Here is a 72,089-nt window from a genome sequence, read left to right as displayed (position 1 = left end):
CCGCACATCACGATCTCTTCTGTATTAAGCTGGTGTTGCACATTGTATCCTGCTGATCTGTGATGTGTGTAAATATCACTGACACATCAAGCAGAGCAGATCGACAGCTGATAACGTTAGCTGCAGGTTGTTACAGTCTGTCTTCAAGCAACAAGTAGGTTAACTGAGGATAATGATTAGAATATTTTCACAACAATCACACCTGAAGAAGAAAAACACCTTGTCAGCATGCAGAGTCCCACACACAACAATTCAAACTTTACCTCAAATATACCCACAGGGACAAACTTCAACTGATCTCAACACTCAATCCCACATCATAAAACCCCTTTAATTTAACACGCATCTTGAAGCATTTACCGTGTCATTGAATGCAGAACACACTGCATCCATAATGTTTTAATAAATCCAATGAAAATGACGACATTAAAATAATAAAAGCACAAAACGTTAAAATTAGCCAACGTTTAAAAGTGTATTTTGTACACGTTCTTCGCCTGAATTAACGGAATTCGTTGTTTTCTGTTGTCTTAATACTGTTTTTAAAGGTTAAAATAAAATGTGACATTGTGTTGTTTTTTTGTGATAGGCCGTCGTATTCAGGTTATAGCTTGCCTCTTTTTTACGTGTCTGGGTGTGACTCCTAAATCTGAAAGAGGAATGTGAACAACTTATGTTTGTCTTTTTGTTTGCAGTTTGCTGACTGAAAGCCTGACTCAAAAACAAAAAAGAGACATCGCAGCATGTACTCAGTGCCAACTGACTTCCATGGGAACTGACAACAGAACAATACATCCAGCTACTGTAGCGTGGGACCTAATGTTGACCTTTTGTTCAGCCACTTGTGAAACTAACGAACAAAGCGAGCCTTAAAGGAAAATGTCGTAAGTTTAAAAGAGTAGTTCTCCATTTGGTCCTGTTTGAATAGTACTAACTTGGCACAAAATTAATTTTAGTTACAAAATAAATGAATCATATGTGTTAGTTTTTTTTATGGATGAATCATTTATATCTTTCAATTTGTTGAATATAGATTTTTATCGCAAAAAAACGAAATTCGTTCGAACATTATTATATATTAAAGACATGTGATCAATTGTAAAAACATTTTTTTACTTTAATCTTGTGTTGCTTTTTTGTTATTTGATGGCCTATCTCTATATTGACTTTATACATAATTCTGATCCCACCGGAAGCGTCTGCGCCGCGCTGCGACCTCCTCCTGCGTCATAACCCACCAGGCGCGTTTCAAAACGTTGCGGAAGCGGAGCGTCGTGTGTGCAGCCTCGCAGTTGTTGGATGAACGTTCCACTTCCTGCCTGCGCTGCGCTGCGCCGCGTCAAAAATAGGATTCATATATTTTAGAAATTCCTTGCGGCGAGGAGCTTCTGGGACGCTTCGAGCCGCGACGCAGCGGGTCCGGTGGAATAGCACCCATTGACTAGAGTGGCCGCGATCGCTAAAAACGCTGCAGCCGCAGCGCAACGCAGCGCAACGCAGCGCAACGCAGCGCAACGCAGCGCAGACGCTCCTGGTGGGATTAGGGGGTAAAGACTATTACGTTTTAGTTACCCAAGGATTTGCACGTGTTGTAAATGTCATACATACAAAGAAAACTTGACATAGTTAATATACAGTAATTAAAATAAGAATGTTACAGTCTTATGAAAAACGTAATTTTGGACTAATATACTAGCAAACATAGTGCTTTTGTCTTAGATTTTATCACATCTTTGTCCAGATGAGGACAGTGCCTCTTGATGGTTCCTCCATGTGTTGGGGGTGAAGACGTCAGGCCTGCAGGTGCAGCTTTATTTGCCACTTCGTCTTAATTTATTGTGGAGGTTACGAGCGGCCACCCCGGGCTGCAGCTTCCACATCAGGAATGCTTTGATGCTGAGAGCCGGCTGACTCTGGGACAGGAGGATCCACGGAGTGTGGACGACACGAATGTGTTGTCTGTGTCCGCTGGATCATTATGGCCGTGTGGGGCCAGGGGCCCTTGAATGGGTTTCCAGGAACTGTTTTGGATCTTCTATGGTCCCTTGAAGGTATCCCAGGGGGGCATGTCAGAGTGTATTGGGGAATTTTAGAAGAGGCCTAAGGGGATGTTAAGGTGGTTATGATTATTTAAGGTGTTTCATATTCATTATTGCCTGGAATCCTTTAGGAAGCTCCCCTTCAAAAACATATTGGAATGTATTCAAGGATTTCTTCAAACTCCTGAGAGATCCCCATACCCCTGCAAAGGCCTGAACATGGTGCAATATAGCCAGGAACCTTGGAAGCAAAAAATACCTCTGCATCCTGGAAATCCCTGAGAATTCACTAGTTTCAGTGTGTTTTTTGGAACAAAGTGTCTGTTAAAAGGTCTGTCAGTCGTTGAGAAACGTCAAGTTATCCTTCAAGGGTTACAGGCATTATAATTACTTTTTTCATACCAGGTGTTTTAGATCTTTTGGATTTGTTCAGGGTCCCTGAAGGAGAGGCATGGATCTTCTAAGGAGTTCTGAGGTCCCTAAAGGGGTTCCAGGCCTTACTGTGTCAGGGGTCTCTGTTGGGCTCTCAATGATTTCCATGGATCCTTGAATGGATTATGCATTATTGACATTCATAAAATATTGAGGACATTTCAGGAGTCTCTGACAGGACCCATGAGGATCCTCCTGGAAAGGATTCTGTCAATAGTAACGGTGTTTGCAGGTGGCCTGGACATTTCTTCACAGGACATTTTTTACAGGCCAATAAATAATTGGATTAGGGAATTAAGGAAATATGCTTAATTATGCAGGAATAATGAATCATCATATTTATCCAAAAGGAAAAATGGATCATTACTTTTATTGATGTACAAAATAATTTTAAACAAGCTCCACTGAGACCTTATGGAATCCTGGGAGCTTAAGTATGGTTGAGAAGGTTTCTGTTGTCTGTGAGGGACTTCCAGTTCGCTTGGAAAGTCTATGGATCCTTAAAGGGATTCCAGACATTTTTAAAGAGTTCCAGGGGGCTTTGATGCTCTCCGGGGATCCTTGAGGAGTTGCAGGGAATCTTTAAGGGCTTCCAGGTTTCAACCAGAGTCTAAGGGAACTTCCAGTATAGGTTTGTGAATCATGGAAGTGTTTTATTAATCCTTGAATACTTTTCAAGGATTCCAGCTGCTACAGAAGAAATGTCAGGTTGTTGTTGTTGTTTACACAAGTGTCCGGGGTTATTCTCCAGGGATCCTTCAAGGACCTCCAGACCTTTGCAGCGCGGATCTTTGGAAACACCATCTCAAATCTGCTTATTTTAATCATTCAATACAAGTTTTAACATTTCAAGAATATCTAGTGATGTTGTTGGTTTTTTATATCCACCATATTAGCCACTATAATTTTCTTGTTATGATACTTTAAATAAACTTGAGTTGTTTGTTCAGTAGGCCTTTGTATTTCTAGAACAAGGGCATATCTATCCTAAGATGTAGATATCTTAGCGTTTATTTTGGGTGTGGTTTCCGGACATTACTCAGTACACATGCTTTAACTGACCTTTTTAATGGTTTCGACCTGGAGAAAGACACACACTCGTAATGACACTTTCTCACACGCTGTCCAGTTTACTTTTGGGGTTGAGTGAAACAACAGCATCTTGTTGGAAGCGCCCCACTGTGCAGGCTGTAAAGCGAAACAGGAGCTGTGTATAGACAGAAGAGCAGAGTGGGATCACTGGGGATCCTGTTATGTTAATTAGCCTCTGAAGAACCGACAACACATGCTGCTGAATACAAAACCAGGCGGGACCACATTTGTCTCTGTCTGACACCTCGACCTCCCCTGGGTAATGTGCAACAAACAGGGGGACCTGTCCCTCAGCTGTGGACAGCAGTGGAAGAGGAAGGGTTCAGAGCATTAACTAATATCACACTGTGAAAATACTCCGTAGCAAGTCAAAGTCCTGCACTGTATACACAAATATGTATGTACAAACTATGTAAAGGCTGCACGTGTTCTGGCGCCGGGGAGCAGTAGTTAGTAGTAGTACGTTTGGTGCCTTGCTCAAGGACAAGGCTCCGATCGGGACTTGAACCGATGACCCTTCGGTTTCCAAGCCAAGTGTGTACAGACTGAGCTACTGCCGCCCCCAAGTTATAGTAACATGTGTAATTAAAGTCCTTTAGGGACACAGGGTCTCAGGCACAGGAACGAGGCAGGGACGTCCTCCACAGCACAGGGATCCTCTGAAGACCCAGGCCCATTGTGAAGACATGTTCTCAGTGCAATCCTTTTCGGTCCAAACAGTCCATCCATCAAAGGAAACTTTGGAGTATGAAATTGGATTATAATTACTCATGCATTCATGTAAAAACAGGATTTTGCTGTATAGTTGGTTGAGGTGGAACTGAGTTTAAACTATTTTTATCAAAGAAATGCCTGTTTTCTCCAATATTGATTGATTGTTTGGTTTTAAACAGATATGAGACTGATGAGAACTGCTGTGTAAGCAAAAATATATTGGCCTTAAAGTTGTTTGAATAAATGAAAACATTAAACAGGTTTAAATAGTTACAGGAAGGAGCAGCAATTCCTCACATTGGTGAATCTGAAAGTGCACTGTTGGCAAATAAAAAAGGCAATTATCAAGATAGTTTCCTTTTGCCATTCTGTCAATCAATTAATTAACACATATGTTTTAGCTGTTCTTGTTTATAGGCTTGTTATGTACAGCAGTTGTTTATATGCAACATTATGCTTTAAAATCATTTTTATTGGATGCAAAACATGTCAACCTTAAAAGCTGTTAAATAATTTTAGTGGAAATAAAAGTACAATATTTAGCTTTAGTGGAGTAGAAGTATTAAGTGACATTAAACCAAAATACTAGAGTAAAGTTCAATTACCTCACTTAGGTGCTTTTCTCTGATACATGTAATTAAAACACATCCAGACTTTTCACATTTTTTGCACCTGTCTATCTTCACATTATTTCACAACAAAGGTTTGTTTTGATATTGTTTTGTTATTTTTCCACGTGGGTTTGTTTTAAATGTGAGAACAGGGTGAAGCATGTATCCTCCTTAAACAATCATATTTAAATTAAATATTTTCGATATAACTATGGCTTTCTATAATGATATACGTTTCATGGGTTAGATACATGTAGTAATAAAACATTGATGAAAAATGAATGAAAGCATGTCACCTCTAACCCCAGTTGCACACTATATGCCCAGAATAGCAATATCTATTTTGCCCACTGTGTGGCAGACGGGAGCAGTTTTCAATGATCAGAACAGCCTCATAAAAACGTTTTTAAACAGTGGTAAAATAAAACTTGCTGAAGAACTGTTGAGGTGTTAAATGAGCAATGTAAAGCACGACAATTCTAGCAACATTGAACAAAAATTGTGAAACCTCTTCACTCTTCATTTATAAAAATGTGGGGAAAACAAGTTTAAAGAGATTTCTGAAAGGGTATATTTCTTGTTTTGATTTCACCATTGCACTGCTTTGAAGTACTTATTATATATTTATAATATATTTCCAAACTCCAGTATTTAAGTTCAGTACTGCAATTGTGCCTTTGACATAAACATGATTTTGATGTATTTCACCACTAGAGGGCAGTAAATGAAAGGTTTTAAACAAAGATGATGACCAAGAGGATAATTGTGTTTCATATAGAGCTCTTTTAAAGTCTGTGCATGTTCCTTGATGTTTTGAAGTTGGTTTGCTGTTTTATCAATTGTCAAATACTCTCTCAAACAGAAAATATAAATTTTAAAATAACAAAGTTTCATCTTAATCTACAATATAATATCATAATTTATTTGTTGATAATATTGTGTATATTAATTTGAATCTGCAATGTAAGAAGTGAAAAGAGGCTGTATGAGAAACATAAAGACATTTGAAGAAACATGTCACAGCAGAGGCACAAAATACAAATATGAACCTCAAATTCACATATCATGTCCACTTGTAAATGTTTGATTTGCTTTGTGAATGTCGCATTCCCGATATATTTAAAAGGAAATTAATAACCTGTTGTGCCACCAATACACTCACAAAAACGGTTGTTTAGCTAACATATTAACATTTAAGCATGTAAACATGTCAGAACATGTACACATGTCACAATGTAAATAAGTCACAGTTGAGGCACAATATACTATAAGAACCTGAAAATGAACAGCATATGTCCTGTTTAAAGGACTCTTGAACACAATACTCTTGGAAACTGCACACCAAATGGAGCTCTAGTGCAGCATTAGAAAGTGAGGTAGTAAACAACGTTAATATGTTACAGTTTGTACCTCAAGAGTGTGTTGCTTAGCCCGTGTACTCGAACAGAGGCTTGGTCTGGCTGGAACTTCATCAACAGTCTCTGGAGAAACTCAAAAGAATATTTCATGTCTTGTGGATACTGGACGGAAATGTGGCAGACCAAACAAAGCAGCATTCCGCTTCCTGTTTATTTTAATATCTTTGCTTTTAAATGACCGTTTTTAAATGCCATTTTATAATGTGTTTCCGCTCCACTATTTAATAATGATCTTAATATCATTCATTTTTGTAAAGCATTTTGAATTGGCTTGTGTTGAAGGAGCCAGTATTTTTGTTTATAAAAAGGGCCACCTAATCGTGACGTCTGTAGTCAAGTACGCAAAGGACTACAATTCCCACGGCGCCAGCCTCTGAGACGTATATGGGACACCTGTCGGAAAGACGACGTCGAGGCACAGTTTGTAACTGTTAAGTTACCGTTTGAGTTATCGAAGCCTAGAAAGAAAGACCACCTAAGTTGTTTATGATTTTATTTGAGTTGCTTCTTTTGTTTTGACTATTGTAAAGGCCTGTTTTTCTTTGTTGAATGTGTGAAAAGTTTGTTCTTTTATTTTTGAGTAAACGCAAAACACAATATCAACAAATCACTGGAGGCCAAGCAAGTCATCCAAACGTGAGTAACGGCCCGTCCACTCCGTTCACTTTGAACGTCACCACTGCATTGTGGCTCGCTGCAAAATTTGAGCAATGTTCAACTTTTGAAGCCTCGGCAGAAGCTTCAGCCAATCGAATCATATGCCAGTACAAGCTCTAGCCAATCAAATCGCTGCTTGTGTGTCAGGGGCGGGAGATTCATGTGATTGGTTGTTGGTCTAGTTTCAGACACGCAAGCTTCAACGCACGCCACTGTGTGGACGGGCCGTAAAACAAATCTTATGGAAGGAAAACGCAAAATGTCTGTTTAACGGTACGTCCACACGGCTCCGTCGCGTGCTTCAACGGAGACGCTTCCCATTCACTTTGAATGGGGTGACGTCAAGCTTTGCCGAACTGCATTGTGGTTCCGTCTCGTTGCTTTGCCTCCGTTGCTCGCTTCGAAAGTTGAGAAAAGTTAAACTTTTCAAGCGTCGACGGAAGAGCTATCCAATCAAATCATATGCCAGTACAAGCGCTAGCCAATCAAACCGTGTGCTTGTGTGTCCGGGGCGGGAGATTAATGTGATTGGTTGTTGGTCGCGCACCAGACACGCCTACCGGCAAGCTTCAACGCAACGGAGCCGTGTGGACATATCGTTTCGCGTGCTTCAACGGAGACGCTTCCCATTCACTTTGAATGGGGTGACGTCAAGCTTTGCCGAACTGCATTGTGGTTCCATCGCGTCACTTTGCCTCCATTGCTCGCTTCGAAAGTTGAGAAAAGTTCAACTTTTCTAGCGTCAACGGAAGCACAAGCCAATCAAATCATATGCCAGTACAAGCGCTAGCCAATCAAACCGCGTGCTTGTGTGTCCGGGGTGGGAGATTATTGTGATTGGTTGTTAGTCGTGCACCAGACACGCCCACCGGCAAGCTTCAACGCGACGGAACCGTGTGGGTGTGGACGTTCCGTCAGTGGCTTGGATAGAAAGCAAGGAAGGAAGCCGCGACAGGTGCTATATTAATAAACTGGCCTTGCCCTGCCTCTCATTTGTGTCCTGCAAGACAAAGATATATGCAGTGAGATAAAAATTCCATAGCAAACAAATGGTTAATAATGTAGGTCAATAGCCATAATCTTTATGTGTATAATGCTCATAAAAAGCACCAACGACATGAAAGCCACCAGTAAATAGTCTGTGCCATCAACTCTGATAGACCAACTTGGTCACCGCTGGTTTTAGCACTACTTGACAATCAAACAACACATGTTCTAAAACAGCAGAAATACACATTGCCCTGACAAAAGTAAGTAAGCGAGAAATACAAAAAATGGCGCCCACCACCATGCTACTTTCTCTGTAGCATTTAGCAGTTAGCTAGCTGCTATTATTCTTTTGCCTCAGTTACCGTCACAGCACTCAGCATTTTCTTTTTTTCATTTATAATGATAGAAGTTATTTGTGGTGATGTGTGTCTGTCTCAGTTCTGCTCTGCAAAGAACAGGCCTAGACCAAGAGTATGAGTGGACGAATATATCCAACTTGAGATGCTGCTGAATATAGGCTAATATATGTATTTGGAAATTGAGAATCCAAACGAAATCATCCTAATAATCACACACACTTTTGCACGACTGCAAACAAGTTGAAATTCAATAATATTCAGAATATTTTATATGAATACAAATGTATTCATTACTGATACTGTGTTTTTGTTTACCTAATTTAGCATGTACTGTTTATAATGTATAAACATACCATAATAAAGAATATATAATATAAGGTGAAATGATTGAACCTAATATAATATATAATAGTACACTCATCGCATACTTTACTGCGTCAACAGAGTCTGCTCAGCTTAGCATCATGTGCATACAATGATCGGACAGCACACAAATGATAGAAGACGTCGTCACGTTCACACATGGGCAGTTTTTGAGCTATTTAGTTATAAATAACAACATTTCTCTTTTAATGTATATTTCCTGTTTCCTGCAGTGGTTCCCCCTGAGCAGCAGGAGTCGAACTCTAGTTTGGAACAGAAGGACTCAGAGACACCCCACCCATTAAGAAAGAGGAGGTAGCCTGGAGCAGTCAGGACGGAGAGCAACTTCAAGGGCTGGGGAGGCTGATATCACCAATTTCACATTCATGCCTGTGTCTGTGAAGTGTGAAGATGACGAAGAGAATCCTCACAGCGTCATCACAGACAAACTGAACACATGGAGACAGAATCTGATGGAGAGGCCTGTGGAGGATCAGAACCAGGAGCTCAGATCCAGATAGACGTCTACAGCCAGATACTGGGGACAACAGTGAGCTCTTCTGAATCTGAGACAGATGAAAGTGCTGAGTGGAAGGAGGCGAGAGAATCCCAGTCAGGTTTAAACTCTCAAAAAAGACTTTGCATTAAGACAAGTATAGGAATGTTTCAGCTGCTAAGTTTGTACAAAATATGTTTGCACAAAATAGTAATTTACAGAAACACGCGAGAGTCCATGCTGGAAAGAAACCTTTTGTACGCAAACTTTTGCACTAAATATTAATTTAGAGACTCACATAAGAGTCCACACTGGAAAGAAACCATTCAGCTGCTCACATTGTGAGCTTTGATGAGATTTGCCTGGCATACTTCGCTCCAAAAACATAGATGTGTTCAGATGTGTACATCAATTGGTTCATTTTAATGAGCTATAAGATTTGGCCACAAGGGATATCAGACATTCAAATTAGAGCATAACCATTTCCCATATGTTATCTTTATAACGTTTTATGATGCATAACAACACTTTTTATTACCATAGTCAACATCAACAGGTCAGATTTCTTTTAATTGATTTTCAAAAACCAAAATGATTTATTATGATCTTGTTGATTGTTATTATTGCATGTATTTGCTGTTAGCAGATTGCAGTTTAATTTTGAAAAGGTTTATTGAAATAAGCCTGTTCAAACCTTTTCAAATTGGATTCATTATAAATCTTATCTTTCGAATTTTGAGTTAAACAATAAAAGATGTGTCCATGTACACTCGTTTTTGAATAATTTGATAATATCTATTTTGAATTGTTGCTAGTTGGCACTTTGGAATGGTACAGTCAGCGTTAATGAGCTTTCAATTTTTAGAAAGCCATACTCCAAGCATATAGCAGGAAAATCCTACCTGTAAAAGGCCATAGATGGACAATTGTATCAACTTTTACACTAGCCATCACATTGAGAACAGTGACGGGTTAAATTGAGTCTTTATTTGGTGTTTGACTGAATTGATTTTGAAAATAAATGTTTGACTGACTGTCATGTATCACTAAAGCTGTGGGTGCTCTTTGCTTCAAAAGTCAACTAATCTACTAAATGTCAAACACTTCCTAAACAGCAGCCACACTGAAGAACCGTGACAATAAAGAAAATAGATTTATTTTAGGGTTCTGCCTTAGAGATACTCCATATGGCTGAGGACATGTGTCAGTGAGCTAAGCCATGCTGTCAGACAACAGTAAATTCACTTTCCATAAAGCATAGCTTCAGATCGGCAAACCTTAAAGCTGAAATCAGGCCAACACAGCAGTGGTCAGGTTATATCGTTTTGGCTGGTAGATATATATGATTGTATTATTAGTTGTATCGACAACTGTTCAAAAAGTTTTAAACAAAATCAGTTTGTAAAATTGTAGCTTTGTGGTGAGAGTTGTATAATGTTTGATTAGCTGCTCGGAATGCTCACTGTATTTGCTTTATTATGTTTTGTTTCCTATATTATAGATACATCTTCTCCACTTTGAGCGATAGAATTACTAACAAAATAATTTCTAAACAAAGCACTTATATACTAATAAAGGACTGGCTTATCTAAAGCCAGTTGAGTAGCACTTGAAATGTTTTAGCTCTATGAAACCTGATGTATATGATTCTGTTTTCTTCAAGTTTGTATCTTGTTGGTCGAACGCACTTATTGTAAGTCGCTTTGGATAAAAGCGTCAGCTAAATGCAATGTAATATAATGTTATACATTATTTCAATGGACCTCTGTCTGTGCATTCAATTCATGCAGAGCCCTGGGCGTGCAGCTGTCTGTTGATATCAAATGAGGTCATTCCAGATAAAAGGTCAAAATATTATGCTTGGGTTTCAGGTTAAAAACCAGTTCTGACCTTTGACCTTTTCCATTGGACTAAAAGTTGCTGTACAAATATGCATTGTGCGCTGCCAAGTATGGTTTGACTCCTGATGAAGTATAAGGCAGGTCGTCTCCTCTGTCTCCCCCTTTGAAACACTGTATGTTAAATAAAGGCCCACAACATGTCATTATAAAAAGTTGCTCTCAGAACACTTTTTATTTCTAAATGTTGTGCCTCCTCGATCTTCCATCCATGCATCTGGTCTGGTGACCCGGAAATGGATCTCGTCTTCATCTTGAAGGACATCCCAATTCCTAAACCCAGAGGAGTGAATTTGAATGTTCTTATGTAAAATACTACAGTGCAAAAATACAAAAGAAATCAGATTTGTAATCTCTTTTTACTTAGTATTGGCATCAAATAATGTACACAAAGTTATAAAGTAGTTATTATGCAAATAGGATAATTTCAGAATCATATTTAGATTATAAATAATAAATATTGGAGCTGATAAATGTGGAGCTATACGTTCAGGTAAACAATGATGACCAATGTAACACATACAACATGTGTCTATATAAATTAGGCCAATTTAAAATGAAAACCTTAGTAATAGTGACTAAAAGACAACAATCTGGTCCATTTGGAAAACTCAGATTTATTTGGCATACTCTTCACATGCATTGATGATCGTTTACATCAAAAGTGTTCACAGTACTAAACATGCTTGCAGGAAATAGATGAGAAACTTTCAAATCAGCGCGAGTCTGTTCCATTCATCCGTTTTTGGTCGTGGCACGTGACAACTTGAGGGCATGAGTGGATGACGTTAAAAGGATTAACATCACCTCATCAAAGGGTGATTGCTTCACACAGTTCAATTCAAAACAAGACAGAAAAAGACCCTATAGCACACCGGATGTCCTTTCAAAATAATACATGTTTGGCTCCCCCCCCCCCTGCTGTGTTAGTCCATCCGCAGCTTCTTCAGGTGGAGGAGTTGAGGATGCGCGAGTCTGCGGAGTCGGAGCGCTCCTCGTACTCCTCCTCCGGGGAGTAGAGGCCGGGTTTGGGCCCCAGCGTGCAGCTCTCCTCCTGGATGCTGATGCGCTGCTCCTCGGAGGGTCTGGAGGGCAGGATGGCGGAGCTGCGGAACACTGATCCCCCGGGCCCCAAGGCGGCTGCGGGGGAGAACGGGGACACGTACTGGGCCGCCGAGCGGAGCTGGTACTGCTGCTGGAGGGCCATGGTATTCCACAGAGTTACGTCATTGTGTACGAAGGGGCTGCCCTGGCTGCGCGTCAGAGAGTTGCGCAACATGAGCGGGTAGCGCGTGGGCTGCGGAAAGGACGGGTGTTGCATGGGGACACCCAGCGGTCCCGTGGACACCACGCCCGATGCCGGGTCCGTTGTGAACCGGAGCGACTCGGGGACCCGGAAAGCAGAGCCCACCGACCACTTGGCGCTGGAGGACACCGGGTGGTATGAGCCCATGTGCTCGAACAGGTGTCCGTTTGAAGGCAGCAACAGGGTTTCAGGGTGCGGGTCGTTCTGCGGGTGCGCGCTCCCGTCAGGGCCCCGGCTGGACAGCAGCACCTCGATGGCCCCCACCAGATCCCCCCCGCAGCCTCTGAGGATGAGCTCCAGGACAGGAGGCTTGTGAGCGGGGAAGATCTTCTTGAGGACGTCCAGCGGCGGCCGGTTGGCCCGCAGGCTGAAGGGCAGGTTGATGGAGCCCGCGAGGCCTTCAATGAGCACACTCTGCTCTCCGGAGCTGATCGGAAGCTTGTGAAGACTCTCGGTCTTCACTTCCTTCCCAGCGCTGCCGGCTTTAGAGAGGCTGCAGCTGCTCTCCTCCGGTTTGGAGGGCGTCTCTGGGGGCTCCGGGGTGTAGCAGGAGTTCGGTTTGGAGCCTTCAGGGGAGCTGACAGCCTCCTGCTCCTTCTCACTGGAGCTCCCCCCGTTCTCTCCTCCGGACCCTTCATCAGTACCCTCATTCGTCGGCTCTGCAACACATCAGAACAAAGAGTCAGGAGACAAGTTTGGGCAGGGGGGTCATAACAGTTCAGCTGCATTTATCTGACTTCAGAAACATTTATTTTCTGCACTCTAAGTCCAAAAGCTCTCCTCAGGAGGAAACTTGACACACAATGAATGGCTTGTCTCCAACACAGAGACTGATGAGGATGTTTTCCACCCCCCCCCCTCCCTAAAGCTGTTAACACAAAGTGCTGACTGTGTGTCAGTGAGGAATCTACCGTCGATGCCTTTTGACCACATTTTGTAAACAGATCGCGTATTGCTCGGTAACATTTCATCTGAACTTGACCTCGTTCGAGAGAAATGGCGATTACATCGGATTGGTGCTGTCTGCGCTGATTACTGTCATCTTGTAAAGCACTCAGCTCCGCCTGTCCGGGTGATGGATCTGGAGTCAGTTGATCGCTGCTTGTGTCCAGATGTTTGTGTCCCAGAAAACCACCAAAGTCAAGTAGAAAAATAACCATAGGCCTATGACTGGAATATTTGGCTGAAATATTGAGCATTTTTACTTTTCATTAAAATCCAAATAAACGCTAGTTTGCTTTTACCAACAAAGAGAAGGCAAACGATACCGAAATTAAATATACAAAGCTAAACCTACGAGTTGATACAGTGAAAATAAATAAATTGAAATTGGCTGTCACATAGATTTTATAAAATAATAAACACATAATTATTGTTGTATATATTGCAAGTATAAAGGAAATAATTCCTTGTCAAATAAAATAGAAACAACATGCATGTTTCCATTAATAAATAGGCTATATAGAAACAATCAAAAGCAAGATAATAGAAGAAATTAACGCAATAACAATCAGGTCAAATGAATCCACCTTAATATCAAAAATCTAAATGAGGTTTGTTTATTTATTTTTTAATCTAACTTTGTCAACATTTGAATAAAACATTATTTTATTGTATTATTATTTGTATTTAAGTTATCTGTTTTATTACCAATACATGTGCGCTGCTGTATTATCATTTCGGCCTCGGGGAATAAGTAAAGTGGTATCTTTCTTATCATGACTTGAAATCTTTTAAAGAATGTTTTCATTTAGCGAAGGTGCCATAAAGCAACATTTATAGGAGCTGTTTTAAGTGAATTCTTTGTAACTGAAATATTACTTTTAAATGTATCCCAATGATCAAACCGTAAAATGTTTTTGAACACTCAACACACTATAATTTTAGAATCATTGTAAAGGAAAAGCAGTTTTTACAAGAAATAATCTCAGCCCCATTCATATCTGCACATTTATTTATTTAGAAATATAATGATCTTGGGACATTGTAATAAACATATCTTAGATTTACATATTTAATCTGCCGTATTTTGTGAAAACTTTAAACAATTATCATAATAAAAACAATCTAGCCTATATTGGTCACTTATTCCAATCACATGTGCACTTTGTGAAGTATTAGTATTATTAGGTTATTTATTTTTGTAATAGCCATCCTTCTGATCATAGCAGTTTAAAATTACTAATAATTTGTTTCTTAATTTGACATTTTCTTCCATCAAATAAAAAGTAATAGCTCATCAGAAATGTGAAACACATTTAGCCAAACTATGTTCCTGCAGCTCTGGTTGTTATGCTCCCACCTGCTGTGCGTGTCGGCGCTCCGGAATGAACCGGCTCCATACTGCTCCACCTCAGCTCCAGCTCTTCTGTCCTTGGCGGGGCTCCATGGTTCCCCTCGCCGGCTCCGGGCATGCCGAGGCCGGGCAGCACTCTGAGGGACTCCGGGATGAGGCTCTCCAGACTCTCGTTGGCCTGCTGCCTGCGGAGCGCCACCTGCGCCGCCATGACGCGCTGCCGCTCGATGATGAGGATGCACTTCTCGCAGGTGCAGTCCTTGAAGCGGCAGTAGCGTTTGTGACCTTTGAGCCACGAGAGCACGCCGTGGTTCCTGCACCGCGCGCACTTGGGGGTTCTTTGCAGCGGGGCCCGGGGCTGAGACACCGGAGCCCCCATGTACAAGTAGGGGGACCCGTAGCCATTCATCGTGGGAGCGTGTTCTCCAGGACGCGCAAGTGCATCTGCGGAGAGGCGAGGAGGGGGAGTGGTGTCAGCAGCAGAGAGATGGAGCTGGATGGAGCTGCTCAGCCACACGCATGGCAGGATGAGGAGAAGAGGTGTGGGCTTGTTGTGGAGGATCCAACTTTCCCTCGGCTGACAGCACAGATATGCATCAGGGCTGACACGCACTTATTGAGACGAGTAACCAAACGCTGTCACTCGCGTCAAAGCACGCTGCAAAAAATGTCCACGTGAGGCTGGGAGGAAACAAAAGTGCATGTGGATCAGATCATGTTTCCCTTAAGAAATAGGTTAAAGACTATAACATTGTGTTCTGCAGTGGAAACTGATATTCTCTTTGTATTAAGAATCTTGTCAAGGCTTGTAATAAAGAAGTTGACATTATTTGAAGGCACATTTCAGATTGATATAATGGGAAGCTGCAACATTATCTACACAAATGCTCCCAAAAAAAGTCAAATTTACATTTTACATCTGTACAAAATAAACAACTCTTAGTGACACTCATAGTTATTTTTTAATATGGCTATCATTTCAGTTTTAACAATTTAACATACAAATAACATTTTCTTTGATATATTAATACCTTTAATGTGTTACAGTCATGTAAAGTGTCAAATGAATATCAAAAATATACCTTTTCATTTGATAGACTATAAGTACGTTACAATGCAAAGTAAAACAAAAAGTGCATGAGTTAATGCAAAAATAAAAGCACTACATGAATGAACTGCATCAATAGCACTCAACTGAATATCAACATTAATATTCCAGCCGGCAACAATAAGGATGAAAACTGTCCTTGCATAAAACAAACCCCATTAAAATACTAATTGCACAAGTAAATGCCTTTTTAAGTTGCATCATGATTTTAAATCTACATTGAAAAAATGTTGTTCTCAAAACTCAACTGCAAAACATATGACAAGCTGTCAAAACTCTATAGATATGCATTTCCCCAAATATGTTCATTATTACGACCTAACATCAGCATTCGACTCTTCCTATAAATTAATTAGGATTTTAAGAGTCAGGACTTGTTTATGCCCCTCCCTGTTGCCTGCAGGCTATACGACTTAATTCGACAAAGTGCTCGCAGCTTCTCGCACCTTTTACACAATCGTACATAACTTAGATGATTAGGTCTCTACATGTATAAAAAGCCCTTTGGGAACTATGTTGAGGATGCTGATATGTCCCTTCTGCTGGACTAATAGAGGGCATTGAAACATAACACCGGACAAAGCCGGGGCCCATTTCTGACCGTAAAAAAGGTTTATTCAAGCAAATAATGGGATCCGAGCCTGGCGCGGCTTACAGAGAATAAGAGCATGGTAAACTTCCCCACATGAAGCCCGTCTCCAGGGCTATTAAGCTTTTAATTGGAAAATAGCAGAGGAAATTTCAAGGTGACGAGAGTGGCTTTGCAGTTTGTGCCGGCCGAGTAGATTTGTGGGGAGTGGGAGGCCTGGACCACAACGCGTAATAAATTTATTCATGTTGTTCGTTGATAAAAGACCAAAACACGGACCGGAATAAAAGTTTACACGGCAGGAAGTATTGTTATTGGCATAACGTCTGATTTCTCTATTTTGTATTTTGATGCATAATGAAGATGCAGGAATGGTTATTTGAATATCTCATGTGCATTTGATAGCTGAATCAATTCTGAGGAAAATACATATTCTTTATAAACGTTACATAGTGAGGCTGAGCACAGTAGGCCTACAGTCTATTACATAACATACGGGTTAAATAAATAAATAAAATATGTTTTGAAAACACAAAAAACAAACAGATATGTGCCACCTGAAAATATAATAGAAAAAACGTTGAAAAACACATGTACATATTTGAATTTCAAACCAAATATAATAATAATGGAATATAATATCTAATAATATATATTAATAATATTTTGTTATTATTAGACAATATATTTTTAGATGGATATTTGTATAACCATCCAACCAACAACAACCTCATGGTGGCGCCACAGAGAAAGTCTGTGGATCACCAACGTCATGATGATGTATCCTCTGGGGAACATGAATAATCTGCAACACATTTGAAAACACTTCATACTTTCGTGAGTTTGGAGATGTCCTAGTTTGGACCAAAGAAAACAATGTAAAACGTTTTTAAAAATCGTATTATCTGTTCAACATTACTGGGGTCTTAGCCGGAATCACAGTCATAACTTAACGTTAATGTAGAACCCCACTAATAGAATAATAAATAATAATAAATCCTCAATGAGGAAATCTCATTGAAATTAAAAATTCCTTTCAAGGAAACATGTCACATTATAATATTTTTAAAATATTTTATAACTTCAGGAAACAGAATGCCTATAGGTGCAACTTCATAAAATGACATATTTTCAGATTTGTATACCATTGACTTGGTGATTACATTCCCAATCAAAGGTCATGGGTCACCCCACTAGACGTAAAAAAGGGTCATGATTTTAAATTGGACACACCAGTGTCCCCTGATTTACTTCCACTATTTCAGACCATACTGAAATTGGACAAAATGTCATGGTCCCTAAACGATGAATCACACTGACTTAAATCATCTCGACTTCTTTTAATGCTTTACGATGTTATATCTTAACCACTGAATGAATTGGAACAACATTTGGCAAAAACACCTTCCCCTTTAGGAGGAATCCAGCGACATCATCAGGTCAAAACATCAATTTGATTTATCACCAAACACAAATAACAATTTCCCATAGCTTCAGCTGTACTTGGCGTTTGGTGTTGATAAGCAAATGTAATAGAAACTGAGATGTTGAAATCTGAACAGACATTTCAAAAAATGTCAAAGCTCAAAGAATCTGTTTGTGCAATTCACTTAACATATCACCCTTTCACATCTTGGACCCCATGTTAATGTTAGCTCCTACAGCATGGCCCCTCTCCAGGAGCAGGGGCGGGGCTGACCTCTGCTGAGTGGGGTTATTATGAGGTGCTGATTGGGGGCGTAGCTGCCACTCAGAAGTCCTGTCACAGGAACGCTGATTTAAGTCTCCCCAGGGAGGCGGGACACCGAGCTCCTCACTGAGGAATTAGCCGGACGTCTGAATTAGTGAGAACATCCGTCAGCACGCATCAGTCCTCAGGGAAAAAAGGAAAAGTCTGTGGCTTTTTTAGGATACTACAAAATAAGTTGGAGCAACCGTATGAGCACTAAATGTATCAGCTATTCCAATAGTGTGTTTTTGATTTTGACATCCAAAGAAGTGATTGGAGAAACATGAATATTACATGTGTTGTTAAAAGATAGTAAGGAATGTAAAGACAATTGTGTAAAATTAGCAACTTTTAATATTGTTAAACAATTACAATATGTATATCTATCAAAGATTAATTTGTTTTACTGTTAAAATAAAGTAATGCAAATATCACATTAAAAGGATTGCCAAGGTTACAAACATATCCTGAAAAATGTAGGTTATCATTATACTTTTACTTTAATACCATATCATGAAATGTAATACATTTTTGATTAAATTGGAATGAATGATGGGAATCCATATGGAATATAACGCCTATACAATTATTATTATTATTATAAAAGAAAATGAATGAATAGTCCTTTATCATTTGGCAGCACCACAAAGCAATGTTTAAGAATTATTCCTAGAAATATAAATATAAAATTAAACACAGATAAATGACAGAACAAATATTAGTTAATTAATTGAAGACAAGGTGTTTTTATTTTTATTGAAACTACACTGAAAAAACTGAAACAAATGTCACACATCCACAGATGTTACTAGTCTACTAGTACAGTTATGTGACATTTGTTGACATAATACATTTAATTAAAGTCAACGTTTCAGTTTTTTCAGTATAGCCTATTTCAAGTTGGTGAGATGAGGAGTTTCATTATTGTGAAAGATAGTTTAGTTGAACAATATTATAAATAAAAAAGGTAAAATATTATCAAAATCAGTTCCCCAGCGTAGATAAATACGTAAATGGCTACTTTTAAACAACTATCTTTTGTCTTTTCAGTTCTAAAGTAAAATGACTAATTCATTTTATTGTTTTGTATTTTTCCCTTCCTGGGCCACAACTGTATCGTGAAATGACGACAAGGAGACATACTGTAAGATGAAGTTATGGTCTTCTGATTGGATAGCAGCAGCTATGGAGCAAGTCACATCATAGTAAGTTTAAACAAAACAGTTTAAAAATTATATATTACAGGCAAAAGTATTTTATTTAGAATCGTAATTAGATACTAGTTCATTTTCCTGATTACATATTGATAAGGAACATTTTCAATGCTGAGTAATGTTACTTAAATTAATAAGCATTTTAACACTCACAATTGGCAATTCTTTCGTTTCTTCTTTAAACAGGGCTCATGTATAAATACTACATACAATTTTTACTTTATCCATTTCTAACTCCTGAATGTATGCCTCTGATCCACTTGTGGAGAAGAGTGTGTCCTCCCGTGCTGTTCTCCCTGCAGGTGTAAAGACAAATGATGGGTAACGTCCTCAGATTAGTGGTGGATGCACAGCGGTTTAGTCCGTCTACTCCGGCCTGTTTATTGGTGCTTGGCTCTCAGGGCTGGACGTTTATGACCGGTGCTCTGCCTGTCCTTCAGACAGCCCCAGATCCTCCTACCAACAAACACATCCACCTTTAAAGTAAAACAAATACCAAAGGGCTAGTTCGGCTGGGAAAAAGAATGAATACTCTGTTAAGTATGATAATGTCTTTCAAGTAATGTCAGACAGCACAAACTTTTGTAAAACATTCAGGCGGTCTATTACAAAATGTTTAAAATGTCTCAAGTTTAGACATAGCACTTACTGTGAGAAGAAAGGGGACTGAAGTTGGGTGGAAGTGGCATGAAACCAAAATTGTACCAATGAAAAAGTATATTTCCAACTTATAAAATGGTTTTAACCCCAGATTAATTTATTCGTTGACTTTATATCATTGAAAATTCCATTATTTCTTTTAACAGTTTGTTTGCCTTTTTGGATTGTATCTTCATCTAAGTTATTTCATGTTTAACTTTAGGATAAGTGTACATTTTGACTCATTAGATTTGAATACACAGTAGTGGTCGGTACCCAGTTAATACACAGGTATCGCATTATAACGGTCAACACGTCTCCATTAGGAGACGCGTGCTGCAGTTAAATAACCATGCAAATAAATAAAAGTGCAACACTGAAAAGTGATGCCCACAGCTGGGCCCGGAGCACTTGTTGACGTTCTGGTCTTATTTTAACAATGTGATCGCATCATCTTTTTCCGATATTATTGAAGATCTGCTGTAAGCTAGCTGACCTAGCCATTTCAAATATACTGAAAAACACTTTGCTTCATTCCCAGCTGTGTACATAATATGTTGTGTCCCTGTCACCGTTTTGAGCTTCTTGCAGCATTTCTTATTTGCAGCTTTTCTTTCATGCAACGCTTTTAGAAAACTTACCTCACGTTGGTGAGTGTTTTTTTTAAATGCTGCCCATTTCTTGTCAAGTAGGTGAAGATGTTTCTTTATTTGCCTCTGTTTAGGCACATTTGTTTTTTTTAATTTGCATCATTTCTGAAGCTGCAGTGTTCTGGCCGTCGGCCATCGAAGGGACACAAAAGGAGAGCGCTTGGAGGAAAGAGAGCAATGCGACAGAACATATAAGTCAGACATGGTTTCTGCTTTACTAAAAATCTAAGCACTTACGTTTGAGGGAGAACTTTTGCGAGTTGCAGAGTATTCTAAATAACAAGGTCTGAACAACACAACTAATCAGATAATCAGCTGAAAGTCAAATGATATAGAACATATTTACTCTAAGTGAGCTCTACAACTGAGAGTAGCATTCTCTTTTATGTATATATAATTTAAAAAAGATCTAACTTTCCACATCAGGGCTCTCCAAACACTTCCTTTCTGTATCTAGAGGCCATCACTCCACTGTCACGGAGGGATCCGAGCACATTTTATCTATGATGGGGAGGGGGGGGATGATTCATGGAGGCATTGGCAGCTCAAGGAAAACCAATCCTGTGACACTTTCTCCCCTGCGCTGTACAGCAGGGTGGCGGCGGCAGCAGCTACAGAAGGACAAGGCAAGCAGCAGCAAGTCGCCCCTGACAAACGTGATCAAATGGCCTTCCTTAACTAAACTCGTAAAGCACGGGGCAATAAAACTCAATCTTCTGTAAAATCCAATTAAGTCATTATCTGACTGATTGTATCTTTAATTGAAAACAGAAGTGACAGTAAATTTCTGTGATATATCAGGATCAATCGATACTGCTGTACAATCTGGTCTCAAGAGGTGATTTATAATGTCAAAGCCGTATAGGTAACTCCACATTCTTCTCTCTAAAACCACTGGTGGATGAAATTAAGAGTAAGTGCGTTTCATAAAAAAACAAGATGGTCACGTTATTGATTACAACAGAATCCAATGAATGTTCCCACAGCGCAGCAGACAGAAAATACAAGTAATTTTCTCTGTCTGTTTTATATTGCTGTTTCCAGCATCACATTTACACTCCATCATTTTGGAACGTTTTTATTTCCCGAGAACTTGTAGCGACATAAACTCCAGGACTCCAAATTACTTTTGTTGCTGTCTTATTGGAACACAAACAGAAATAAACACTTTCAAAGCATGCAGTTGGAAGTAATTCTCCATAAAACATAAAACAAATCAACAATATGCAGTACAGTGGGGCGCTGGAAGTCGGCAACATCTCATCGGAGGTGTTCTTCTTAATTAAAGGAAACATGGCCCGGATCTGAACAGTCCAAAACTCAAACATATTCAATTCACTTTAATTCAAGACAAGAGAAATCTGCAAATATTAAACGTTTCAGAAGCTAAAACCAATTATTATTTGTTTAGATTAATTAATTATCAAAATGGTGGCTGTTATGTGTTGTAAGTCTACAAATGTAATTATTGCAGCCTTACATGTCACTGCTCTTCAGCCTCTGTATCTACATGCTGTACCAAGTGTGTAAACAGTAGCCTGTGCGCATAGTGAAAGCTCCAGGTCTGAAGGGGTTAAATATACAATAGACTGGATTGGTGCCATAAATAAGCAGCCGGGGCTCATCACACGCCAACGCAGGCAAACATGATTCATGTCTAACCTGCCTGTTTCCTCCCATCGCACCACATCCCTCTCTCTTTTTCTACTCTAAAACTTCAATGCAATGAAAACTATTTTTATAGCGGGGGAAAATAAATGCAATGATCTGATGCTGATCAAGGTACATACTGTTACAGTGGTGAGTGTCAAAAGATATCTCGGCATATGTCTGGGAGTCCTTATAGGGCGGGCTGGTAGATCAGCACATTGCAGCTGGTTTTGGTTTATATGGTCAAATTCAATTGTTTTCATAAAAAGGCATCAAGGCGTTTGTTCTGAAGAAAGAGCCATCAGATTATATTAGTTTTTGTAGTGTGGGATAAAAAACATCTTAAACAAAATATTTAAAAACCTATTCAAGGAATCAATCAAGGCTTGAACAATGTATTGTAGAAAACACTAACCCTTCTTTCTGATTGTCAATAGCTCGTTCATTAACAGCCAAAATGTGTGCTTTGCAGATATTTGCACGTTGTATTGTTTTTTCTAACTTTCTGTGCTGATGAACTGGCTTTCACCAAGAAAAAGAGCTAAAATCCACAAACAATGTGTGATTTCAACGACCGTATGCAATATACCTCCTGGACAGAAGCAAACAACCTGCAGCAACAGTGAACGATGAGTTCTTTTTGCTTAAATAATCTCATAATCCTTTTTTTCATGGTAGGTCATCCTTATCTTCTTTTACTTGCCGGCGTCACCATCGACGATGGAGTCCACGGTTAAGTTGGGTGTCTCGTTGCCGACCTCACACTCGTTGATGTCAGAGTTACCCAGGGTGCTGATGGACCTGCAGGGCAGGGCGGAGCTGTGCCCGGGGGGGGCGCCGCCGGGGGGGGGGGGCGCCGCCGGGGGAGAAGGCTGCAGGGACGAGTCAAACAGGAGGGCAGGGTTCATTTTGGTTATAATGATGAAAAACTGTTAACTGTGACGATATCAACAATATTGTAATAACTATAAATACAAGGGGCCCTATAATGCTTTTTGGGGTCTTTGCCTTTCCAGTAGTGTATCATATATTCTTGCGTGCATGTAAATTGTCTTCAAAGACTCTAATCCCAAAGTTCATGCCAGAGTTTCTCTCCCACACACTCCCCCCCTGCCTGAAACGCCTCTATTGTAATCCTTGTTTACTTCTGTAACATAGTGACATCTTTATATCATACTCGCGCTTCTATTGGCTAGCGCTCCAATGCATTGTACGTGATAGGGCTAAGGGCAGAACCTCTCTAAGCAGGTTCTGCCGGCGGCGGGGTTGTGTGTGTCTACAGAAGGTCCAGTTGTGATAGACACGGTTCACCACTGGTGAAAAGAGACACTGCCTGTGCTGCAGCACCTCTTTTTACCCTCTGTCTGAAACCAGAGCCCAGTCTGCTCTGATTGGTCAACCGCTTAGAGATGTCCTGCCCCTTAGCCTATATTACATACAATGTTGCAAGCCAAATAGAAGAGGATGTGTTACAATGATGTCACTATGTTACGGACGTAAACAAAGGAGGCGTTTCAGGCAGCAGGGGAGTGTGTGGGAGAGAAACGTTTGGAACCATTTACATGCACAAATACCTTTATAACACACTACAGGAAACGGAAAACCCGAAAAGCATAATAGGGCCCCTTTAAATATTTCTTCTGGTAGAATATCTACTTCTCAGAATGACTGGGTAAAGTATGTTTATGTATTTGAAAAGTAAATACAGCTCAAATCTCTCACTTCTCTTTCCGGTATTGAGCTACAAATCTTGTTTCTTGGATACTCCTCAAAGTCATTAATATGACAAATATATATTGCCTCGGGTAGACAGCACAGCAGCACACATCAAATAAAAGATATCTTTGTACTGCAAGGCGAGAAAATAAAAAGGAGAGAAGAAATACTACAGAGAGAGACAGATGGAAGCTGCAGAGTGAATGACCCTCTCTGTATTTACCTGATATAAATATGACCGCACAGTCAAATCATTCTTCAGGATTTATAGCAGATTGAATCAGCGAAAAGGGGGAGACACTGAACACAAACAGAAGATCTTTGTGTTTAACGGGAGCTCCTGGATGGCATCCCACCCATTTCAATTAGAAACCGGACTCCAGTTTTGCCGCTCAGCTATTTTTGTTCTTCTACTGTGGTATCTTAGTCATTGCCAACACAATACCTGAAATTAAATACCAAAACAAAACTTGAACAAACTCATTTTCTTATATATATTAAAAAAATATATATATTTCCATTAAGCAAAGGAGCTTGCTACAAACCAACTGTGGCAAGAGTTTAGAGATGCAAGGGATGCAAACTCATCAGGCACCTTTTTTACACAATGACAAAAAGCGATACAGTTAAGTTATAAAAAGACATTTAAAGAGAAACAGGGCATTATGAGTGGCGCTTCTCCATTATCTCTCTGGAGGGAAATGTGGGATTTGAGTCTTTGCAGACCATTTACATGCACACAAACCTATATAACACAGTACAGGAAAGGGAGAACGCCAAAAAGCACGTGAGGGCCTACTTAACCATTTTATGCGATGCAAAATCTGAAAAATGTATATTGTATATACGTTTACTCAGAATAACATTACACCATGAGCAGTGTTACCCAGAATCCTCTGGCATGTCGATTTGCCGCCCTCATGCTTCCTCAACACCCCCCCCCCCCCTCTCTCTCTCCCTGCTCCTCAGCAGTGGAGGTGGGAGGGGGCCAGCAGAGTCATTTTTCTCCTCATTAACTTCCTGATTGGTTTCGGACTCCAATTTTTGCCCGTCTGCAGTTTGTCACTAATTCCAAACTGGCAGCCCAATCGTTAATACTAATGTTTGTGTAGCTAAGTGCACCCTGCTCTCAGCGGTCCACTTGTACAGCAATAACGGCATGTGGGTGGCGGGGAGCAGCAGCTGTGAATTAGCCCCGTCTACTGTTAATTCTCTGCCTGTTCATCAGCAGGAAATCTATGAAGCATAATTAAAGGCTAAACGCAACTGGACGAGTTAGTTTAACAGGAGATGTTAAATCACGACACACTGTACACATGTTCTCTGCTGCATCAGACTGTCTTCAGCTCGCCTGTTTCATACAGATTCATGTTGCTCAAACACCGGAAACACTTCTCAATTAGTCACAGGGCAACTAACTTCAATCACACTCGTGCTGCAGCTAATTAAATAATTACCTTTTATTTTAGTTCTTTCATTTATCCATTCATTGTTTGATCTAAAAAGCAATAAGGAAACAAAGATTTCACATCTTGAAGTGACAACTTAAAATTGTTAGTTTGTCACAACATACAATGAAAAAACTATACATTAATAATAGTGTGGAATAAAAATAAAGGGGCCACACAATAGTTGGCATTTTGCACGAAACAGATCTTAATTGATGACTTTACTTTTTTTAATCTATTTTCTGTTGATAAACAAATGATTACTATCATTTGTTTGGAGTCAGGTAATCACGTAAAGTACTTTTTAGACATCTGACACAAGGAGGAGTAAACATTTGATAAATAAACTAAAGTAATTGGATCAAAATATACTACATAAAAAGTGAACTCCTCATCAAGCAGTAGTAGTTCAAAATAAAAATACATATATTTTAGAATTGTATCATAATTGTTGAATCAATATGGTTGATGCAATAATGTGTAAAGGACTTGAATGCCACAGTATACTTTTTGGTAGTTCAATCTTTAATAATACACTGGTATCATCTTCTTTTATGTGTTTTCCCATTACGGTTTTAATCTGTATTGTCATTAGTCATTTCACTAATTAAATTAAAAAAGGTACACTATTTGTATTTTATAATCTAATCATGTTTTAGATTTTTTAAATGATATCAAATGTTAAATTGAAAAAAAAAGTTGTTATTTTCAAACAAATGCAGTGAGGTGGAGTACAAAGTAGAATCATTGCCTCTGAAATGTTGTGGCGTGGCATTTGAAAGTATAACAAATACACTCATGCAGTATCTTACATTGTACTTGGGTACACGTGTTTAGTAACATATTAGATCTTTGGTTACAGCATGATTTCGGCTGATACTGTATGTTACACTTCTCTCCTTCTGAGCCCCAAACCATGAACAGTCTGTTTTCAGGTTCAGACTGGGAACACTAAATAACAAAACAAATGTCCCGGTGATGCTGAATGAACTTTTGCCCTTTCCCCAGTCACTCAGCACTCTATATAAGATTTCCAAACTATTAAACAGTCTTTGTTTGGAATAACAAAAGGAAGCTTTTTTAACCTCCCACTTGTCCTGTTAAGAGAAGGGAGGAGGGGTGAATAAAGGTGCAATCATTTCTGCTGCTGCTGCCAAATAGGGGAACAAAAGCCCAGATGTGAGAGGAGATGGTAATTCAGTCTGATGCAGCGGGGATAATCTCTCTGTGGGTTTCATACTCTACACTCAACCACCGTACACAAGGGTCATAGGGGTAGATAGCACCTAAGTAAACACACGGGCACACACACACGATTCTGCATTGAACTGTGAGCAATGTGAGGTACAGAAGTGTCTGAGAGAGCAACTGCATGTAAATGAAGGTCCTTAATTAGGTCAATTCATCTGCATAATATTCCTTCATTTAATAAGTGTACTGTTTAATTTACAATATGTCAGGAAAAGGTTAAAAATGCATAAGAATCATCCCAATTGCTTGAAAGTCAAAACTTGAAATCTCTTGATTTAAATGGGCAACAGTCTAAAACCAAAATGTGTGCAGAGGAGTATTCAGGGGATCACCAAAGTCATTATGGTTCATCCTCTGGGTACCATGAAAGGATTTGACTAAAAACTGAAATAAATATGTAAATCCATACATTTTAGAAGTTGAAACTACAAAATGGTGAAAGGTATGTTTGTTATGTTATCATCCCAAATGTATTGGTTTATTATCAAAATAGTAATGTATTTTATTTTAAATATACTACATGGTATATGGAAAGACCTGTATTTTTGCACACTTTGTTTTCACAGTTTGGGTTTGACAATGTTGCATTTGACAAAATAATCTAAACCCTTTTACTGGATCTTTTATGATGCAGACATTTTCTCAGGGTGAAAATATTCAACGCACAACCTGCAAGTTACCAACGAACAATCATCTGTGGGAATTTGTCAGTGCTGTCCAGGGACAAGAGCAGTTAGTGGAGGCTATCATCACGGGAACAAAAATTCAATCTTAAGAATGAAGAGTTGCCTGTCACATGACAAGGTTGGCCTGGAATTAAATGGCTCCCATTAAAATGATACGAGCTGTGTCCAAAAAAATAAATAATTAGAACGTCCCTGGCCAGTTTGAGAGGGTCCCACGGGTGTCCAACTGAGGACAACGCTTGTAGAGATGGACGCTCTCCTCTCTAGAGACGACATGGCGTCTGGCCCCTCTTCATCAGGCCAGCAGCAGGACTTAATGACCCAGAAAAGTGAGTCAAAGAGCAGACAGGCTTTAAACACGGAGTGCTGAACAGTAGAGGGTCCTGCTGTGTTCACATCGCAGACCTTCACCCTCAGTTTCAAATCACTGCTCTCATCTCACTGTTCTTGACTCTCACTCCTAATTCTGAAAGTCATTTATGATGTAACCGCTATCTGATGATAGGAAGTCCCAGCAATGCCGGAAACTCGAGGCATTCATTGTTTCCAACATATTTCTTTATGAGCGATAAATGAATAATAATAATAATATCTCCTGCAAAGCACATTTCTTTGGACATAAACTGTTGTCCAAAATGGTTATGCCACATTGTAGGAAACTAAATCCTTACACATTTTATTTGACTATTTTTCTTAACCATCGTTGAGGAGGTGGTCCGAGTGGATGGTTGTTCTGTCAAGCACAGAGCTTTGACACAGATAGGGGTTAAGATACAAGAACTATTTTGGATTTAGGTTAGCAAAAGTAAATATGTCCTGTGTTTAACTAAACTATCATTCTGTCTGCTTGTAATGCCAATAAAACATTAACATGCCCATACAAAATGATCACATATTGCTCATTTAAAAAAAAGAAGCAACTGTTAGATAGGTGGATAAAACAGAGCGCTTAATACATTGAAACATCAACGTCTGGACAGGACTAGATGAATAATCACAAGGAGCCAACAAAGACTTTGAATATCTTCACCAAAATGCTAGATATGTCATGTTGATCCTCACAAGGGTCACTCAAGGATTCATCAACTGCACGTCTATTAGGGCTGTGCATCTTCACTGGTCTCACGATTCGATTACGATTATCCTGTCAACGATTCGATTCAATTCGATATCCCGATGCATCCCGATGCATCACGATTCATACCAATGCGTTGCATCCTCAATTTTCTATATTACTGCACATGGCTTATTTTTCATCAATGCATACATGCAGTAAATACATATGAACTCTCTTTTTATTATTTAGAAAGTGCTTCAGAAATCAATAACATAAATGTCTTGACATTAATTTATAAACCAAAATAAATGAATTGTATAGGTCTAGCCTCCCTCTATCTGTGTGTGAAGTTGTTCCATCCTCAAAAACAAAAAAAATAATGCTTCTGCAGTCTAGCTGCAGCTCAACGGTCTTCTGTTAAGAAAGGACACTGAATGTCCTGAATGTGGCATCACACACAGGACATGAGTCTGAACACAGCAGACAACAGGAGTATTTACAATAGCATATAACAACTAAAATAGTGCATGTGGGTGCACACTTACATTCTCTGTCTTACTGTTACATAAATCCCATGAATGTATGAGATTAAATTAGCTTCATTATATCTCAGTGATTAAGTGAATAATAAAGTTTCTATCGGGTCACTATCAGCCTGTCACTCATTATTTTCAGGGAGGGGGCGGGGTTTGGAGGAACGGAGAGGAGACGGTGATCGCGGAAGCTTTTTTCCTCCTGCCTTCACAAACTTTACACATGTATATATCGTCTGAAAATTGCTAGAGGACATTCATACTTTGCAATCCAAGACTTAATTAAATCCACCAAAAACCTGACATGATTGTAACGCGATTATTTTTGAAAAACATAAATCTCTGAGCCGCAGCGACACGGAGTGATTCAGAGCGGGTCCTTCTGCTGTTGGTTCTGGACTGGTGGTGTTGTGTTGGTGGATAAAGCAGACTGCTCCGTGTTTGGTGCCGCTGTGCCGCTGTCACGTCTGTTCCCTGATCTCTGCGTCACCGACCGATTTGATATTAAAGTGACAGAAAAAAAAAAACGTTATAGTAAAGCCGCGGCCGGAAAATCAGGAAGCAACGTTACTACGCTATAACCGATTATCTTCCGTCACTGCATCGAGACCGAATCGTCCACGTCCGCATCGCAGAAACGATTATTTTCAACACCCCTACCGTCTATGTATTGTAAACCTTCATCGACAAGATCCTGGGCTAATTCACTGAATGAGTGGAATCTTGCTAGCAGTGTTAGAGGAACACTCGGGGCATAAACACAGTCATTCATCCTGGGTACCATGAATATATGTTCAGAATGACAGTTATTGAGGTTTTTAATCTGGACCGACCACAACTACCAACCCTACATCCCCCCACTAGCTTGGAAACGTGTGCATAATGTATAGATAATTCAAAGATGATATGAAAATAACTTGAAGAGAAGATTGACATATTCGGTGATTTATCACTTATCATTTATTGTCAATGAATGACAATTTGGTCTTCCAAACTTGTATTTTTACTTGCCTAAAGAAATTGTATTACCAAAATATATTTAAATGTTTCACTTAATAGTTAAGGCTTCTGAAATATTACTCCTACTGATAAAGCAAATGCCACAAGTGCCCACACTGAACTGTGCCCACTGCTCTCACAGTAAGCCTGGTAGAGAAGCACAAGCTTTACAACTAATTTCAAGCCACATCAAACACCTTAATCAGAGAATTGAATAAAGAGTCAAATATTAGCCTTTGCATTATCATGAATAGGGACTTGAGTTAAATCTTCCACGTTTTTCTCATTCTTTCTTCTCACAAATGCAGATCTGTGGAGACAATAGTTCAGAGCGATGCAGTCTGTTATGCAGCCATTACGGGGGGTCAGGAAACACTTAAAGGATCATTATTGGTCTGCTATGGAGCTGAAGAGAGCGCAGGGCTGACGCAGGCTGACAGAAGGCTTCGGTGTCGGGGTCAAAGGCTAATTAAGCAGAGAGGAACCTTTGCTCCTGCATTGTTAAACAATCTGTCCCCGATGAAGATGACTGCCGGAGAGGCGTGACACGGCCCTCGTCCCTATGCTAAATCTCCATTTCGGCTACTGTGCCCCATCAACTCACAAAATGGCCTGTCAGTCTACTGTCGGGCTTTTTGACGTGAGCCGTCGAAAAGTTATGGATATGCAATAATGAGCTGAGGCGGCACGATCAATATTTGTGGGACTTTTCTATCATTAGGTTTCATTAGAGATTAATTGAGGGTCGACAGGGTAAGAAAAATGCCAAAGTAAAGGACACAGGAAGAGTGAAATATATTGCTATGGAAAGAAGGGCGCCTCCCACGGGTGCTAAAGCTGCCATATGTGTTTATCCAAGCCGTTCAGCTGTTTCAGAGAGCTGCCAAGGCGACACCATTCGTCAATCCACGCTGAACGCCGCCGCTGATGCTCAGAACAACGCAAGCAAAGTGACTACAAGGGCATGATTAGGTAGGAAAGCACCGTCACTAACCAAATCTGCTTTGTACAAAGACGCAGGGAGAAAACAACCTACACTATATGCTCGTGTAGAGATGTGAGTGTATGAAGTATTTTACACGCAGATTAAATATAGATATGCAAGTGTTTGTATATTATTAGTAGAAATAGAAATTTGAAATTGTGCACCTGTTTTTGGTAAACATCACCCTTTTTGTCGCAGAAATATTTTGATTCAACTGCATTTTTATTAGTAGCTACATTTTTGGGGGGATTTATCTCCTGTCCTCTGCTCATCTTCCTGGTTGATCAAGAATGATTGTGGGGTTGGATGTTTTTCAGAGTCTGCACGTCACTGACTGGCTAAAAAGTTCATCCATGAACCCATACACTTGAGTCATTTATGTTCTATCAGAAAGACCTCTCTTGGAGATAAGACATGGACCTTTTTTCATTTGTATCAAGCAGGGAAAAAGCACGATGTGTTGTATGTGTATTTTTACTAACTTGACATGTGATGTTACTATGGTACTTGGATTGCATTTACTGTATGTAGCACCTTTCCAGTCTTTATGACCCCTCAAAGTGCTCTTTCATAAACAATCACACATTCACAGATGCAGAGGCTGCTATACAAGGTGCCACCTGCTCAGGAAAACTAACATTCACACACACACCGTTGGGAGCAGCCTAGGGTTAAGTTCTTGCCCAAGGATACATCGGCATGTTGATTGCAGGGGACGGAAATTGAACCACTGAACTTCCAATTGGTGTACCTACCTACTCTACCTCACACCCCCTAATGCAGGGGTACTCAAATACAAATCTTAAAGGTCCAACATTTTTTTTCCCAATAAGACAAAGGTCCGTTTATTACGGTCGTTCAAACTTTTAAACAATTGCAACAAGATTCTTAACACGAGGTTGCAAAAACAAAAATAATCTGTATGCAGCAGTTTTCATTGTTATTGTGTCTGTGCTTGACCCCTCAGAGTCGCAGTGTAAGAGCTGCACAGTTATGAATAAAGGCAGCTGCACCCTCTTTCATTCAGCATTCCCATTATTGCTTTATAAATGTCTTGCCCCCTTGTGTGTCCACTGAGGTTCGTCAGGCCCAACACATCTTCAACAAACTCCCCCTTTGCCTCATCATAACAACTCACAAACACCAGCAACTGAGCATTGTCAGTGGTGTCAGTGGACTCACCCACAGCTAAGGAAATGCACTGTGCATTTTTTATTCCATCACAAAGCTGATGAATCAAATCACCAGCCAGTATTTATGTTCTTCTGGTTGCTGTGGAATCTGAGAGGGGATTTGCTTGATTTGACCTGTTATTTCCTCTTTTTGTTTGCCTTCAACATGGTCTCCATCACTTCAGTCATGCATTCTTTTATACTGCAGTTATTATCCAGTGGAAAGTCCTTACCTACTGGCCTAGTTCAATCAAAATGGTTACTTTTTTTTGGCTGGGCAGTGTAGTTTTACACACCGTCTGATTTGACTTTCTCAGGACTTAAAACTGTTTTTTGGGGGCAGACCCCCTCAAAGAAAAACATATATTTACACACATAAGGTCATCATCTTAACAGTTGTGTATGCTCATCCGTGAGCAGAGCATTAAGTTGACATGTCTATACAGCTGAATGCGGCGATTACCATCTTGTTCAGCAAAACTCCTCACAAACTTATTAAGATCAACAGCTTTAGTGCGTTTTGATTCAATGCTGAGTACAGCCACACTGACAGTCTCTTCTCTGTCAGTGTAGACCGCAAATACCTCATTCCTTCAGTACTTGGGTCCGAAAGCTTCTCGTTTTGCGCTGTTCAAATTAAATCACCGCCAATCATATTTCCATGCTCGCGCCAGGGCCGGGGGAGGGTTTACAAGACGTGCATCTTGTGCTGCATTCACTTGCACTCGGACATTAGAGACTTTCTCTCATAAATGTCTGATGAGCCACAACTTTTCTTTCAAACCACCCACCCAGGTGGCAAGGCCTATTTTTAGGGTGGCAGTTGCCACCCCATGCCACCCCGGTAGGTGAAACTAGGCTACTAGTAGGCTACTAGCTACAGTACAGATGAAACTAGATGAGCTGTTAACTCTCGCTCTGACTTTTTTTTTTTTAAACAAACACACACATTTTTCCCACCTGCATTCCGCGAAGACCCGCCCTACTGTGCCTCTGATTCGCAGACTGTTGGTGGTGGGAAAAAACGCTGACGGGATACTGAATGTGATTGGACCAAATCGTTGACAGACACACACAGACAGTGGAACAGTCGTACATGCAGAGCGCTGTTTGCAGTGGACATAGCGGAGAATTTTGATTCGTGGCGATGTCTCGCAGATAACACAGATAATACATATGAAAAGTATAATTAGCTGAGAGTCCAGAGACAGTTGTGGTTCGGTCCGAATCCGGACCGGAGTCCGGACTTTGAGGATGCCTGCCCTAATGCATATGTGCATATTGCGATGTTTATGCTGAAACAAAATGGTGTGCAGCCCTGTTGCACATTGTCACCTTATCACAATAAAGCTGTTACATTTGTGACCCGCTCTATCGAAATCAGTCGGAAGTCGCAACGGCTTATTTAAAAATAAACGTGGATTTGCGTACGTTTTTCGGGGTTCGGGTGTTTTGGTTGATTTTAAATAAACAAAGTCTTGGCTTTCAAAATATGAAACTTTTATTTCCAAAATCACACGATAAATAAATGTTTGAAGCTTGTAAAGGGAAGAAGACAACTCGCCACCCTGCTGTTCCACAGCGCCCCCCCCCCCTCCCTCCGGCTGAAATTATGAATGTAAGGCGTATAGTAATCATAGATAACACAGCAGGGTCCGTTACAGTTTGTTTTCATCTGATTTCAATTAAACAAAGTCTTGGCTTTCAGAATATTAAACTTGTTTCGGCAAATTCAGATGATAAATACAACTTTGAAGCTTGTGACGGCATAATTACAAGCGGAGAACGGAGTAACTTAACTTAACGTCACAGCAGGCATAACAACCCCCAGACCAGTAATCCAAACGAAAATATCTTCCCCCCGTAGTATTTTGATCATTTGATCCGCTAATAATCAATCAGATCGATGGATTCCAGAGAAGAGGACACTTTGAAGTAGGGCTGGGCAATTTGGCCTAAAAATAAAATCGCGATTTTTTTCTAACTAATGGACAATTTTCGATTTAAACCTCGATTTTTTTCTGTTTTTTTCTAAACAAACCAGACCAAGGCAAAAATGTAAATACATATTTTCTTTGCAAAAAATGCGTAAAAAGGAGGGTTTCTGCCCCATTACTTCTCTTCTTACTTCTATAAGAATAAAACACGGTGAGGTGTAAAATGTGTTTTAATATCATAAATGTTACGCATACCGTCAGTTTAAATGCTGTTTTATACTGAAAAACTAGAAGTTCTTGTGCACAACCAGTTTTATTCTGAAAATCCTTCATCTCCGGACGGTTAGCATTTAGCATGTGGCTAATATACCATTTACTATAGAGGTGAATTTAGTAGCGATATGACACGGAGTGTTGCACACAGAAAAATACTGATTTCAACACTACAACTATAGACGTGGAGATATTATTATTGCTGAATATTAAATGAAGGTACAGTTTATTTGAATACGTTTGTTTACAGACGTGGGTAGTAGTATGAGACAACATCCGGAACTACCGTAAATGAAACCAGCCGTGAAGTATTTCCTGTATTTTTGGAGTATTGATTACAGCGTTTAAAATGTATTAAATGAAAAGTCATGAAAGAGATAAGGAGGAGAACAGGCGTGTTTAGTTATATATTTAATGTACAATGTCGGAGTCCTCTGTTATGCTCAACAACGAACATTGGAGACGTGGAGGGCCGGCTCCCAGCGCCAACCGGCCCACAGCGAGCCAGCGGAGGAGATATATCAGCTGGAGAGGTGGAGCTCGCTCTCTTCCCTTCGCTCACGAGAGCTTTTTTAATTAAAGCACCATTTGAACCTTCTCAGAGACTCCATTTAGTCTCCTTTTAAAGCTTCTCCCCTGGACGCGAGAATAACGAACACAGCATAACAACAGCAGATCGGGCAGAGCTGCAGATCGGGTAGTCACAGGCAATGTGGCTGAATTTTGGGCGCGTTCTGGAAAGTGAGAGAGTAAGCTACTACGGAGTCCCTTAAAGCAAAAACAAATCTGCGGAGTCTAGAAATGTTTTTAAATCGCGATTTTTCGGTTCAGCCATTTCACAAACCGTAGGAAAGTAAAAATGCAAATTAATCGTGAAAACCGAAAAAATCGCCCAGCCCTACTTTGAAGGCCTTTTTCTCAAAATGATGACTCTGTGACAGTCATTATATAATGTGACATATTTCGCTTAATATTTGGAATACAAAAACAATCCTGACATCATTAGAAAGCTATGAATCTCCTCTTTCCAACAGTGTATACAACTCAAAATGTGTCTTCAGGTCAATGCGACTGATTTCGATGGAGCAGATTACATATGTAGGAACAGGACTATACCTGTGATGATTACACATGTTACTGCACAAACACAGCATGAGATCAAACAGAAGTCGATTGAACCACCTTTTGTTTCCTTCCAAAGCCGGACAGTGTGAGAGTAAGTGAGAGAGTGAAATAGAGAGTGAAGGAAAGAGGACATAAACCACACAGCCCGGCCATTTAATGTCTGTACAGCCCCAGGCCTGTGTTAATGGTGGTGTTGTACAACACATTACAACGGTGCTTGTGCCCTGAGCAGACAATTAGACTGGTATTTAACCCATCCACAGGCCCTGCAGGCGACCAGGGCACTTAGCAGCCCAGCAGGGTGCTGGAAGACACTCTGACCCCAGCAGGGCACTTTCTCTGCTGCTGGCTCTTACTTACAGGTTAAAGCAAGTCATCGCCTCATTCATTTTATGAAAAATGGCAAGGACATTTTCATATTTTATAACATATTTTTTTAGTGTTTGTGATGTGTTTAATGGACTTAAGGCGAGACACGGCAGGCAAAAACATCGTTTTTCAAGTACTGGTCAATTTTGAGATTTTGTGCTATTTTGATTCCATAACATGTTTTCTTTCAGGCTTTTGGAAGGAAAACGTACAAAATACACATTTAAGTGTTTATTTTACTATAGTTTGTCTATTTGCGTCTGTAGATTTCTCCTAAATTCACCAAAAGTTAGCATTCTAACGTAACATAAAGTACCGCGACCGCTGTGTGCACCATGTCAACAGAGGTATCGCTGGAAAGCTCCGTCTCTCCTGCACAATCTCATCGGATCCAAATATGGTCATTTCCTTTGTATCAGCAACCAATCGTGAAAGCACAAAGGGGTCTTAAACCAAGAAACGAAATCTCATTGGCTGGTGTCAATTTCTGACAACGTGATTCGTTCAGATGCGTCACGTGGTGTGCTAAAATACTTCCTGGTTAGCTTTCAGCTAGAAATTGAAATCTCAAAATGCCAAAAGAACGGCGAAAAAAACGTTCACAGAGAAGACGACAACAATTGTCACTTGCACGAAGCAAGATTATATTTAAAAAAAATGACCCTGAACATGAAATACCTTCACGGAGTGCGTCGATGCGCAAGCTGTCATCCAAAGAACAGGAGGGTTTAGCTAGCGCCTCACTGCAATCTTTAAAGGTCGTTTTCTCAAAATGAGTTTTTTCTCCTACTCTGAGTTCGACATTTCAACTTCAGTAGTACGTAGAGACACCAAACCTTCCAGTTATATTCCTATCAATATTATGAAGGCTTTTACAGAAGGGTTTGTTCATATATAATTCATAGCCCGAATTATACAACATTGTATACCTAAAAACATGGCGAAAATGGATATTTTAGGGCTGTTGACAGTATTTTCTGATTTATGGAATGATAAAAAGAGATATCCAATATCCCTTCTGTAAAAGCCTTAGATACTAATATGACAACAAAATGAAACAATAATTTTGAATCTGGCTATATTCAAAGTTCAGATTTCGATTCCTGAAATGTGTTAAAATATGTGCATATTTAATGAGATAATGGATAATTTGCATATTTAAACATGCTATTTCAGAAAACTTGTAATACAAAAGACAATTGCCTTATTGTAAGTAATTAACTGGAGAAAATTCTAGCTGATACCTTTAAGTTAAAAAAATTACCCTATTCACCTGGGGTGTCTCGCTTTAAAAAGAAAAGCGGTGATGTAAAGTGAAAATATCTTGAACTGTAAGTCATGATTTTTGCTGCATGGTATCAGCTTTCTCATTGATGAGACAACATTGTGTCCGCAGAACTTCAAGACTTATTTTTTCATCGGTTTCCAGCAGCTAGATTTATCATAGATACACAGTTAGAGGATCAAAAGAAGAACCTGTGTTTATTCATTATGATTTACAATAGTAATAAGCAATTTCCATTTGTTTCAGCACCACATACAATTTAAGCGCTACCTGTCAATCAACACTGAGCAGAAAAATAGATTAAAGAAATCTAAAAATGAGTAATAATCAAACCAATCAGGGACTGCCAGAACATTTCATGTGAACAACCCAAGGTCACAATGCCATAGTTAAGGATAAGGATTCAAATAAAAATCTCGATAGATTACATTTTTCACAACAGCAGTTGGAAATGGGTTAAAACTGAAACTAGTTCTAACTACATGTTGAAAAGTTAAACAGATCAATTCCTGCCTAGTTTAAACTTTGCCATCAAAACCAATATGTAATGGTAATGCTTGAGGTACTATGAGCAATAACGTGTAGTAAAAAACGAGTTAATAGAGTATGAATAGTTTGAAGATTAAAACCTTACACCACAGTTTTCTTCCAGCCATTGCTGTTCTCAGGCAGTGAAACAACAGAGGATGTGTGCTGAGCTGAGTGATGTCTCAGCGTGTCAGGGACCAGAGGAAATGAACTCTTGCTGCTACATGACATGAAACAGCACTTCCTTTGAAAAGGTCACCTCTTGGGTTAGAAGTATTTGTTTCAGGTTTAATAAATTCAAAAGAGCGAGAGGCCTTTTTGACACCTTCAGAATGAGTGTGGCCTCGAGTGTGTGTGTTAGAAGGGACTTCCTTAACTGTTTATGTGAGTGAGAGAGAGTGTGTGGGCGTGAGTTTAAAGTAATCTGATCTGAAAGCAGGTAAATCCCATTTTACACCCGAAACAAAGAAACTTACTGATGGCAATCTCTCTGTCGTTTTTACTCTTTTTTTTCAGAGGAGGCTAGAACTTGAAACGACAGTCTTTATACGCAGTAACTCACTCTGGTGTACAGTACCGTATAGATTGAAGCAAGAAAAATCAATAGAATATCATCTAGAAAGATAGTAATGGATTTCTAACTTAATGGGCTCACACAGGTCTATCGATTAGCAGGATTAACATCTGCAATACCTCAACAATCTGATTTGCATTTAAATTACTGTACGCTCCGTGCTGACACCAATATAACAAAACAGACATAGGTATAGCCAGCGCAGCAGCGCTCGATTTTGAGGTCTGACATTCGCATAAATCTTGTTATGATAAAACAAAAAGAAGTGTAAGGAAAGATGCTGTGCTGACAAACTTTGAGCAGTTTTGTATTATGAATTCCAGACAAGGACAAAAAAGAAAGAACATAAACACGGACGGACTGGGCTTGAAGCCGTCTCCTGTAAGACTGAAACAGCCATAACTCTTGTGGGGCAGCTCATCTGAGCCTCTCCGTTTGTGGAGAAACACTGTGTGTGTCTCTGTGTGTGTATAAATGAAGGGGAGAGGAGGGGGGGGGGCAGTGTGAGGTGAGATGTTGGGAGGGCAGCGAGGTGGGGTGGGAGTTTGATGGACTGCGCTGTCACCTCCCGCTCGGCGATTTACGGCGGCGGGGCTGCTGACGAGCGCGGGGCAGTAAACAGGCCGGTCGGGGGCGTATTTCACACAGAGCTGGCTTTTATGAAGAACACCGGGACGGCTCTACCCACAGCTCCGCCTGCCCGCCGTGACGGATGGAGAAAGACGCATGACAAGCTTCATCATTGTTTGTAAATCTTAACTGTTCCCGCTCACTAACTCCAGAAGGCAATTTTGCGGAGACAGCGGGGCCCGCGGAGGGGGAGGGCGGAGGAAGGAGAGGGCGGAGGAAGAGGAGGAGGAGGCGGGAAGGGGAAAGGACAGCGTGGCACTCTTGAAGGTTATTCGGATCTCTGTATTTGGCCAACTGATTAGCCCTATCCTGGGAGGGAGATAAATCTGATGGGCAGGTAGAAGGGGAGGTATAGGCTTAGAGATATTTCCTCCAGCTGGATGATCCGGAGGCACACAAGGTGTCCGGCCACAGAGAAACATCTCAAGGATTAAAAGAGGATGTGGCCGAATTTGGACGTACAGGTGTAAATGTCAAACTAAATCCGCAAACAGAATAATAGTGTTGAACCTTATTTGAATTACTTTAGATGTTTAAGTGTTGTTGGATATTAGGATTCATTTAGTGATAAAAAAAGGCCACCTTTAAATTGCTTTTCTTTTTTATCAAAACAAGATTTCAACTGGAAGTGATCTACAGAATATTAATCAATAACTATTTTTCTAAAAAAAATTAAGTAAATATTCCAAAAATATGTGTTCCTAGCTTTAAAAATGTGTAAATTGCAGGTTTTTTTTTTTAGGTTGCTTTGATAAGAAACTGAGTATTTTTACGGCATATTGGAATGTGAGTCTGACAAAACAAGTAATTTTAAGACATTATCGTGGGTTCCTTCAACTTCTAACGGACATTTTCAATATTTCCTTCACACACTGTAGCCTAAATCATAGACACGTTATTATTTTAATAATAATGAAACCCAACGGGATGTCATTTATCCTTCAACACACATTCATATTTGAGGAGCTAGCACCAGAGAGTGTTTGATGCTTGTGTGTAAAAATGAGCCGAAAAACCCTCCATGTCGCTCTAGATAAAAGCAGATGAAAGAAACTTCCTACAGAACCCGATGGTAGCCACTTTAGGACAGATAAGAAGTTCATTATGAGAGGCTCACAGGGACAGCATGCACACAACCTGCTGAGTGATTTAAAACTAAGATTTGAACAAGCCTTGGAACAACTTCAAGGACAATATCTCTTAATAATTATCATTATTACTGGCTGATGTCCCTTAGTTACACAATTCAACTTCTGTAATGAATCTTTAAAAAACGGTGCATATGCTTCCACTTTTAATACTATCACCTGGCTGCCATCACACTACTTGATAGCAGGGGTGCCCAACCTTTTTTGAACCGAGAGCTACTTTTAAAGTTGCCAGTCTGCCGAGATCTACCAGTCCAAATAGAGAGGCGTAGCCATTACTGACAGCCTACTACCAGGTAAATACACACTTCTACTTTTAATACTCAGATCCTTTATCTTACCTCTTTCTAATCTACACACATACAAGTATTTAACTGAAGTTACACAACAGTGTTGTTGATACAGAGTTGGAGTTTATTCACACGTCACATACTACAGTGGGTAATGTTTTCAAGAAACATTGAACAGTGCTGCCACATATGATACAGGAAAAAAGAAAAGACTCTGAACTCTTTCTTTGCCATTATATAAAAATAGTGTTCAGGGCTCGACATTAACGATGGCCCGGGGCCATCTAGTATTTAGCTCGGGCAATGAAGCCTCACCTGCTGGTTGCCCAATCGGGCAATCTATTATGCCAGTATCATGCAGCTCGCGGATCCAGTAATGAGTGACCCGACAGTAAAACTAAACATATATAACTAGTTTAGGTAGATTGAGAGGTAATTAAAATAGCTAATTGTGATATTCTAACCTGAATTGTGTGTTTTGTCCGCTCACCGCTGCATGTGATCATGCAGAGGTGTGTGTCGACTCGTCAGCAGATCTCTCTCTCCCGTCAGATTAGACTTCACTCGCGTTTATGTCCATATCGATCAGATCCAGCTAGTTCTAGCTAATGATATGACTACCTGCTTATTAAAAGACACCTAAACAATAAGTGTCGCTATGCAACTGGGTGAGGCCATAAAGTATAGTGCATTTGTTTACATGCCCACCGGAACTCCGAGGCATTACCAACAGATCAACGCACAATCAACCCATACAGGACATCTCTTTCTCCACATTAAGTGTTCGACATTAGAATTGACTATTCTTGTCTGTCTTGTCTTAAGTGGCGCAACTGAAGCGGTATTGCGCTAAAGGGAAATTATTTTGACCGGACATTTTGACCGAAGAGATTTAGATTTGCCGGCTAACGGGAACTCTGACGTCGCCATTTTGTGTGCTTCGCGGATGCGCTCGGCTCCTCTCGACTGCTGCTCGGGTCTGCTCGGTCAGCTTCCGGATGAGAAGGCATTCGTTCGACCAACTTACAGTAGATAACATTACAAACATTTTTAACAGGGGCCATACTAGTGTAAATAATGTTTGTTTGGCAGTTATAACTGAATGTAATGTTTTCTACTTTTTTACATCTGGGAAGGCATTTGCCTTCATCAGATGGAAAGTGTCTTGACCAACAACTTAAGTATTTATTAGGGCATGCAAGCGAGCAAACACAAACAAGAACAAACAAACAAGTGAAATGAAGAATACAATTGAAATTGTACAATACAATATTGTGGTGGTTCATCTTATAATTCAGTCTAGAGAATGCACCAGACAGCATCTAAGACCTGCACACATCTAAATGTTCTAGGAGGAGGCCCCCCCAAACCCTTCGTGCTTCATTACTTCCGTGCGCATTTTTCAGGGCAATCTCTATTGGGCTCAGGGCCATCTGTAAATTAGCTTAGATGGCCCACAGGGCCATCTCCCAAAATCCTTAATGTCAGGCACTGGTGTTGCTACAAAAGTATAAATGAGGCTTACTAATAAGACAACTCAGATCTGAAGCTACACAGGAATCTGCTGCCAAAGTGCAATAAAAAAGACAACATTAATAGAATCAAACCCTTTTTTTGTTGCATTTTAGTAGAGTATAAAAATAAATGCCTTTAAAATAGGATGCAAGCAACACTAGTTTCTTAACCTGAATTGATAATAGACTATAATCAATTTAAGTTTGCATTCTTATACCATTTTGTAAAATAATTATAATGAATAAGTTCAAACAAATTAAAACTTACAGCTGATTAATAACGGTATCTAACTTGAGTTTTTATTATATCAAAAACCTGAAATGCTACTGTTATTTGTACTGTCCCCAAAAAGCGCATCGGCAGCCTCCAGGAATGCTTCTTTCACAACTTCGCAGTCTTTGAAAGACTTCATGTGTTTCGCAAGAACGTGACTGACACGATAAGATGCTATGGGAGCAGCCTTGCTCTTGTTGTTGGGCCTGGTGAAAATGGACTGCTGTGCATTTAGCTGTCCTTTCAGGCCCCTCCCCTTTTGGAGCGTAGGGCAGAATTAGGAGGGAATTCCGTCTCGTAGCGTTTGTGCACTGTTTTGAAATGCCGCTCCTAAATTACCCTTCTTCGATAAAGCCACGCTCGCATTGCAGATGAGACAGATGGACTTTGAATTGGAATAGATACAAAAATAATCATCCTCCCACTCGGAGTGAAATTATATATTTTGGGCTTTTTTGCTTCTGCCATAATTGCGGTCTTGTGTGTGTGCGGACTGTCACTCCTGTTGACACGGACAACGTCAGCGAACTATTGCCCACTGCCCACCAGCCACGCCCCGACACATGGGGTCACGCCAATCACAAAGCTTTGATGAGTTCAAGTGCATTATTCTGGCACAGGAACATTATGTTATAGGACATTAACGATAAAACAGAATATTGTTGTTGTCTATTTTTAGACACATCTCGCGATCGACTGGGAATCTCCCCGCGATCGACCGGTCGATCGACTGGTTGGGCACCCCTGCTTTATAGTATATGCTTCACTTATTCATTTTTAAATACTGTTACTGGTGCCGGATATGCATTTTGTAAATTGTAATTGTGTAATTTCAATTTTTATCTTTAATATTTTATGCATGACCCTAAATTAATATTAATCTAATTTTGGCTCTTAACTTTTGCTGTATCAATGAAAATTCTATGTAATGCCAATGAAGATGTGGCAGTCGGCATTAGCCTGAATCCATACAAGTCTGTAAACCCTGGGCAAAGTTTAATACCGTTTTAAGTTAAGTCACCTTATTCAAAATTAATCAACCACTACATCGTATATATAACTGATATAACTGCTCTGGTAAAACAACTCTCATTACTTAACACTATAGCAAAGATGGTAACAAGATGTTGTGTCAATCATTTTTTGATTTTTTTTAAATGCTTGTAAAACACTTAAAAAAATTAACTGCTGACGAGTGTCGTTTAAATGACCTGGTTTTGTTCAATACTATACATTAGGGGATTTGTATTTTATTCTAATTTGCACTGCTTGTTGGTAAGGTTTCAATTCAATTCAAAACCTTTATTTATCCAGGTAAAATCCCATTGAGATCAATGATCTCTTTTTCAAGGGAGACCTGCAGCAGTAGGTTCCACAAGAAGACATAAAAACAGTTTTGTTTATTGCCTCTATCTTTTGGTTTTTCTGCATCAAACATTTAAGAATACAAATAATAAAATAGATTATTAGATTATATATATATATATTAACATAGATTATATTTACAGTATGTTAAAACTTGTCTAAGGGAACAAAATAAAATGATGAAAAAATACAGAAAAAAAGACTTTAGTTAGATATTGCTTTCTTCTAATGAGTCACAAGCTAGAAAAAAAGACTGATTGAGATGGACCACCCACTGAGAGTGCTGTTATCTTGTAATGGAGCATGGCGGTTCACGGCAGGAGGCTGACGTGGGACACTCACAGGAACAGGTGACAGGTGAAAGTCAAACACAAATACAGGTTCAGAGAGATGGGGGAGTCTTAAGGCCTGAGATGCTGGTGGTGTCAGCAGCCTGTTGCACTCACAGAAGGATGTTGATGTTGTGCTAATGACGCTCTTCCCTTATGTCCTTTATAAAAGGTTGAGTTGTTCTTGGAGATATTTTTTAAAAAGTTTTTAGACATATATTTAGAGATATTACATTTGTTTAACCAAACCTCTTCGGCTTCTTTAATCGCACTTAGTACCAAAAGGAGAAAACCAAAATGCTATGCTTTAAGTCGATCACAAAAATAAAAAACAGGTTGACAGCACGAAAAAGTCACTTAACTATGACTATTAACCGCATATTCTAAAAATATTTCATTTAATATCTCTGTAGAGACACTAAACAGTATTGGAATTACAAAAAAAATGGATATGACTGGAACGAGACCCTTGTGAAACCAGTGCTGTTATTTAAGGGACAGTGTTGAAATGGGAAGAGAGGGAATGATATGCTGAAAATTGTCCCAGGCTGGATTTGAACATTTGATTTGGAAGCTCCATCACAATGTCCCTCCTGGAACTAATATATTTAACTACAGCATTTTCATTTATATAATCTTCAGGTAAAAAAGGGTACAGCAGTTAAAGATACCAGGTATCTGAGAACCACTCAAAAACAAGACAATCGCTAAATATACAGTAAAGCTATCAGTGGTTGTATTTTCTGGTGTGCCATGTTTGATGCATGTATACACTTGTCTGAACGAGAAGCAGAGTTGATATACTGTAAAAACTGTTATGGTGTTATTTTCTTTTATAATATCTGTCATTTATTCCAACCCTCTTCCAAACCAGCGTTGGTATTTTCTGAAACAGTGACTAATAAAGTAGGGAGCTGATAAATACCTGTGACTACTACCTGAGACAATTGTTCTGATAATGAATGTGACCTTTCCTTTTTCCTTAGATCATTTTGAGTTATTTAACTAATCACAGCCACACAGCAAATGTTGCATTCCATACTGTACATACGCGTGCAAGATCCCTCTATGGGTAAAGACTGTACCAGCAATTCATTTGCGATCTTTCTGTGCTTCAAAAACACTTTTGAAACCTCTAAATCCACCAAAGTTGGAAAGTGTCTTACAAAATTGCAGTTTAAAACGTATTTATATGGTGCATTTAAAAAAAAGAAAGAAATCCCAGTAATGTCCAGACATGCCAATCAGCCCCTTTACTCCTCTCTGCTGCACTGCTCTAGATTTTGTTATGTAGTTACACTATGCACTTACATGCATTCTTTGCAAATACTTTACCAAACATATTAAGCAATCAGCAAAGTCTGATGTACCCACATTCACAGCTACTAGCAGAAAGGCGGAAAATCCAGCAATGCTCTGCTAAGATTTACATCTGAGATATGTGACAGAGTGCCAGGAATGTAATGATGCGTGGTCAGAAATCAAAGATCAGATCTACTCCATCTCAAAATCATGAGGAAAAGAAAAAGAGCTGCACAGTCGGGTCAGTGACAGTTTGGTGGTTTTAAAATTGATAAGTTCTTTCTGCAAATTATAGCAAAAAGACGTGTTTAATTTCTATGATCGACTGTGGATAATAAATGCTTATGGCTGAATATCTGAGCACACTTTTAATGAACTCTTCTGTCATCCTTTTAACAACAGTGAGGTGAGTAAGGCAGTTTGTAACACAAAGATTGGACACGAGTCAGACCTACTGTACAAACATAGCTCTGTATTTGAAGTAAAGTAAAAGAGTAAGAATAATAAACGTAAAAAAGCTTCACTTTTGACTAATTTTATCGTATACACTTTATGGCACTCTTGACTCAAGTGCAATCCTCCCTTAAATGTTCTTACTCACACTGTTGGTAAAGTCTGGGTAAACTTTATGGGGCCTGATGTGTGTGTGTGTGTGTGTGTGTGTGTGTGTGTGTGTGTGTGTGTGTGTGTGTGTGTGTGTGTGTGTGTGTGTGTGTGTGTGTGTGTGTGTGTGTGTGTGTGTGTGTGTGCAACTCACAAGCTGCCATAGTCTCAGAGCAGTTGTTGTTGTCATCCACACTGAAGATGGGGGGCACACAGCTGGAGGACCCCAGGCCCTGAGTCAGGTAGGTGGCTGCTGGGTAGTAGGAGTGCATGCGGTACTGAGACGACATGTTGTGGCTGGACAGACGGCCCTCACCATGAGGAATCTGTTTCATACAAGGAAACACAAAACCTCAACATGCATCTCAACATGCAGTTTCTTTCGGATTTTTCTAGCGATTTTTCAAAATCCACGAAAGAGATGTTGGGTACTGACAATATACTAACAACTATTTTTTTCGTTCTCATTAAATCAATAATTGTTAAGCATATAAAAATGTCAGATAATGGTGAAACAAGTTTCAAGTGTGTTCGTTTTTCTGACAACCCTGCATCAAGTGTAGTCAGGCAGTTGTTTATGTTTGTATGGGATTTTCAAATACAATTAAAATGGTATGGTTATTGTAAACCATTTCGTAATTTCATTCACACACAGGACCCAAGATGAGTGAGTCTCTAACTATTTATGGTCCTTCAGCCTCGATCAGGACTTAACCTTAGCAAAAAAAGGGGTTTTAAATTAAATGAAAGTATATTCTTTCCTATATTCTTTTATAACCAAACCAATGTAAATCTCTGTAAAGGGACCATAACCGTGGGTATATATCATTAGCCGCATGCATGCTAATCCCAAATACACCAGTGGATATACTCGTGCATTTTTTGACACAAAACAAAACACATTGTCCTATGACCCCCTTCCTGTTTGACTCTACGGTCCTCCAAATCAGCCATGAGATATTCACAGGCAACACTTTAACAACCTTATCTGCAAAACAGAAGTATAGAGTTAAAATACATACTACAAACAAATAAATGACAGAGAATTAGCGCTGTTTGAATTCACACGTCTATGGATGGCTCTAAAAATGGCTTTCTCCAGTCCTCTGAAAACTTTAAAACGAGCTGTCTACTCAGCAGCAAGGCCGCCTCACGCAGGGTTTTCAATTTCAGTTTTATGGAATTTGATTTCTGTCAGCCTGTAATATGTCACTCGTATTGTCCACACCATCAATTCTCCGACAGCTTTATAAACTGTTATTTAAGCTACACTCAGCTCTTGTATTAGGCTGTGAAAAATACAACAGAGATTGGACTGGAGTGTTGAAAGCGCACTGAGCTTACGGTTTGCACGACACATACAGCACCAAACAAAACCTAGTGAAAGTTCCTACAGAAAAAGCCAAGTTTGTTTTTTCAAGCAAATGGAATAGGTTTACATCTAGTTGTTACAGGCAGATCCCCACTAAATAACTTGCTAAAGCTGTCAATTTAACGCCTTATAAATAGTTTGTCATTACTCAATGGAGTGATGGGGTGAATACTATTTTAAGTGGTTTGTAGATTTATCAACAAGAAAAAGCACAGATATAGCCAGTCAATCTATTGTCTAGTCACATGACAGTTGTACTTTCGCTTTGACACCAGGTTCACATCATACAATATTTGTTTCTATTACAATGGTCACTGTGTGAGATGAAGTGTTTATAGAGTCATAACAGCTTGCTGTGAGGGCACCTTAGCTGGATTGTAATTTGTTCATAAAAAAACAAATAGCCTGCCTTTCCCATACTTTATCGGCCAATATCGCTTTCGACCCTTATGGATAGAAAGTCAAATTCTTGTCGTCTCTCCAGTTAGTTGTTTTTCACACCGGAAAATTACTTTAAGGAATGGGAACCGCGGTGCATTCTGGGGCGTGGCGGACATTTATGGAGGATAGAGTCTATAGCAGGGGTGCCCAACCTTTTTTGAACCGAGAGCTACTTCTAAAGTTGCCAGTCTGCCGAGATCTACCAGTCCAAATAGAGAGGCGTAGCCATTACTGACAGCCTACTACCAGGTAAATACACACTTTTACTTGTATAAAACTGACCTTTGTACGATTAATACTTCATAAAATACTGCAGATCCTTTATCTTACCTCTTTCTAATCTACACACATACAAGTATTTAACTGAAGTTACACAACAGTGTTGTTGATACAGAGTTGGAGTTTATTCACACGTCACTACAGTGGGTAATGTTTTCAAGAAACATTGAACAGTGCTGCCACATATGACACAGGGATAAAAGAAAATACTCTGAACCTTTTCTTTGCCATTATATAAAAATAGTGTTGCTACAAAAGTATAAATGAGGCTTACTAATAAGACAACTCAGATCTGAAGCTACACAGGAATCTGCTGCCAACGTGCAATAAAAAAGACAACATTAATAGAATCAAACCCTTTTTTGTTGCATTTTAGTAAATTATAAAAATAAATGCCTTTAAAATAGGATGCAAGCAACACTAGTTTCTTAACCTGAATTGATAATAGACTATATTTGCATTCTTATACAATTTTGGACAATAATTATAATGAATAAGTTCAAACAAACTAAAACTTACAGCTGATTAATAACGATATCTAACTTGAGTTTTTATTATATCAAAAACCTGTTGAAATGCTTCTGTTATTTTTACTGTCCCCCAAAAGCGCGTCAGCAGCCTCCAGGAAAGCTTCTTTCACAACTTCGCCGTCTTTGAAAGACTTCATGTGTTTCGCAAGAACGTGACTGACACGATAAGATGCTCTGGTAGCAGCCTTGCTCTTGTTGTTGGGCCTGGTGGAAATGGACTGCTGTGCATTTAGCTGTCCTCTCAGGCCCCTCCCCTTTTGGGAGCGTAGGGCAGAATTAGGAGGGAATTCCGTCTCGTAGCGTTTGTGCACTGTTTTGAAATGCCGCTCCTAAATTACCCTTCTTCGATAAAGCCACGCTCGCAGTGCAGATGAGACAGATGGACTTTGAATTGGAATAAATACAAAAATAATCATCCTCCCACTCGGAGTGAAAATTATATATTTGGGGCTTTTTTGCTTCTGCCATTGCGGTCTTGTGTGTGCGGACTGTCACTCCTGTTGACACGGACAACGTCAGCGAACTAGTGCCCACCCTGGTGCCCACTGCCCACAAGCCACGCCCCGACACATGGGGTCACGCCGGCCAATCACAAAGCTTTGATGCGTTCAAGTGCATTATTCTGGCACAGGAAGATTATGTTATAGGACATTAACGATAAAACTGAATATTGTTGTTCTATTTTTAGACACATCTCGCGATCGACTGGGAATCTCCCCGCGATCGACCGGTCGATCGACTGGTTGGGCACCCCTGGTCTATAGCATCAGCAACAGCCATCAATATATATCAGCTATTTTGCATCTGAAATTAATAAAGTATGCGCAAAATATAAATGTCCGTCAAAGAGAAGCTCTAGGCAGAAACAGAGGAGAGTTAAAAATATAAAAAATAACTGCGCAAAACATAACCTACTGACCATGATTAAAACGCTTAAAGTGGAAAGTTATGCTTCTCTGCCCGCTGTACAGGTTAAGTTAATAGGTTGAAGTCTCAAGTATCCTCCGAATATGGACGACTTGCCGTTGATGACATAATAAAAGCTTTATTTATACAGCAGATGCGGCTCAATCACACATCACATTCCCTATAGGTGTAATTTTCAAGGCAAGGAGTACACTTTTGGCGCATTACCACTACAGCGCGGAGCGCGGTTTAAGCGTGCCGTGCCATGCCCGGCCCGTTTTTGGTTGCGTTTCCACTAGGCGTAGTCCCGGCTAGCGGGTACTTTTTCACAGTTTTCTGGCTCTCCAAAATCGAGGTTCTTTCCGGGCCAACAACCGGGCTGAGTATACTAAACTAGTGAGAGAATCGCTGGCAACTACAACAAAATGAACATATTTTACCGTGATTTAATTGTAATACACGTTTCAAAATGATGCCGAAGTAACATACTGATACCGGTTAGTAAAAACCATGAATTACTGCTTTGACAAGTCTGCAGACAGACGGCAGGAGAAAAACCTTTTAAAATGCGTGTTTTCTGAATGGAGATTGGCTAAGCTAACGCAGTATATGCTCCGACCGTCCACACTCACAACAACGGCCTATACAGACATAAATAAACCAGCGACTGTATTCGCCATGACACAGACAGTCTGTGGTTTGTACTTGTTTAACTTTTGTCTAGTTTCTGAACAGATATGAGGAGCTGTGGCTCTGAGTGCTAACCGCTAACGGCTGATGTTGGTTTTGTGTTTCACATTGATGATGAGGTCACGGCTCCGCCTACACTGCGTTACTATAGTTACTACCCCAGTTCCTAAACTGTAATGGAAACGCAGCATAAAGTGAGCTTGGCCTACCAAGGCCTAACTTTACCATACTAAGCCGTACGAGGCCCTGCGTTTTTTTTAATTAAAATAATAATATGTGGCGACCCTTTTTAATTTTTGATTGTTTGTTATGTGGATTTGTAGTATTTGTGTTACTGTATGTTCAATAAAGGTGTATTTTTGCAAAATCTTGAGACATTGCAACATGTATGTACTAGGCAGGGCCGATTTTTGGCATAGGCTGTCGCCTAGGGCGCCAGATCTGGGGGGCGCTGCGCTGGTAGCTCTGGGAGGGGAAAACACATTTTTGACCGTTGGCGCTCATCCTAATTTTCGGCCTTGATGTAACAACATTCATAATTAAGTAAATGTAACGCCCTTTTCACCCCGGTTACATTTTTCATTTGCCCTGTACGATGGGCGCTGAAAGTGATGAAAGTGGGGGATGTTGGCTTATCAGGCGCCCGCAGCTCACAGCCAAAGTGCGAGCGTGGGAGCGAGCAAGGGAGAGAGAGAGAGAGAGAGAGAGAGTAATAACTGTTGTTATTAGAATCTGGTGCTAGCTGCGCTAACGGATATAAGAAGTAGATGTTTCTACAACCTGGGTCGAGGAGAGCTCTCCTGTCAGACTGAGAGGCTCAGTGAGGTAAAGGACTCTCTGAATGTTTAGATAGTTAATTTTAGTCTAAGTCATCTCAGTGGGTCTCAAACGTTTTGAAGGCAATCCTTTATAATTATTAGGATAAATAAAAACAGGTTTGAAATCATTCCAATGTATACTATAGGACAGTAAACCAAAAATATCGTTTAAAGTTGGAGAGATACAAAAATATGCATGAATAAATAAATGTTAACTAGGTAAAATAAGATATGAATGAACAACAAAAATTAAATAAGTTACATTTATTTGTTATTGGCTATGGAAGGTTATTGGTTATGTTCAAATACTTATTTGATTATTAAAATGTAAACCGATCTTTTTCATATGGGTGTTTTAGAGTTGTACCCCCTAGATCAGGTCTCTTGTAAGTGTGTGCTCAAAGTGCACCAGATTGAAGCATTTTACTTTAAAATGTTCAAAAAAAAAAATCTTCCCGGGGGGGGCATGCCCCCGGACCCCATTAGAGGATGTGACATCCACCTCCCAATTAAAACATGTTCATACAATACTGTACAAGTTTCTGTTTTTGTAGTGTATTGTCTTTTGTAGAGATTTTTCATTTATTCTTTATATATAAAATCTCGCCTGGGGCAGCAAATTGGCTAGAACCAGCCCTGGTACTAGACCTCAAGAGCCTTTCTTGTACTGGCAGACACATAGAAATAAATTGGCGGGGCGCACTTCGCACGTGCACACTAAAAGATTCCACGCGCTCCGCGCTCACATTATGCTGGGCCCACGTGCCTTAGCACCGCTGCTATGACTCCATCCTAGGGGAAACACTGCACTAGTGCTGCATTCATGTGACAAGTGGTAATATGGCTCTGTGCTGACGCTGCCATTGTGTTACCTTAAATTGTAGGTGAGTGCTGCGTACAAAGTAAAAATGATTTCCACTTTGGAGTCATTACGGGGAGGTAACAATACAAATTAAACTAAACTGACTCACCACAAGCTTTAGGTGTGCAGATATATTTTTTTGTTTCAATCCAGGATGTATTTGTGTCAACTGTCACGTCTACTTCTAAAGGTTATAGGGAATGCAAATGAGAAGCTAGAGGACCCTCTCATACACTCTACTATTTGGGTGGGTCTTCGTTCCAATACATTTGAACAACATTGAACAAGGTAGGTAACATTAACTGAGATAATACCTCTTTAGTGGGTTAATACTCAGTGAGACTCAGAGAATACACAATATAACATACCAACCTTTCAGTACTTGAGCTCCACAATATGTCGGTTTGTGCGAGTAGTGTTATTGACATAATGCCTTTTATTTCATTTTAGATTACTTCTCGACCTTATAACAATGGTTGACTGCCTTCATTTTTACAGCATAAATGACCCGTTAAAAATAAAATTCAATCTTGTGTTTCCGCCCAATGTACCAAAATCACACTGAACAGTGACCCCATATCCAAGTTCAACCATAAATTGTGCGCAGTGTTACACAGCTAGTATGAACAGAAGTGGTTGTAAAGGCAGAGACAGCATATCTAACAGCATATTTAGGATTATATTCCTATGTTTTTATAATAAAATTAATACTCAGATACAGAAATGTCAGGATCCTTGATGACTTCATCAGGCTCTTACTTTCGGCGTGCGCCCTCATACCAAAATGCTGATTTTCCGCGTAAAATGTTTAAATGCCAGAAAACAATATTTCTGTTCATCAAAAACGTATAATTACTCAAATTATCATAGACGGCTTTGTTTTTACGGAGCTCCGACGTCATGTTATTTACGTCCGCGTTGCCATCTTGTATACGGGCCTCATGTTCTCCCGACAATTCGTATACATACAAGATCAGCGCCACAGTATTGCCCTCATACTATATTTTTCTAGAAAAATGTCTGTTCATGACAACTAAAATTTGATTTTCTGAATGCATTTCTTGACACTAAAAAGGTAGACTTTTTTTTGCACTGATGCCATAGGGGAGGAGAATGTTGCTACACAACCAGAGTCCTCTCTCTAAACTCACTGGCTAACGTTCTGACTCGTGGGAGGGCTGCCATACCTCCCTGAGAGGGCCTGTCTCCTTATCTGGCACCATCTCCTGTCTGGAAGCTCTGCACCACCCTTATATTATCATCATCCACCTGCATGACAGCCAAGCACCACTGAGTGCACAGGAGAGCAGAGGAGGAGGTAGATGAAGCGCTGATAAAGACCACAGCGTTTCCTTGTGGGAATTAATTTAGTGTTGGGAAAAGCTCATAGTTCACTGGACTGTGAGAATCGCTATTGATAAGATAAGCGTGATGATTTAAAGGAAATTAACATTTTTATAGCAGGTTTTGCCGCTGAGAAAAACACTATTTCAAAAAGGTTGCCAGAAAAATAAATAACATTTACCTAAATCTACAGCCAAATGTTAAGTAATTAGTATAACAATTTGATTGACTAAGAACACTATATTAAGATAACGAAGGAAGTAACTGTATGCTGTATTATTTGTTTTTAAATAGTTTTATGCGTGTTAACTGTTAACTATTTTGTGGCGTTTAAGTAAAGAAAACTGCAAACTAAGTAGCAAATTATGGATTTTAATGTCCAGCCGTAACATATACTGTATACATAGATTCATAAACGTCCATTATGGCACTCTGTCATAAACAGAATAACTGTGTTTCAGGCAAGCACTCAAATTAAACTAGCATTAAGCTCAACTCAAAAGTGAAAATTGACATTTGAATAATACAGATAGTTTGAAATATATATAGTTCTAAAAAATTATTTTTTAATCTGTAAATATTGTTGTGTTTTATTTTAGTTTGTTGTTTTTATGAATTTGAACATGTTAAGTGTCTTTGAGTACCATCAGAAGCACTCTATAAATAAAATGTACTATTAATATTATTGAGTAAATGTTCACTAGATGTTATTACAAAGAAAAGAGCGACACCTCTAAAAAAAAAAAAAATGGACAGAAAGTCAATGAGAAAAAAACTTGGCAGCTCTCTGGAGGGTGCAGAAAGACAGTGGTAAGTGCTTTAACTTCAATATGGAGACACAATCTAAAATGAGCAACTCAAGAATAATCACTTTTGCTGGGGATGCAAATATCTGAATATATTTCCAATACATTGTAGAGGTTAGGACAGGTTAAGGAAACAGAGAAAACACGACAGAATATTTGGCTTTAACAGAAGATTGACAATTTCTCAATTCAAGCAATACTAGTAAAAACTGTGTCTATTTCTTGAGGAATATTTCATCAGGTCCTAGTTACAAACTGTTAAACTGTGTGTGTGTGTGTGTGTGTGTGTGTGTGTGTGTGTGTGTGTGGCACAATATACTCATCTCTCCAAATAATCAACTCTTCATGCAAACACATAAAAAAGGTAGTCCCTGAATTTGAATAACCGTAGCACGTTGCCCACTCAACCTGACAACTTCGCTAAAAATATCATAAATCAAAAAGGAGGATGGCTAAATTATGCTAAAGAGTGCTAACTGATTAGCATTAATGCGCTCACTTTCACCTCGGAGCACTGAGGCATAGCGGTTTGGTCCTCTGCCGACAGACAATACCATTAACCTTTGCAATTCAGGCTCTGCCGTGCGCCGGCGGGTTGGCGGAGGCACTGACCCCAAAACTAGATGTTGCTATTGGGGGAACGGAGAGGGGGGGGGGGGGGGGACTAATGTTGTTCATAAAAACAAACCACCTCATCTGAGATCACTGGAGAGTTATATATCTAATTTGCTCCATGCACAAGCTCATCTCATTTGACACAGTAGAGATACATTTAGGCATAAATCAGCGTGAATATATGGATGAATGAGGGTCCAAGTGTGTGTGTGTGTGTGTGTGATGGTGGGATGTTTGGTACTACACCCCCCCCCCCCCCCCACATGTGTCCTGCGTTATAACCTAAGTGCTGACATTAGAGCAGACACTCTCATCCATCTCTAAGGAAAACAAAGAAATAAAAAAGTTTATATGAATCACTACTGGAAGCAAAGAAAATAAACTTCAAATGTCCACAAGGTTGCCTGAGCATGTCTCAGTTACATCACTGACATATCAGAGTGGAGCTTCACCCCTTCTTCTTCTTTTTTACATTTTCTTTCTTTCTGTGTTCTGTAAATCTGTTATTTTCTATACCGGGACTTCTTTACTGCCGACATGATTAGTCAATACAATACTTTGTCAAGGTGTTTCTCTCTTACTCACCTGGTATTGCTGGTAGTTGTAGAGGTTTCCGTAGTAGGCGGAGTATCGTGAAGGCTGGTAGAAGTTGTAATATGAAGTTTCCATCAGCAGGTCTGAGGTCTCCTCGGTGTGAGCCCGGGCCCCGGCTGACAGGCTGGGGGACAGACCTGAGTGACCCCCTGGGAAACACACACATATCTCTTAAAAAACCTTTAAAATGCACTAAATATCTCCCTTCTTGTTTATGTCTGGTATTCAATTCAATGTAATTATCTTGGGCTTAATTCAATATGGGAGTCTATACTTATTTTATATTGTCTTTAAAGTGCACTGTGATCCCTGTTGTGAGATGAATTGTGAAATGTATTTGTTTGACCTTTTAACATCTTATTGTAGTCTTTATTTGTATGTTCTTTTTTAAATACTTTAATTTCATTCGACTGTATTCTGTTGTTATTTTGCTTCTGTGAAGCAAAATAAGGAAATTCTTGTTACAAAGATACAATAAACATAATAATACTAACAGTGCAGTAAAAAGAGCAACGGTGCTTTACTAATAGAATGTATCAATATTAATATAATAATAGGGGGAAGACACAAAATATAATGTCAGAGGATAAAATAAGATGTCTGATGGATTTCAGATCCTTATTGCACGTATACATTATACCAATTGTAACTTCTCTAATGTTATGTAATTGTAAAACCTTTCATGATTTCTAAGCAGAGCTCAAGCTAAATTACATTTATTCTGAGCCTTTGCCGAACGTTGAATCTTCAATGAAACAGACTATCTTTCAATCAATAAATACAAAGTGTATTTATGGTATAGCCCAGTATCACAAATGTTACATTTGTCTTGTGGGGCTTTATGCAGAATCTGTCCTTACACCCTCACATCAGACAAGGAAACACTCCCAAAGAAACTCCATGGTTAATGTGGGAAGAAATGGAAGAAACCTTGGGCACGGCCACGACTCCTGATCCAGGCAAAGCTTTAATACTGACAACGTGCCAGTTGACAGACACAAAACACTGTGGGGAAGCTGAGCTAGTAGCATTCATATTTGGGACATGAGAGTATACAGGTACAGAGAAAGAGAAAATAGAAGTAAGGTGTCCCCTGACCCTGTCTTAGTCTATAGCAGCATAACTAGAAACAATGTTATGTTTATCTTTATTTTATTTGTAATTCTTGTAGATTGACTGTCGAAATGCTGCTGTGACAAAACAATTTCCTAACTTGGAATGAATAAAGTATCTATGTATCTATCTTTTGGCTGATTCAAGGTAAGTCTTAGCCACTCCTAACTATAAGCTTTATGAAAAAGGAAAGTCTTAAGCCTACTCTTATGAATGGATAGGGTGTCTGCCGCCTGAACACAGACTGGAAGCTGACTCCACAGAAGAGGAGCTTGCTAGCCAAATGCTCAGGCTCTTTCTGCTAGGTGCACTCCTACCTCAAATTATAATCAAGAGCACCATCTGCAGGTGGCAGGTATCACCTACGTCAGGGGGGTCAAACTCAAATACACAGTGGGCCAAAATTAAAGAATGGGTACTAGTCGAGGGCCGGACTGGTTCAATGTTTATTGCAGAACTTATTGAAATGAACTTATTGCACATATTAAACCTGGAACTAACAAAACTTAAATTATTGCCTATAAAAACAACATTAAACATTAAATAATCAGTTGCATTCATTTCTTATGGCTCTGCAGATTACATTTTTCCACAGGCCAACAACAGCTTCAAAAAAACGATTTCCCTCAAAGAAAAAACATGCCCTGTTGTCGTGAGAGACAAAGTGCAGAAGGAAACATCCATTAAACTGCTCTGTGATGCTAGTTCAGATACTTGGCGTCTCATCTCGGGTGCAGGTTCATCAATGTTTGAGCTCAGGCTCTGAGCGGAGGAGATCCTCAGGATGGAGTGAAGGTGTGAGTGCAATATACCGGCGGATCAGATCTAATAGTAATTAAAAATTATCCTGCGGGCCGAAATTAAATCCACCAAGGGCCTGATCTGGCCCCCGGGCCTTGAGTTTGACACATGTGATCTACGTCATAGAAGCAGACCTAACAACACACCATCACAATGCAGAAATAAGTGCTGGCCGATCAGGCGAAGATGACCATCATCATCATCACCTTCATTACTTTTTTATCTGTTGTTCTTTCCTTATCAACAAGGCCACATTGTTCTCGGGATGACCCTGATCTTTCACTTTACAGAATGAAGACACTGTGCAACACTGAAGCCGAAGATAATGACATGCGTTGTCCCCGTTGTGATTAATTTCACCAGTGAATCACGGAGTGCTCGACTCCCTTCCTCACCTCAATCCTTCCTCTCTGTTGCCAAGGCCCAAAGTTCATTCTCACAGAAACACAAAGCAAAGAAGTCAAAAATGAGCAGCCTTGACCACAGTCATAATCCAACTCCTCAAAATGTTCTATCAGTGCAGGAACATCATATCTGTGTCTGGCTCCACACCACTGCTGGGAAAGAGAAACAAACTGCCCTTTCATATTCTCCCATAATAATGTCTCTGATTAGTGATATCCATAAGAGTGTTCTTCTGCTGTGGATTTATCCTTTTTTTGTTTAAAATATTGAATTCAAGTTGACTAAACAGTCATCTTTACAAAGGTATTAATATGTACAAATATACCACAAACACAATATTATAGTGGCTTTGCTGCCTGTTAAACTAAAATCTTCGGAATAAGGTTGTACTTGTCAATATGTCAATTTCTTCACACGAAGCTTTTAAAATAACATAATATGACCCATCTTTAAAAAGCCAACTGATAAAAACAATCTTGTGAATTATGAATGTTATCTTTCAACACTTCTAAAGATTTTACAGAAGACATTTGTATGTTCTATTAAGGTGGACTGACTTTAGTCGGACCAGTTATTCTGCAATTTGGACACGTTTTTGGCAGTTTTGGTAACGGCCTGATGATATCTGCTTAATTTTCAGAGCAGGTTAAGCCAACTGTCTTTTATCAATTATCGGAAAAACATTCATATTTGAAATGATAAAGGGTTGAGATCAAGTTAGACTTAAGAAATTGTAAATCTAAATGTGATATCAGTGATTGGCAAAATGTTTTATTCAGTAAACTACATTTTGAGAGATTGCACGCATAAATCATTCATTTATTTATCTATTAACTCAACTGCAAAACAGCGCTTTATAACGGCAGCTGTGTTTTATATGCTACATTTCTAATGTGAATTCCAGCAAATATTTTTCAATAATTCCCAGAGCTTTTGTTTGGACAAAATGAATTTATACTGGGGACATGTCTCCACCACTTTCAGAAATGGCCAATTTTGTCCCCACCTCTTTGCATTAAGGTAATTTGTTAATCTGCCTAATCTTTTGTTTTGGTTTCCAAAATGGATGTCACGTGCTGCGAGGAACTCTGGATGAGTTCGTTAGGGACTGGTCCCCAATTGCACCGTACATGAAGGAAGAATGGTCAAGTGTTATAACTGTGGGCGTAAATATAACATAATAAGTAAGTACTCCCACATGAGAGAGTACTAGGTTACTACTGCTGCGGTTTGTTTGTTTTAGTGTTTTGTGGGTTATATCACGTTTTGTTGTGTTGTCCTTAATGTTTTATCGTCTCAACTTGTAACTTCTGAAAATAAAATAAAAAATATTGAAAGAGAAGATAATTTGTTAATAATATTCTGAAAATAGTGTGTTCACAAAGAATTGTAAACTTATTTTGCACAAGAGAACATGTTCAACCCCGAGGACTGTTCACACTTTTGTGGGTGTATTTCTGCAAGTGGAGCAATATGGACACGTTTAATATTAGTAATAATTTAATAGAGAATAGTAAAGCAATTGTTGCTCCTGTTAATCCTAGCTTAGTTACTGCCCTAGTTGTCCAAAAAAGTATTGTATGTTTGCGGGGGGTGCGTAATGCAGTAGTGTTTTTTTTAATCTGAAAAAAGTTTCCTTACCACTTTTTCTAACAAAATGCCTGTACAGCAGTATAATCAGTATTACTACATTAAAAGTGTGACATGCGAGATACGGGACAGATGTCGGTTGTGGATACCTCACCTGTGCCGGCAAGAGAAGAAGCAGAGGTGCTGGTGGGTGTCAGGGCTCGCCCCTCTAGGGAGAACAAGCAGTCTGCCCCAGCCTCATTCTTCACCATCGCATCCGGACCGCTCAGAGATACCGGACCACAGATCCCAAGCTCCTCTTCCTGAGCCTGCTGCCGTCTCAGGGCGACCTTGAGGGGGGAGGAGAAAATGAAAACCAAACATTATGCTTATCTACTAACTTTGTAGTACAGTCTACACACTGTAGACTCTACAGCTTGATAATGTAAAGGTAACATACAAACATAGTTAAGTAATTAGTAAATGATTACACATTGATTTGACTTTCTGAAATTGAATTGACCTAAATCAGGAAAAGTATATTATTTACGTCTCTGCACAACTCATTTGAAAATTGTTTGTTATATTATTAGATTAAATTATTTATGATTGAATTTGTTCAGCTGGTAAATGTTTAAGGCCAATCTGTATTTAAATCGAGTATTTCAAACTGTCAGATAAATTAAATAGAGTAAAAAGTACAATTTGGGCCTCTGCATTGCAGGAGAGTAGACATAAAAGTTGCAGGCAATGCAAATACTAAATGCAAATACTCAAGCTCCTCAAATTTGCCATATTCCCTAATTTTGAAATGTATAATAAGTGTTACTTAATCTCAAAATATAACTAAATTGTTAGTTCAAGCTAGAAAGTTACAAAGTAGGCTATTCCACCACATATTATGGCAAATGTATCTGCTCTAAAAACTGTATTCATATTATGTATCGAGAACGGTCTGCTGTATGCAACACGTGTGAAAATATACACATGCAAGGTGGACATTTTAGGTGTGCTATGTGAAATGTAAATGAGGGAAAACAACTTAAGTAAATTTAGACACATTAGTTAAAAAGTATACAAACATCATTTTAAAATATGTTACTTAGCAGTTAACTTAACATCACAACCCAGAAACGATTTGCTTTCACGCCAAACCTCTAGGTTTGAATATATCCTTTTCGAATCAAGCTAACATTAGCCGGTTAGGCTTAACATGAAGAAAGTTTTAAAATTACCTGGGCCGCCATTACTCTTTGCCTCTCTGCTATAAGCTTGCATTTTGGACACTGGCAGTCCCTCCAGTTGCAGAACCGTTTGTGTCCCTTCAGAGGAGACACATAGCCGTGGTTTCTGCAGCGGGAGCACTTGGGCATCCTCGGGGGTTTCTGGCGCTTGGATGGAGACATAGATCCCGGGCATTGCTGCACCTGCTTGCTGCTCATGGCTGCCGGATCAAAAGTGCCAACTGCTCAATCTGGTCAAAAAACAGTCCAACTTTAGCTACTATGTTTGAGTATGTTCCAGACTCGGGTGGTTAAAGATGTGCACTGGAGCCACTGGTGCCAGGAGGATGGAGCCTCTATCCAACCGCCCCGCTGTAACAAGTGGGAGGGAACACGCTGAGCGGGGAGAAGATTGGTATCACCGAAGAGAAGTGACTGAAGTGACTTTCAAACTTTGTGAAGTTTTTTTATTTCAAACAGTGTAAACTTGACATATTTTGGCAACATGTGTGGATACACTGCTGGCTAGCTTGTGAATCCTCCTAAATTAATATAATACAGCTTTGTCTTTTTGCTGATGAGGATATTTCGCATTAGCCTACATTTTAGAATCTGCAAAATGTTCAAACCAGTGGCGTAGCTGTGGGTGGGCCTGGGCCCACCACATGCACGTCTGGCCCACCCAGAGCCAATCAGCGCGTTATAGCGTAGAGCCGGGAAGCCCAGAAGGAAGTGCCACAAACTGCAGTTCCTCTAGTGGCCAACAGGGGATGGATGCAGAAAGGAGCCATTCCCATAGACCCCCATGTTAAAATGCCCAACTTTACAGCAGAAATAAACATGTTTCTAGCCCTGGATCCAATCAAACGTATTCTGGATATAGTTAGATTCCACCTTCATGACAATGGAACAGGGAGTGCATTTTTTTTAACGTGAGTAAATTAGTAAGTAAAGTAAGTTTTGCCGTGAGTGAATGAAAGTCTTATTTCTTCTTGAGGTCTGCAATGAAGCGTGTACACATTTGCTGAATATGAAAATACTCTCTCAGTGTGTGCCCACTGTGCGACTGTCAAGGATAAACAACCTGTGGCCGCCGAGCCAGTCATGTGTAGGGATAGGTACCAAGCCCCAGTATTAAACAGGCCCCAGGGATGAATTATTAAAGACCGTGGCCGTGGTACCATTAAGCTCCGACGTTATCGGTCGGTACTGGAGAGAGACATATACAAAATATCTGCCGTATTATTGCTACACAAACATTATATTGCAGTTTTAGTGTCGCCAACTCAGTTTCTAATATGCAAAAAGACAGCAAAATGCGTCTATGATTATTTTTTGTATTTTAGATCTTTCCAATCCCCGTCTGTGTGCGAGGGGGCAGGGCAGTTTACACACACGCAGCTGCTACATGCAGCAACACACACACACGGAGGAGATGGCGGAGAGAACACGCTCCGAGGTGTGGTTAAACTTTACCAGTCTCGATGTGAACAATGCTCGTTACCAAAAGTCAGTGTTACAGTAACGCGTTACAAAGTAACGCCGTTCATTCGGGTAGTAACTAGTACTCTAACGCATTACTTTTTAAATTCAGTAATTCAGTTACGACATGGTGCGTTACTCCGTTAGTTTTTTTTATATAGTCAACAGCCAGGCGAACAGAGATGAGAACTGTACTTAAGTACAGTACTTGAGTAAATGTACTTAGATACTTCCTGTGTCACATGCGGAGATGCGCTGTGGGCGTGTTTGTGTTGTTTACTAACAAGACTATCATGGCGGCGGCGGAGCTCAAGTCTAGTTTCTCCACCTGGAGATATTCTCACTATTTCACTTTTGTCGAGCACAAAGAAAAGAACGTTTTAGTTAAATGTAAGTTGTGTCCTGGCGGGTCAAAGATCCTATCTACTGCCCAAACCAGTAATTCAAATCTCTTAAAACATCTGCAAAAACAACATGCTGGGACGAAGCTAGTAACTAAGACCACAGAGACTCAGCCGACGCCACTCCACCTCCACCTAAGCAACAGCGGCTGGATTTTAACCAAGGGACTGCTAGCCAGGGAAAAGTCGATAAAGCCATTGCACAGTATGTTGTAGAACACATGCAGGCTATTGCTACAGTGGAGTCACCCGCTTTCAGGGAGCTAGTTAGCATGATACCATGTCCGGGCGGCACACGGCATACTGTATGGGACGGAAAACTTTTTATAACTACCTGGAGAAAGAATATACAAAAATGGAAAGCCAGCTAATATCGATGCAATCCAGATTGCATATAATGCATGTCAAGTTGATCAACAGATTGTATTATTCTCCAATTCTTTCACACACACATACGGGTATTGGGCCGAGCTTGACACCGTACTTCCGGTATCCGCCGTTTTACGCGAGGTGCAAGCAGCCGTACACCGTCTAGGTGTTGCTAAGCTTCCTGTACTGAATATCATAGTCTATTGCCTTAATCAATATCTAGTCAACTCTAAAATACCACATATATGTAATGGCATGATAATATTATTGTGACAAGTGGGGTATTCACCTGGTGTTTCCAGAAATTAGACGTAGATGCAGCCAAAATCGACGAAGGCCACTGTCGTTTTTCCATACATCTGCAGGCACACAGCTCTAGTTTACGCTGGTAACGACCTAAAGCACACCCCTCAAGTCCAGAGATGTAATCCGAAGACATGCAGCGATTTCTTCGGTCGTTAATTCAGAAAAAAAAACCTTGTCCGCTCTGCCTGGCTACGTTAGCTCGCTGCTTATATTTGCACTTCCAGGATATTTGCACCTCCAGGAAAATGGCGTATTTATATATATATATATATATATATATGGCGCGTGATGCATTGTGGGTAGCTCGTGACGTCACTGTGTGTGAAAGAATGCAATAACAGTACTGAAATTAAGGCTATAAGGGCATTAATGGGAGCCCTTTTTTTAAGTAACTAAAACGTTACTTTTCACAGTAACGCATTACTTTTTGGTGTAGGTGATCAGTAAAGTAACTGCGTTACTTTTGAAATGAAGTAACTAGTAATGGTAACTAGTTACTGGTTTTCAGTAACTAGCACAACACTGCCAAAAGTGCAATAAGAGTTTAACATGTAAGGGCGGTAACACGAGCAATTTGTCGAAACATTTAGCAAAAGTGTACCACATTCAGACGGAGGAATACACCGGGTTCGACTGTCTTTCTAGCAGTTCTGTAGTCCCATCCACGAGTAACTTTTCTACGTCAGGTGTTATGTATGCTAGCAGCCACACATGGAGTTAACTCAATGATTCAAACATGGGTTAATGATTAGAGGTAACTGAGTTATTTATTATTTTGTTAAAGTTTCAGCTATTCTGTTTACAGTTCTGTCATCAGATTATTTAATGTGATTTGTTAAAACATTGTTGTTTCTTTTGATGTGAAATATTATGTATTTAAATAAAAGCAATGTTAGTTTTGTTCACAATTTGTTTGTTTAGTTAACCTTATTTTTCTCTCCAAAAAAAACGATAAAAGTACCGTTAAAGCACCGGATCGATAAGCGGTAGGCCTATTGATAAAGTAGTAGTAGGCCTACCGTTAAAACCTTAACGATACCCATCCCTAGTCATGTGGATGTCAGTTTTACACACATTCTGAGGCCGCAGTGCCTATGTTTTTGTTTTCACAGCTAGTTTATGCTTATGTTCAATTAGTGCATTAAAAAATCATTAAAATCATTAATGAAGTTTCAGCTCAGACCCCACGCTTAGTGGCCCACCTACATTTCTCCAGGCCCACCCACACAATAATTCCTGGCTACGCCACTGGTTCAAACTAGTATAAGTTGTGGGATTTATGAAAACAAATCTTAACTTTTCTGTGCCAACAGTTTTCTCTCAGGATTTTATAAAAATGTAGTAAGCCTATGTACTGTATGAATGTTATAAAAAGTTGTAGATGTTATTTTTGTCTTATGAATGTGCAAATCAATTGTTGTTTCAGGTCATTCAGCTTTGATTGATGTTATTTGGAATGATTATGTTCTTCTAATAGTTTACATTTGTATTTTGGGCATTGTCTTTTTACAATTGTAAAATGTTACGTTTTATATTCGTTAGACATTTGTGATCTGTAATATTTTTTTTTTTAAAAGTCTGTGGCAAAGGAAACATGATCCTCCCTGCAGCTTAATTTTTCTTAAATTAAATAAGATGTAAGATGTGTGGATAATCAATGAAAATACAGATTTATATTCTTTAATTGATGTTTATTGTTATATTGCGTAGTCTCAGGCACTTTCTCATTGAAGGATGAAAGTCAGTACCTTGATGAATACTAGAGGACAGACAGCTTATATTACATGAGACAGACGGAAAGAAAGTGGACAAAAAAGGAGTAATAACTAAACTCTAATAACCACTATGTACAATGAAATACATATATCTGCATTAAAAACTATACTTTGATAAATATATAACTTCATGGGTCGTTAAGCAGTAATAGGAAATATTCAAAATACTGTGATTCTTCTTTTTAAATAGATACAAAGGATTTGTATAAAAGTACAATTTCTCCAGTCTAGGACGCGTCTATTAATCGATGCATTGATCCGCACGAGTTCTACACACACTGCAGAGAACCGAGCGCACATGTCTGAGGCCGGGATGTCGAGGTGATTAATATATACAGGAAATATTTCCTCTAACATGTGGTTGGATTTTTCGGTGTACTCGAATGCAAAAAAAAAAAAAAAAAATCACAAATGTTTGGTGCTCTTGAATGATCAACATAGAGCTTTAAAAATAAAGAGAAAGTTGTCAAATTGCGAAAAATATAAAGTACATTAAAAAAAATGGCAATTAGTGGTTGAATCTGTGTCCGTGTTGGTTAGCTGATTATTACAGGCGGATCCGGATGGGACTTGAGGCACCAGCTGGTTACATTCATATTCAAAGGGCACTTTGGGCTAGTCAGTGTGCACATAAATAACAAATATTTCCAGACATCTAATTGGTTGGTGCTTGGGATTGTGTCCCTCGTCAGCTGTGGGTAAGGCAGCGTGAACCAATAGCAGCGCAGGGTTTGTTCTGAGAGACGGGGCACTTAATCGAACATGCTCCTCCGAGTGGGACTGGGTGAGGTCTTTCTGCCAAGTCTAGGGGTCCCCTGGAACACAACAGGTTCAAAAGGTTAATGTGACAGCTGACATGTAAACACACTAAATTACAAGAACAGAGGTTGTTAAGGCCAAAATAAGTAGAACTTTTTTCTGCCATTTATGTAGCTTTCTGTTGGATGCTTTGTTATAGGCTAAGCCCCAGAAACATCCAGGACATAGCAAAAGAAGAAAATGCAGACACCACGTGCACTTGCAGTGGGTCATTTTCTGTGATTAAGAGTGAAAACAAATTATATTTTCAGTAAAGAACCCTACTCATTGCATCTTAAAAAGAGTGAGTGCGTGATGAGGACTTACAGGGGACTGGGCTTTGGAGAAGTTGACATGTGCATACAGCAGTACTGCAATGTCCTTGTGTCCTGCTTCTAGAGCGATTGACAGGGCATTACTCTCATCCTGAAGAGTAAACAACAAAGCACGAAATATGAGTGAAAAAACAAACGAAGTTGCATTATTCAGAACTAAAGTCCTTCCAATACAAAGGGTAGGCATGCAGTTAGTTACCAGCACATTCTATGCATGATTTCTAAAATATTTCTGTTTATGTGGAGTTTACCTTTAACTTAAGGAGCCATATTATGCTCATTTTCAAGTTTAATATTTGTATGTTGTAGGGATGTAACGATATACCGAATATCGCGATAAATGAACGTCCCAATACCGTCGTGAGACTGACAAAATCTACCGTGATTAAAAAAAAAAAAAATCTCTTTTTCAAGAGAGACCTGTCCAACATAGCAGCAAGTAGGTTACAACATGAACATAAAACAGAACACAAAAGGACATCGTATATACAGGGCTACATTTACATACCTAGAGACATTGACAAGTACCAACAGTATATTTATATCTCGCCCTGTCAATAAGCCTCACCTTCTTGGCAAAAACTGTATTGTTTTTGAAGTGGTGGAGAGACAATGCACAGTTTGACCCACTGCTGTCACCCATGGCCAAAGCATATCTCTCCGTCCCACTGAGGTGGCGTTAGACTTTTTCGTCATTTTGACAGACAGGATCGTAAAATATCCGTCATAATCCATTATTATCCGTTGGGTCTGAACTAGCAACATCAGTACCAAGCGAGAGTTTTTTCCACAGCAGGGGATATTGTAAACGCCCAAACATCCCAGCTTCTACCTGGAAATGTGAACATGCTCATATTCCTAAAAACCTGTCTGATGATGCTGAGTGAGTGACTAGTGAGTTACTTGAAAAACTAAAGTGAAACTTGATTTATTTAATTGCAGGGTCTGATTATTAAATGTCCTTGTTTATTTGTGAGGTGCAGTGGCACAAAGAAAATGCCTACTTTGTTTGGTAGTACTATAGGTACAAAAACTCTGGTTTTCTTGTTCCAGTCTATTACTGTCACTTTGTTTTTGACACTTTAAAATACTGCTATCCTACTAAAATGCTGTACAAATCAGATTTATTATTTAATAAAAAACATATTTCCAAGTAAAACATTTTAAAATTATAAAAAAGAAAACATTTTACATTTTTTTCCTTCTATATATTATCGTACCGTGAGTTTTTGGTATCGTTACATCCCTAGTATGTTGTGTCTCTACTGTGACATGTTTACATGTAATGATTTAATGTTCAAAAAGCTGTTTATTTTTCTCATACTGCAGCACCTCTTTTCACCCTCTGTGAAACCAGAGTCCAGTCTGCTCTGATTGGTTAGCTGGCCAGCTCTGTTATGATTGGTCAACCGCTAAGCCTATCACATACAATGTGTTGGAGCACTAGCCTAGCACAACTGTTACATAGTGATGTCACTATGCTCTTTTTGTGTTTTCAGTGCATACAAAGTTTTTAAATTAACTAAAGTTATTAAATGAATGTAGTGGGGTAAAACAATTGGCAGTTGATAAGAAATGGAAACAAAATAATCAAGTATTGTAAGTAATCAAGCTTGAGTACCTTACTTTGGTACAGTATTTGAGTAAACGTAGTGTTACTCACGCCATCGCTCAGGGTGGCGTCACACCCAGGCTGAGCAAGCAGCAGTTTGACGATCTCCACGTGTCCGTGCTCGCTGGCGCACATCAGCGCCGTGGAGCCCTCGTCGTCCTGTATGTTGACGTCGGCCCCGTGAGCCAGCAGGGCCCGAACCATGTCCATCCTGCCGTGACTGACCGCCAGCATCAGCCCCGTCTGCCCAGCCTGAAGAGGGGTCAGATTAGATTCAACCTTATAGTCACTGCACAGAGTACAAGTACTGGGACAACGAAATGCATTTAACCAGAAGAGCAAGCAGTAAAGTGTAGTGTAAAGGAATGATACAAGTAAGTATAAGTATATATATATATATATATATATATATGACAGATCTTAAAATCTCAATTATACAGTATGAACAGTAGTGTAAATAATAGACAGGTTAAATATTTACACTCCAATGAAATATAAATGACATTTATTGTATTATTTCTGTTGGTTATTCATTCAATTTTTGCCTTATTTGATTTGCTTCATCGCAGATTATGTAGATTCACATTGTAACAGTCACTGTATTGTTTATTAGGTTGAGTATGTGAAACAAATAACACAAAAATACACTGAACAAAAATATAAATGCAACACTTTTGTTTTTGCTCCCATTTTTCATGAGATGAACTCAAAGATCTAAAACATTTTCTATATACACAAAATAACCATTTCTCTCAAATATTGTTCACAAATCTGAAAAAATCTGTGATAGTGAGCACTTCTCCTTTGCCGAGATAATCCATCCCACCTCACAGGTGTGGCATATCAAGATGCTGATTAGACAGCATGATTATTGCACAGGTGTGCCTTAGGCTGGCCACAATAAAAGGCCACTCTGAAATGTTCAGTTTGATCACACAGCACAATGCCACAGATGTCGCAAGTTTTGAGGGAGCAGGAATGTCCACCAGAGCTGTTGCCGTGAATTGAATGTTCATTTCTCTACCATAAGCCGTCTCCAAAGGCGTTTCAGAGAATTTGGCAGTACATCCAACCGGCCTCACAACCGCAGACCACGTGTAACCACACCAGCCCAGGACCTCCACATCCAGCATGTTCACCTCCAAGATCGTCTGAGACCAGCCACTCGGACAGCTGCTGCAACAATCGGTTTGCATAACCAAAGAATTTCTGCACAAACTGTCAGAAACCGTCTCAGGGAAGCTCATCTGCATGCTCGTCGTCCTCATCGGGGTCTCGACCTGACTCCGGTTCGTCGTCGTAACCGACTTGAGTGGGCAAATGCTCACATTCGATGGAGTCTGGCACGTTAGAGAGGTGTTCTCTTCACGGATGAATCCCGGTTTTCACTGTTCAGGGCAGATGGCAGACAGCGTGTGTGGCGTCGTGTGGGTGAGCGGTTTTCTGATGTCAATGTTGTGAATCGAGTGGCCCATGGTGGTGGTGGGGTTATGGTATGGGCAGGGGTATGTTATGGACGACGAACACAGGTGCATTTTATTGATGGCATTGTGAATGCACAGAGATACCGTGACGAGATCCTGAGGCCCATTGTTGTGCCATTCATCCACGACCATCACCTCATGTTGCAGCATGATAATGCACGGCCCCATGTTGCAAGGATCTGTACACAATTCCTGGAGGCTGAAAACATCCCAGTTCTTGCATGGCCAGCATACTCACCGGACATGTCACCCATTGAGCATGTTTGGGACGCTCTGGATCGGCGTATACGACAGCGTGTTCCAGATCCTGCCAATATCCAGCAACTTCGCACAGCCATTGAAGAGGAGTGGACCAACATTCCACAGGCCACAATCATCAACCTGATCAACTCTATGCGAAGGAGATGTGTTGCACTGCGTGAGGCAAATGGTGGTCACACCAGATACTGACTGGTTTTCGGAACCCCCCAATAAAGCAAAACTGCACGTTTCAGAGTGGCCTTTTATTGTGGCCAGCCTAAGGCACACCTGTGCAATAATCATGCTGTCTAATCAGCATCTTGATATGCCACACCTGTGAGGTGGGATGGATTATCTCGGCAAAGGAGAAGTGCTCACTATCACAGATTTGTTCAGATTTGTGAGCAATATTTGAGAGAAATGGTTATTTTGTGTTTATAGAAAATGTTTTAGATCTTTGAGTTCATCTCATGAAAAATGGGAGCAAAAACAAAAGTGTTGCATTTATATTTTTGTTCAGTGTAGGTTGCTGTCCTAGAACATATGTCATTAAAATGAATAATACGGCAGGAAGAGGTTTATCACACTGTATGTGATTTGAAATAAAGCTGGCATGAAATCTTCTTCCTGATCTTATATTAATAAACTGTGTCTTACCATCAATATCAGCAATTAAAACATCACACATGTAGTAGTTTAACATTCATGAATGTCACAAATCCTAACAGTTACTTTCCTTCACCACTTGGTGTCATCAAAGTACTATTTTGCAACTTCAGGATAAAGTCTGAATCCCCTACTCAGGAACAATATATAAAGATAATGAAGGAAACCTACATCATGGAAAAAAACAGTAGTCTTTGTCACATGGAAGTGACAAAGACTACTGAAAAGAATCAAACAGAGGGAATCGATAGACTACTCAAACAAAAAAATGAAATGTTGATTTCTGTACTCTTGATTGTGTGACATGTTGATCTATTACGCTTTTATTGAGATTCACAAACATAGAAACCTAAGTAGAGGAAAAAAATACAATGAGAAAAGCCATAAGGTAACTGAACAAAGCAAAAATAAAAGAATACTTAAGTCTTCAACTGAGAATGATCTGCATGATCTGACTTTGTCTATTGGATTTTCTAATTATTCACAAAAATGGCTGTTTTTTCCTTTAAAAAACACCTGTATACGCTGCTGGTTTCTCACTGTTCATTTTTGCTTCCTGTTAGCTTTAACCGGCTTAGTTTATAAACAAAAGAGTGCCTGACTTGCCCTCACAACCTTAATTTCCCTACTCATTAAAACCTGAACCCTGTGTTTGTGCCCTGCTGCTGCCTTCTGACCTCCGACCTCTCCGTTACTGACCTGGCTGGCCCGAGCGTTTACATCGCCCTTGCTGAAGAGCTCATCCACGATACGCATGTCCTTGGGCGACTCCACTGCGGCCAGCGCGGCCAGCATGATGGGCGTGTATCCCGCATTGTTCTGCTGGTTCACGTTGCACACATCTGAAACACATAAACATGTTTAAAATCACTTTGGAGTAGCTTGGGGGGAGTACTTGCGGGTGGTCCTTGTACACTTGTATGCTATGTCTCCTGTATGATCGACTTGTCGCTGCCTGTCACTCAACAACACAGTAATGCACGAGGACGTGTGTCGGGACCATGATGCATTGTCTGAACCCTAAAAGAACTCATCTGCAAAAAGAGACAGGACATCAGAGCCATCCGATGGGAGGTGAGGCGGGTATGAGGGGGGCTGCCCTGCCTGCTGAGGGGAGGAGGGGTTTAAGGAACTGGGAGGACAAAGGCTACAATGGGACCTGGGGGGTGGACTGGCTGTCACAGAGCACAGCGAGACAAAAGGCAGAGGACACAAAAGGCTTTTAAAACAGCGAGTGGCCGGGACCTCATCACACTCTATTGAGCCTTCAGGGAGATGGCTGAGTGGCAGAGGAAGTATTCAGGGACTTGAGTCAAGGCACTAAAGGCAAACACTTTTATTTTTTCATGACATTTTGCAGTCATAACATGTCTTCTTTCAGGATAGGGGAAAGAAAACTTCCAAAATAACAATTTTAGGTGTCAAGTATGATAACTTTGTCTATATGCCTCCGTACATTTCTGATTCATTCTCCAGAAGCAACGGATAATTCCTTTGATCAGCTGGTGATATTCAGTGTCTTTGAGTTAAGTGTAGTGATTAAAACAGAAGTGTCCCTTTGTCACTTTTTTTCAGATGACATTTACTTGACGCTATGTAGACGTCTACTAGCATTTGCCGAGGTACAGTTTACTACTTTAAAATGGAAAATCTGCGTCCAATATCCCATACTTACACGCGGCGTATATGTACACTAAAACAGTATGTGAGATATTTTCACAGGTTTGAAACCTTAAAACTCAAAAGTATGCAAATTGCTGCACGCATTAAGATCAAACAATAATGCTATAGTGAAGATAACATTCATAAAAGACAAACCAAGCATAATATTTATTTTAGATACTTTTTTGGTTTGAAGAAGCTTTTTGTTCTACCTTTTCAAAGCTCAATTAGTTTGCATGGGATTCTGTTGTTATTATAGAGTTTATAGTTTTCTGTTGACATTATTGAAATAAATAGAAAAAATAGAAAGGAAAAAAAGGCAACAACCAAGGCATATAGTATAGAAAACCCTCAAAACGTTCCTCATGCTTGCTGTGCCGTTCTGCAGATGCTTGTAGAGCTCAGCTGAGGGAGGCTTAGGTAATCTGCAATGTTGACTATTAGTGAGAAACGGGCAAAGAGAGAGCAGAAGTGTTGCTAAATGTCTTTCAGTATCATTGTTACCATTGGCTTTCTGCAGTCACATGATATGTTGAAGGTAAAAAGGAAGGGAGAGAAGTGTGGAGAGCTCAGGAACATAAAAGCTTCCGGTGGTCTGATGATGTTGTCGGGGAGGAAAAACTAAACTCTTGATGCATTTTAAGAAAAACAAAGATAATCTCAGGGTTGGCTGGATTAGGAAAGCTTTGAAAGGTGTTTAGGAAGACTGGTCAGGGTTTCCTTTCAACTAATTACTCCGCACAAAACAGGGAATCAACACAAGCAAAGTTTAATTGACCTTGCCCATAGTTTATTTTTACAATAAGCATCCATGCTAACTTGCTAGATGTATCTCCAGTTTACAGATTCATCTCTCACCTGCATCCAGCAGCTTTTTCACCACCAGGAAGTTGGAGTGCGACACGCTGTAGTGTAGCGCCGTGTTGCCGTTTCCGTCGGCCATGTTGA

General features: G+C 39.8%; 4 protein-coding genes and 1 long non-coding RNA gene across 6 annotated transcripts in view; all 5 read right to left on the bottom strand.

The window, feature by feature from the left end:
• Positions 1–1,244, bottom strand: part of dmrt2a (doublesex and mab-3 related transcription factor 2a) — a 6,551-nt gene extending 5,307 nt beyond the window's left edge. Inside the window, exon 1 of the mRNA XM_034216619.1 lies at positions 1–1,244. This exon is cut by the window's left edge and continues 816 nt beyond it. The gene's annotated coding sequence lies outside the window, so the exon portion shown is untranslated.
• A 1,577-nt stretch (positions 1,245–2,821) lies between these two features.
• Positions 2,822–6,404, bottom strand: LOC117546469. Its single transcript, XR_004569011.1, has 2 exons — positions 6,299–6,404; positions 2,822–4,301 (listed from the first exon to the last, which is right to left on the bottom strand). It is a non-coding gene; the product is annotated as an uncharacterized LOC117546469 (long non-coding RNA).
• Positions 6,405–11,751: 5,347 nt separating this feature from the next.
• On the bottom strand, positions 11,752–15,232 carry dmrt3a (doublesex and mab-3 related transcription factor 3a). Its single transcript, XM_034216698.1, has 2 exons — positions 14,678–15,232; positions 11,752–13,034 (listed from the first exon to the last, which is right to left on the bottom strand). The coding sequence occupies exons 1-2, from the start codon at positions 15,078–15,080 to the stop codon at positions 12,016–12,018; spliced, it is 1,422 nt and encodes a 473-aa protein (XP_034072589.1). The 5' UTR covers positions 15,081–15,232; the 3' UTR covers positions 11,752–12,015.
• A 5,532-nt stretch (positions 15,233–20,764) lies between these two features.
• On the bottom strand, positions 20,765–61,400 carry dmrt1 (doublesex and mab-3 related transcription factor 1). The gene is given in 6 exon segments (XM_034216700.1): positions 20,765–23,089; positions 23,091–23,122; positions 45,798–45,969; positions 54,892–55,049; positions 58,964–59,138; positions 60,024–61,400. Coding segments are annotated over 6 exon segments (888 nt in total). The 5' UTR covers positions 60,231–61,400; the 3' UTR covers positions 20,765–22,945.
• Positions 61,401–64,239: 2,839 nt separating this feature from the next.
• kank1a (KN motif and ankyrin repeat domains 1a) overlaps positions 64,240–72,089 on the bottom strand; it is a 74,832-nt gene continuing 66,982 nt past the window's right edge. For both annotated transcript variants that reach the window (XM_034216695.1, XM_034216696.1), the window contains 5 exons: positions 72,000–72,089; positions 70,179–70,321; positions 67,141–67,341; positions 65,470–65,568; positions 64,240–65,159 (listed from right to left, as the gene is read on the bottom strand). The exon at positions 72,000–72,089 is cut by the window's right edge and continues 130 nt beyond it. In XM_034216695.1, the coding sequence (XP_034072586.1) occupies positions 65,097–65,159; positions 65,470–65,568; positions 67,141–67,341; positions 70,179–70,321; positions 72,000–72,089 (596 nt within the window). In that variant the 3' untranslated portion in view covers positions 64,240–65,096. The remainder of the gene's footprint in view (positions 65,160–65,469; positions 65,569–67,140; positions 67,342–70,178; positions 70,322–71,999) is intronic.

The sequence above is a fragment of the Gymnodraco acuticeps genome, unplaced genomic scaffold, assembly GCF_902827175.1.
Source record: "Gymnodraco acuticeps unplaced genomic scaffold, fGymAcu1.1, whole genome shotgun sequence".
NCBI classification, from domain to species: Eukaryota; Metazoa; Chordata; class Actinopteri; order Perciformes; family Bathydraconidae; genus Gymnodraco; species Gymnodraco acuticeps.
This window is presented reverse-complemented; position numbering and strand designations above follow the sequence as displayed.

Bases quoted from the DNA above. Each gene is read 5' to 3' on its own strand.
- dmrt3a (XM_034216698.1), bottom strand. From the start codon at position 15,080: ATGAATGGCTACGGGTCCCCCTACTTGTACATGGGGGCTCCGGTGTCT. The intron at 13,035-14,677 runs GTGGGAGCATAA...GATGTGTTGCAG, and splicing joins AGCGCCGACACGCACAGCAG to AGCCGACGAATGAGGGTACT.